A 72,089-nucleotide genomic window follows, 5' to 3' on the forward strand; every position below is an offset into this window, starting at 1 on the left:
GAGGAATATCACCTTCATCAAATCTATAGAGAGAGTTTACCTCTACCACCTGTGTCGGGTTATCAAGATCATGTATTTCTTCAATAGGCGGTAAATTCTTAATATCTTCGGCTTTAATACCCTTTTTCTTTCATAGATTCCTTTGCCTCTTGCATATCTTCAGGACTGAGAAATAGACTTCCTCTTTTCTTCGGAGTTGGCTTAGGAGTTGGCTCAGGAAGTGTCCAATCATTATCATTTCTCAATATATTATTCAGTAGTAATTCAGCTTGCTCAACAGTTCGTTCCCTGAAAACACAACCAGCACAACTATCTAGGTGGTCCCTGGAAGCATCGGTTAGTCCATTATAAAAGATATCAAGCATTTCATTTTTCTTGAGAGGATGATCAGGCAAAAGCATTAAGTAATTGGAGAAGCCTCCCCCAAGCTTGTGGGAGACTCTCTTCTTCAATTTGCACAAAGTTAAATATTTCCTTCAAAGCAGCTTGTTTCTTATGAACAGGGAAATATTTTTCAGAGAAGTAGTAGGGACTACGCACACAACCAGGAGCAAGAGAATTAAACCATAACTTAGCATCACCCTTTAACGAGAAAGGAAACAACTTAAGAATATAGTAATAGCGAATTTTTTCCTCGAGCAAATAGGATGGCTATATCATTCAATTTAGTAAGATGTGCCACAACACTTTCAGATTCATAACCATGGAAAGGATCAGATTCAACCAAAGTAATTAACTGAAGATCAACAGAGAATTCATAATCCTTATTAGTAACAAAGATAGGTGAAGTAACAAACTTAGGATCATATTGCATTCTAGCATTCAAAGACTTTTCTTTCCACTTGCATAATAATTTCTTAAGATCATCTCTATCCTTGCAAGCAAGAAATTCCCTAGCTACCTCTCCATCCATAACATAACCCTCAGGCATAACAGGAAGTTCATATCTAGGAGAGCTAGTCTTATCAGGTGTCTCAAAGTTTTCAGTTTCAATAATTTCATCAGTTTCACAAATATCATCATCTTCAGCATAATCAATAGTTCTAACTCTAGCAAGATGTTCATCATGTAATTCACCCAGTCGCACAGTTTTATCAAGCAAAGTAGTAGCATCATAAGCATCATTCATAGCAGAAGTAGCATCATCAATAACATGCGACATATCAGAATCAATAGCATGTGTAGGTGTCGCAAGCTTACTCAAACCGAAGGTGAATCAAGTGTAGAGCTAGATGGCAGTTCCTTACCTCCCCTCATAGTAGAGGAAAAAATCTTGGTTCTAGCATCTTTCAAATTCCTCATAGTGATCAACAGATATAAATCCCAAGTGACTCAGAGAATAGAGCTATGCTCCCTGGCAATGGCGCCAGAAAAAGGTCTTGATAACCCACAAGTATAGGGGATCGCAATAGTTTTCGAGGGTAGAGTATTCAACCCAAATTTATTGATTCGACACAAGGGGAGCCAAAGAATATTCTCAAGTGTTAGCAGCTGAGTTGTCAATTCAACCACACCTGAAAGACTTATTATCTGTAGCAAAATATTTAGTAGCAAAGTAGTATGGAAGTAACGGTAACGGTGGCAAAAGTAACAATAGCAGTCTTGTAGCAATTGTAATAGTGGCAACAACAAAGTAACGTAGCAAAGATCAATAGGTGAAAAGCTCATAGGCAATGGATCAATGATGGATAATTATGTCGGATGGCATTCATCATGCAACAGTTATAACCTAGGGTGACACAGATATAGCTCCAATTCGTCAATATGATGTAGGCATGTATTCCGAATATATTCATACGTGCTTATGGAAAAGAACTTGCATGACATCTTTTGTCCTACCCTCCCGTGGCAGCGGGGTCCTAATGGAAACTAAGGGATATTAAGGCCTCCTTTTAATAGAGAACCGGACCAAAGCATTAGCACTTAGTGAATACATGAACTCCTCAAACTACGGTAGTCACCGGAAAGAATCTCAATTATTGTCACCTTGGGGTATGCGGATCATAACTCGTAATAGGTGTCCATAACTTGCAAGATAGGATCAAGAACAAAAATATATTCATGAAAACATAATAGGTTCAGATCTGAAATCATGGCACTCGGGCCCTAGTGACAAGCATTAAGCATAACAAAGTCATAGCAATTAATCTCAGAACATAGTGGATACTAAGAATCAAATCCTAACAAAACTAACTCGATTACATGATAAGTCTCATCCAACCCATCACCGTCCAGCAAGGTACGATGGAATTACTCATGCACGGCGGTGAGCATCATGAAATTGGTGATGGAGGATGGTTGATGATGACGATGGCGATGATTTCCCCTCTCCGGAGCCCCGAACGGACTCCAAATCTGACCTCCCGATGAAGAACAGGAGGTGGCGGCGGCTCCGTATTGTAAAACACGATGAATCCTTCTCTCTGATTTTTTCTCCCCGAACGTGAATATATGGAGTTGGAGTTGAGGTCAGTGGAGGTCCAGGGGACCCACAAGGCAGGGGGCGCGCCCTCCACCCTTGTGGACAGTAGGTGGGTCCCCCTCTGTTGATTCTTTCGCCAATATTTTTATTTATTCCAAAAATATCCTCCATGAATTTTCAGGTCATTCCGAGAACTTTTATTTCTGCACAAAAATAACACCATGGCAATTCTGCTGAAAACAGCATCAGTCCGGGTTAGTTCCATTCAAATCATGCAAATTGGAGTCCAAAACAAGGGCAAAAGAGTTTGGAAAAGTAGATACGATGGAGACGTATCAGACACCTAACCAATCTAGGAGACACCACTCTCCAAAAGGTAATAGATGGCGTGTTGATGATGAACTCCTTGCTCTTGTGCTTCAAATGATAGTCTCCCCAACACTCAACTCTCTCTCACAGATTTGGCTATGGTGGAAAGATGATTTGAGTGGAAAGCAACTTGGGGAAGGGTAGAGATCAAGATTCTTGTGGTTGGATTGGAATGTCTTGGTCTCAACACATGAGTAGGTGGTTCTCTCTCAGAAAATGATTAGTGGAAGTGTAGGTACGTTCTGATGGCTCTCTCACAAATGGAGAAGGGGGTGGAGGGGTATATATAGCCTCCACACAACATCCAACCGTTACACACATTTGACCCAACTCGGTCAAACCGAATAGAAGAACTCGGTGAGACCGATTCAGTTCAAAATGTGAACGTTAGGAATCTCAGTGGGACCGACTGGAACAACTCGGTGGGGCCGATGTGCTAGGGCTAGGGCAAAACCTCATCTTGGTGAAACCGATTGCTTGAACTCGGTGAGACCGATTTCAGCAAAGAGCAAATAGAGAGTTGGTCAAGCAAACTCGGTGGGACCGATTGCACATTTCGGTGAGACCGAAATAATTACAATAGGCAACAGAGAATTTACAGGGACATCTCGGTGAGACCGAGATCCATATCAGTGTGACCGAATTGTCTAGGGTTTCTGGCAGTGGCTATGTCAACTGAACTCGATGGCACCGGACAGTTCTTTTTGATGGGGCCGAGTTTGGCTTTGAGTTTTGGACAAATGTGGAAATGAGAAAGTGGCTGAGGGTTTTGGTGCAATATCACTAAGCACTTTGAGCAAGTAGACCATTAAGCAACACCTCATCCCCTTTTAATAGTATTGGCTTTCCTATGGACTCAATGTGATCTTGGATCACTAAAATAGAAATGAAGAGTCTTGAGCTTTTGCCAATCTTTGTCCTTAGCATTTTGAGGGGTCCACATCTCTAGTCCATGCCATGCCAATCATTGAACTTTCTAAAATATTTAACTTGAATGGATATTAGTTCAATGAGCTATATGTTGTTATGAATTACCAAAACCACCCGGGGATTAGTTGCACTTTTAGCCACCACCGTCGTAGCTAAATCCAGCAAATCCCTTGGTAGGGTATCCTAGCTAGGCGACTTAGCATGGTGGTAACAGGAGGCAATGTTTACCCAACTTGAGGTTCTCCGAAGGAGATAATACTCTACATCTTGCTTGTGTTTATTGCGTTGGAGTGTGTTGTCGCGCGTGTGCACAACACAGTGAGACACCAAGGACTGAAAACGTCCCTTGCTGATTCATAGACGGGGCGTAGGTGAGGATCTATCCCAACAAGAAATGTACAATGAGACATAGTGATTTACCCAGGTTCGGGCCGCATGGTCGCGTAATACCCTACTCCTACTTTGTGTGGTTTATTTGGTGGACAGAGAGCTACATATCCTTTTCCGGGAATGAAGAGAGTAGTATGGCTCCTATCGATGTTCTACCAAGTGTCCAACCATGTTCTCAGTAGCCAGGTCCTCCTTTTATAGCTCAAGGGGTACCACAATGGCTTCGTTGCTAGGGAAACTGCTTTGTCCTGACAAGGTGGGTATGCGCAATAAATGCTTGATGAAGTGTCATTGTCTTCTGGCTCTCGGGAATGAACAACTGTCTTTTCACTGCCGCTCAAGGTGGCATTGGTCTTGCTATGCTATTCGTTGGTGCAGGTGTCATCCTCGTGGTAGGTAAGCAGATGACTCGACCCTGGCACCGCTGTAACTCTGCCGCCGAGGCTGCCTGCTCGCAACGTGTCACAAAAGGCCTGCGTAGGCAGAACCCACATGCCACGTGTGGAGAGCCGCAGTCTGAGCTCTCTAGGAGTCAGCTGGAATAGTCGTTGTCGGATGGCTTCGTTCCCGGATACGCTCGTAACCTCAGGTTGTCACTTGAGGATTTTGGAGCTAACCTTGTATGTCCGGGATCTTTGTCAAAGATCTGCATGCCACCACGAGACTTTATGTTGGAACTCCTCCTTAGGCATTTTCCCCCTGACTAGGGAGGGCGTTATTTGTGGCCCATCCTCAGTTGATTCCATGAACAAACTATTCACGGTACCGACAGAGTGTGTACAAAGTATATGTAAGAATATGATCTACAACGAGTGATGGTGTTCTGGACTAGGGGGTACTCACCATGTCGTCTCCCGGCTAGGAGGGTCGGGCCGAGGACCCCCGTGGAGTTTCACTAATGGACCACTTTGGGCAGCCCATGGCGCATACAAGGAAGATTCCACAAGACTTGGTACACAAGACGAGGACTCCTCTCCACCAATGTAGCTGATTAGGACTCTTCTAAATCCTAGGCCTCTGGTACGTTATATAAACCGAGGCTAGACTAGTCAATAGATGATCTCATATTCGATAGATTCATACACATACAATCTTGAGGTAGATCATCATGTACATTGTATCCCATCACAATCAATACACTAGAAGCAGGACATAGGGTTTTACCTCTTCAAGAGGGCCTGAACCTGGGTAAAACACTATGTCCCTCTTTGTCATGTTATCATCGTACCAGGATCACCAGCTCGGGACCCCCTACTCGCCGGATTTAGCTCTGTCAACGAGCCCCACCCCAGCTTATATAACATACTGGAGGTCCTAGGATTACATAACTAGGCCGGCTACATTGGAGACAAAATCCTTCATGGCTCTGCTATCTTCAAAGTGTACTACAAGTCTTCTGGAATCTTCATGCAATTCGCTACGAGCTGCCCAAACTGGCCCAGGGCAGAACCGATATAGGCGGTCATATGGCGAGGACCCCCTCGGTCGGGACACAGATGATGCCTTTTTTAGTGCCTGATGTTTGCCCAACATAAAACAAAGGGGAATTGGTATCACCCAAGTCATAATGTATACGCTCTTGACCTTCATTTGTCAAGCTCATCTTGTATGTGTCCTAAAATATGCATCACAATGAAACAACCATTCCAAAATTAATCCGATTAATGTGTATGGGACAAACAAAGCAAGCAATCCACTGGTGTATGCAAGAAACAAAACAAGCAAAACCTACCTTTGTGTGCCTAGGTCGGCCATTTCATGGAACAGTATGCGGGCATGCCCAGCGTCGACGTTTCTCGGCATTGTCTGGGACCGTCAGAGTTGCGGTGAGTTGTATGCCATGGCCTCGGTGGTGTCCTCTTCCTCCTACATCCAGACATCCGGATGCCCAACCATTGCAAGTTTGGAACATCGTTGGGCGCGATCAAGGGCGGGCACCTTCTCGTGGGCTAGCGGACGGAGCAAACACGATCAAGTCCATGTCGTGGCCTCCTTCCTCGCAGCTCGCGGACACGCTATAGGGTGTGTCGCTCCCTCCGGGAGATTTCTCCGGGTTGCTCGCGACTACTAGGACCCCCATGGACTCTGCAGAGCCATCGACCATGGACGACGGACGAGGGTGGCGGCACAGACGCAGGTATGAGGAGGCGACGACTCAAAGCCGGGAAAGGGGGGGCAACCGTGGGAGCAGGGGTGCGATATGGTGGCCTTGATTAAATTAGAGGGATTTGGAGTCGAACCGGCATGTCAGATTCGACGTGGCGTACGCGTCCAGGCATCCTATGTCCGCCTCGCATAGGGGCTGAATATGAAGGGCGTCGGACATCCCAAACGTTTGACTTGATTTTGAGGGTCTAGCTGGGTGACTTTTTTTTGTCTGGCAATGTTAAATCTATCCGTCCGGTTTAGGGGGTAAGTGGACGGTCAGGTTGTAGATGCTCTTACTTCCGAGCACATGTTAAAACCAACTTGTTTTTTAATGAAAAACTTCTAATAAGATATTTTTGTTTGGATAATTGCATAGGGTTTCCCTGAAATGTTTATTCGTGAAACTGTCTTGGAAAAACGGAGGTAAAAGAAGTGTCGGGTCCATACGCCAGAACAAGCAGAAAGATTATCAGGCCGGGTCAGACCCAGAACGCCGTGAGCCACCTCCCACGAATCCAGAACGCTGAACGCTGAACCTGACAGCGTGTTTGGTTCGGTGGAGTTGGAGAGAGGGAATGGGAGTTTGAGGCTTAGAGAGTTTTATTCCTTTGTTTGTTTAGGTGCAATGGGAATTCGACAGGGAAGTGAAAGGGGAATTCACGTGTAAAAGTCCCACTTATTTATTACCTGGGGGAGGGCTGATAATTGAGATGGGGAAAGGGAATTAGAGTTAAACTCCTATTCCCCTTTCCTTCGTTTGCCAAACAGGCCGTGAGGGTTGGACGGGAGCTAGGGTTTTAGCCGCCGGCCATGGCCCTCTCCTCGTCTTCCTCCACCCTGCTCCGCCGCCTCCTCGGCTCCACCCCCCTTTCATCCTCCCGCTCCTCTGTACTTCGCGCCGCCTTCTGCTCCTCCTCCTCCGCGGCCCCCTCCCCCACCTTGCCTCCTCCTTCGACCATCTTCGGCGACGACACCGAGGTCGCCAACGTGCCGCCGCTCACCACCCCCAAGCTCTTCGTCAGCGGTAACGATTTTCCTCCCCTCCCCTCCCCTCCCAACCCACATAGAAGCTTTTTCTCTACCACATCGCTACAAGTTAGTCTCTGGGAGAGGGCCAGCCCATTTTTTGGGGATGAATTGGGGATAGCTTTAGGTGTTTGCCATGTGTTCTAATCCTGCCCTGGCAAATTAGAGCAATCAATGTAGATGCTCTCCGTGCAAATGAATCTAACTGTGCAACTTCTGGTCAAATGATATCTATGTGCATATCAGACGTGTCTTAGCAAGAACAACTGATATGCTGAATCGGAGTAAACCATTGCGTATCAATTAGATTGGTTTCTGAATTGTTTCATTGGTATGGGCTTCTGCATCGCCGAATCATACTACGCAAAGCTCCTATGTCGCATTTGTGTTATAGACTTTAATTACTGGTCTCAGTAATTACATGTTGCAAAACTGAAACTTTGCGAGTGTACGGTGGTAAATAGTAAGCCCTGCTTTGCGCTGTTTTTCTTTTCACATGCGCATGGCCATACATTTTATATGCGATGCAATTGCAGGGCTTTCAAGGCTAACGACGGATGAGAAGCTCAAGAGCGCGTTTGCTCCCTTCGGACAGCTTCTTGAAGGTACAAGGCTTGCTTTGGTAGTAACGTTTCAGTCAATGTTCATTTTCATTGCTCATTGTGTCTTGCTTGTCGCCTTGTGCAGCGAAAGTCATAACAGATAGAGTTTCTGGGAGATCAAAGGGCTTTGGTTTTGTAAGGTACGCGAGTTTAGAAGAAGCTGAGACCGCGCGGCAGGAGATGAATGCCAAGTTTCTGGATGGATGGGTCATTTTTGTCGACCCTGCAAAACAAAGGGAGCAGAAGCCTGCTCCTCAGCCGGATACTGCTTCCTCGCACGCTGGCTTCACGATCAATAAAACTGTAGGATGGTGTGGTTAGTTGCTTAGGCTCTCGAGTCCTATAGATCACATAGCAATGGCATGGATGATGTTCTAGCCACAGAAAGTTATGGCATTACTGCCTGTATTAATACATAAAACGATAACGCTGTTCCTCTTTTGAGATAATAATGTTGCTCTTTGTGGCTTCACACTATTATCTTTGAAAATCTTTGCGTTGCTTAGATCTGTAGAAATTAGCGCACTTCCATGTGGTTAACATTTCGCCAATTTTAGCTCAGAAACGCATCACGGCTCAAGATGCTGTCCGGCCTTTTGATTATTGTTAAGAGACTCAAAGAGCTCAAAATTTTCCACCAAAAACGACCTGCTGACACAACACACTACTGCTACGGATTAACCTCTAAGATATACCAAACTGACTTCACAGGCTTGACATGAGGCACCTAAAGCACTCGGACACGAGAGCATATGCCGTTACATATACGCTACAAAGCCCTATATACAAAGGTCGAGCTTCTAATCATTCATTAGAGAGCATAAGCTACAAAGACTGCACTCGGTTCTCCCATTGTAACTTGGTTACTCAAAACATTGAGATCAGGTGCACTCCGTTCTCGCATTGTAACTTGGTTACTCGAAATCTTGAGATCAGGTGCACTCGGTTCTCCCATTGTAACTTGGTTACTCAAAACCTCGAGATCAGGCTTGATAGCTAATGATTTCTGCATCAATGTTAGGCCCTCGAACATCACCAAGGGGTGTGCCTCTAGCAGTGACGACTTCTGGCAACAGGACAGCAATAGAAGTGCAATTAAGTTAGCTCTACTGGAGTGATATCGATGATGTTAGATCAAGCTGAGCAGGGAAGCCCGGAAACAAAAAAGTATAGTACGTCATTACCTCTTGATCTGATAAAATGGTGAAGCCAAGTTTCTTGGACCAGATTGGTACCATTTCAGGATCAACGTGCGCCGTAAGAAGCTGAACATTCAGGGCTGTCAGATGTGATTCGATTTGTCTCAAGAGAAGTCTGAAGTAGCCCTGCACAGAGACAGACCAAAACCTAAGGATATTAGTTGCTACACAGATGCGCTAAATTCATTGCGTTGGTTACATGAAGTATCAAACCAGTACAGTAAAAGCCTTCATTATTTGCTGGTCAGTGGAAGAAAAAAAGAAGCAAATCTAAGGGCCTAAGTTATAACAACCCGCAGGTCCACTTCTAACAGTATATGCTCTAGAATCCGTACAATTAGTTCTTGCTAATACCAATCTTGATCTTTTGTCTAAACCATATTCCAAGTTATTATACTAATAGAATATTTTTACTCTCCTCTAGTGTTTAAGAACCTCATCATATACAGATGTACACTCTCCAGTTATAGTCCCAGCATCATTCTTAGCATACAGACATGAAAAGAAAAGGAATTACGTCTGATAACTGATAGAGTTCACTATTGTGGACTAGACAATGTAAGTTCATTCCCACCTTTTTTCTGCACTCATTATGTGTAGCGACAAGGACAAGTTCTGCAACTTCTTCCGTGCGCACTTTCAGAATTGCAGCTGACACAACAAGTTTACTGCAATACGACCATACAGAGAAAAAAGGTATGATTAACCAAAATAGTGTAAATAGAAAATACAAGCACTTGATTGCTTGTTCCTCTCCCGATTTCAAGTTCCAGAAACCAAACCATTAGCAGTTTATATTAGTTACACAAACGTAAAGACTTAAAAATAGTAGTGTCATTGCTTTGCACAGACCAATTGAGCAAAAACTGCTAAAATAATATACATGACTTGACCAGAAAAGGTACCTGCTTGTGGTTAGTACTGCACAATACATTCCTCTAAAATCATTTTTTCCTCCTACATCCGTGCTGCAAAAAATGCGGTTTAGTGTAATTACTTGAGTTTACTAGACTAGATGGACAGAAAAAATGCAGGCCAGATGCACATTGATGTAACTATTTGTACACCATTCAAGAGTTGCAAATTTAGTCAAGAACTTACGCAATAACCATATCTCGTATGATATCACTTTCCGGGTCAGCTGTTTCCGGGAATGCAACCTATAAAAACAGAGATTAACGTGAGACTTTTGCAGCCTACAAGCAATATGACAGCCATGGTTGGGAAGTTTATCATTGGCGAAACAAGGTTTTAAGAAATAAAGCCATAAATCCCTCACAGAAAGAACTTACTTTGAAGATTCCAATAACCTGATCTATGAACTGCTGCACATCACGCCTCGGATTCATTCCACTTAAAAGGTGCCAACAAACATTGGATCTTTTATGTCTGATCTTTTCCCGCTTATTTAGTTCTTGGTGCAAAGAAGCACGAAGTAACTGACATTTTTTACAGCAGAAGAAGTGACACTGCATATATTCTCTCAAAACATTCAGAGGTTCCTGAAATAGTCAATACAACGAGTCAGCAATGTCTTTCGCCATGATAAGCTCTTCTCCACCACATATGAAAGGAAAGGTTAGTCACATACGTTGTTTTCTTGGAATCCACTATTGTAGCATTTCACATGGCATGGCCTCTCACACTGTAGATATGATTATGGCATAAATTTCAAGACAAGGTTCCAACAATCAAAGGCAACGCTAACGAGAAAAGAACTTAGCAGAACTAACCTGGTTACAGAAGATAATCATGTCTTCACCGATTACCCCAATAGTCGTACAGGCATTGCTGTCAAAATAAAGATGCAGAGTTTCATATGAAGGATAATCATGCGAATTCAACAGTGTGCATAATCTAATTCTTACCCACATAAATGGCAGCTCTCAGTATCAACAACTCTTCCTTGTAATGTCCGTTTCAATGGAACAATGAGAGGTGTACTGGTGGTAGAAGGTTCTTTCCTACAACCTGTAATAACGCAAATGATTGTCACAAAGATTGAGGACCATAAATTGTTTACCCATATTACTCAAACATGGAGTCCATATGATCATTGCTTCCCAGTCTGAAGGTAAATCATTCAATATTGGTACCACAATCATCCAATTTAATTTACCTCCAGTGGGTTCTATTACCATGTGTACCCCCCCCCCCCCCCCCCCTCCCCGAACTACCAGTTAATCATAGATTCATCTTAAGGGCACAATGTACATTAGAAACACAGATTGTGTGAATCTCAAAGTACAAGGAAAACAAGTCATGGAGTCTAGTGCATGAAGGAAATGTTCAGCTACTCATTTTGCTGTCACGTCCTACAGTTTTCCTTGAAAAAAATTAGCTGCTCATTTATAACAAAATTCTGAAATCGGTTCTATCCTTGCAACAAAATATCGTAATACTCTCTAAAAGTTCAAGTACAATGTGCAATGCACATAAAATGGAGTGCACAGAAGTGATGCATGCAGGGGGGTGGGGAGGACAATTCCACATTCAGCTAGTAAAAGCCTACACGGTTGAAGATAAAACTGCAGTAGAACGAAAGCCAAAGAAGAATTAGAGTAGAAATGATAGAAAAACTGGATGGCAGGAAAAGTACGCTTGGATGAATAGAATCGCAAATCAACAGAAAACCCAACTGCCTTTCCAAGACAGAAAACCTAACTCCGCAAGCTCTTGCACAGTAAGAACAAAGCCTTAGAAGGCAAAAGGGTGAAGGATGAGAGGGGTGAACCGTACATGTACATGAGACCTGGCCTGAAGGCCACACTGCCTTTCCAAAAGTTGCAATATTCCACTAGCCTACTGTTCTACTCCCTCCGTCCCAAAATTCTTGTCTTAGATTTGTCTAGATACGGATGTATCAAGTCACATTTTAGTATTAGATACATCCGTATCTAGACAAATCTAAGACAAGAAATTTGGGACAGAGGGAGTACAATGCCGCGTCCAGATAACATGAGAGAAGTGCATCGGCTTGCCTAGTCACTACCCAAGTTGCCTAGAGTTAATTTTCGACAGAAGAGGTCCTAGAGGTATGAATTAGTGCCAGCTTTGCACTCCACAGTACTGACTCCAATGAAACATTATTTTCCTCATAAAACACGATGGCTGTTTACCGTACCTTGATCTCTGTAGATATTTGGATGACAGATCACAAGTCACAACAGTCCTGCCTTGGAAAATCTACACGAGGCAATAACCTAACATGCATTTAGTAGAAGCTTTATAGCCTGGTTTACTTTTGACTTTTTAGCATATACTAGCACACTGCCCGTGCGTTGCTACAAAACCGTAAAAGAAGAGGAAATACCACTGGCTTAGGAGGTCATCAAAAGATGACGGTGTCTTGCAGCTGTTGCATGGTTCACGATTAAAAAGAGAGCGCAGCTATAATAAAAGATCATGTTGCAGTCGCTAAAGAGTCTTGAGCGACCTTAGTAGGCCCTTTGCAAGATTTACAGTGAGATACCATTTTGAATTTGGAACATAGGAAAATGGCGTGAGTAAGTTGAATGCACAAGATCATGGATTAGGTAGGAGGACAACATCTCTCGCCGCGTTGAAATGCAATTGTGCCATCTTTTTGCTATGACATGGAACTGAAAGAATTGATTGGGCGGAGCAACTAAAATCAAGACCATGATTTTGTATTGGAGTGGCATACTTGCATTTATAATTTGGGTGTTTACAAGAGTGTTATTCTCACATTAGGGTAGCAGTGTATTTGTTTATTTGGGAAAGGTCTCACACCTAGTAAAAGTAACATTTGTTGATTTATAGTCTCACATGTGGGTAGTGCATTTGTTTATTTGTGCGGTCCCACATGTGAACTCACCACCAACTCTAACCTTTATAAGTAGGAAAGATATGTTTAAGCAAAGGACGAGTTATTCCATTTGGGTACTAATTTATGTATATATGTCCAACTTTAGTTTTATTTATGCTCAATGAAAAGCATGGGCCGTGTTCTAGTTTGCATTACACCTCCACGAGATGGTGACTGTTGGTCCTCAAGCAAACTCTTAGAGCATCTCCAGCCCCCAGGAGGCTATTTTCGCCGTGGGGGCGGTCAGGTTCCCAACCGCCGCCCCAAGTTGGCCCCATACGCCGTTTTTTGAAATCAAAACTCGGCTAAATTTTGTACAAAATGACACAAATTTGGACAAAATTCGGGCGGTTTTCATTGATATCTGTACAAACTTAAAGGCATAATTTAAAAACTTAGAAAAACTAAAACTACGCCGCCGCCCCGAGCCTACTACATGCCGAGGAGCTTGTAGAAGGCGGTGTAGTCGCCGCCGTCATCGTCATCGTCGTCGCCGTCGTCCTGCAAGCCGCCGCCGTCCTTGCTGCAACCCTGTCCTGGGTCGTCGTGGCGGACGGGGTTGGTCGGCGCCGGCGCCTCGTCGCTGTCGTCGAGGACGATGACGCCGCCCTCGTCGCGGCCGCGGCGCCGCGTGGCGATCTCCTCTAGAGCACGGCGCTGGCACTCCATCTCCCGCACGTAGCCGTCCCGCGCCCATTTCAGGCCGGTTTCGAGGTCGGCGGCCATGTCGACGTTGCTCCTGCTTGACGACGATGGGCGGCATCACCGGCTCCGTCTTCGGCCTGACCAGACGGGGATGGCCGCGGGGAGGGGAAGGTTGGCGGCGACCCTCGTTTACGACGAGGCTGCCAAGCGGCTGCGCCGGCGCTCCGGCGTCTCCTGGGGCTCGGCCTTGACGGCGGCGAGCAGCGTCGTTGTGCCGGAGGAGTAGGAGCCGGAGGAAGAGGAGGACGCCCTGGCCATGCGCCTCGGCAGCCACGAGTTGCCGCTCCTGCGCGAGAAAGAGGGCGCCGGGTATTCTAACACCGACGCGTTACCGCCCTCGATGTGCTCGAGAACGGCATGGAGCGTGCGCCCGGGGACGCCCCACCATTGACGGCGGCCGTCGGAGTTGTGGCGCCCCCTTGGCGCCGGCGCGCCGTTCGTGCACGCGAGCTGGTCGGCGTGGCGGCGCTGGAAGTACGCCGTCCACAGAGCGTGGCTGTCGGGGGCGTACCTCGACTGCTGCCGCACTTCCTCCGACGGCGCCGCCCGGATCCGCATGATCTCGGCACGGCGTTCAACGTCGAAGGACGGCGGGGGAACGGGGACGCCGCCGGCACTGAGCCTCCACCAGCCCGACACGCGCATGTCGGGCGGCGTCGGGTAGTTCGCCTCGTAGAGGAGGCACGCCTCCCACTCTTGCAGATGGCGGCGGCCGAAGCCGTTGGCCGCCGCTCCGTCGCCGGGGAGTCTCTCCGCCATCTGGCCAGGATTGAAACGGGGAAAGGGGAGAGGGTGCTCGGCGGCGAAGGAGAGAGGGGCGGCTTTTATAGCGGCGAAGGGGCGGCACGTGGGCGGCAACAGTGTGGACGCGTGGTGGGAAGGGGCGGGACGCGCGGCGGCTCGCCTTCATTGCGCCGCCCATGATCAATGGAAGGCTGACCGGCGGCAGCCTTGCCATTGATTCGCGCGGGAGCCGAGGCGATGGGATGAGGACGACGATGCAGTCGCTGACTCGGCGGGTCCACGCGGTGGGAATCTGGCGTGGGGAGTTTTGGCGTGTTTTTCCTTTCCCCCGGCGCCCCTGGTCGGCCCCCAGCGCGCTGGGTTCGGCCTGGGTCCGCCGGCGCCAATTTCGGCCCTAACCGGCGAAATTTGGGCTCCTGGGGCCGCGACTGGGCCTTTTTTTGGAGCCGGCGATAAAAAAGCAGCCTGGGGTGGCCTAGTGGGGGGGGGGGGGCAAGTGGAGATGCTCTTAGCTCTCAGCTCCTATAAGTCTAAAGCTAACTTAAAAAGGACACTACGCTACCAAATAGGTCAAACTGTGGGGAGTAGGCTAACCTCATTTGAACAGGGCAGCAAGGTAACATTGATTAATATGTGTAACATTCACAAAGGTCACATTCTAACATTTAGAGAAATAATGACGATAGCCCCTCAAAATACACCATATAAACAGAAGAAAAGCTTAACAGCACATTGCCACGGTTTTATTCGGTGAAAATAAACAGCATCTTACCTGAAGTAGCAATGTTATGAGGGTCATCAATGTCAGAGAAATCAATGCTGCTGACTCCATTTGAATTTAAACTGTCTTGCAGTTTTAGTGCCAGCTCATGAAGTGTCAATCCTTCTGAGGTATAAATGTTACGATACCTGAAACAAAAATATAGGTTCCATGTAAATGAATTAAAGATCCGAGATATAATTTTGAGATGGAACTTTTACAAACACTTTCATGAATGACACTTCAAGAACTTTTAACTCTTGCGAGTCAATAAATTTAAGTTAGACCCAGTTTCCATGTAAAATTGTGGTACTTACGGTTGTCGTCTTTTCCCCATTCCAGCATGGTCTTCAAACTGTGAAGGAGTAAGCTGAAGTCGAAAGAGAACAACACAACCATCCATTGGTTATTGGTTATTGAACATAATAATAAATGCATCCTAAAAACAACTTTATTGATTGCCAAGTTTAAGATAGTTACCTCTTCATTGCAGCAATCACAGACTATACCTGCTCCCCGTTTATAGCCTTGCTTTAGAACCTAAAATCAGAAGTGTGAGTGGTCTTAAGAATCCTTAAAAATTCTGCAAGTGTGGAAAAGGGCTAATATAGCCCATGCAACTATCTAAAAGACCTCTCCGTGCTTCAACTTGTAAGTCAACAAAGTAAGGTCTGGAAGGCCGCCTTCCTTGAAAACCAGCGGGTGCAAGGAGTTATCCCTGAGGCAAAAATAAGACACATGTCGATGATTATGCATCATTTCCATCTCATGGCATGTGAATACACAGCAAGATCCCCTAAATGTGACATGTCAAGAAAATGCTGCAGCTTGACCTTTTACCTCACTTTTGTTCGCCGCGGTTCTTTCGTCTTTGAGTCCATGTGGTGACTCAGGGGTGGCTCTTGAACAATTGAAATTGGGCTTGATAAAGAAAATGCTAGATCTATAGGATCGCACTCCGATGAGGTTGATATTACTGCAGCATCTGCTGCAAAATTAGGCTTTATATCCTCAGGACTAAGAGGATCTGTAATGTTCTCACTAGGAATTTCTACAGTGACACTTTTCATTGAAGTGCATGTAGATAGACCCGAAGTTCCTTTCTCAGGGCTTTTACTCAAGGTTGGAGCTGAAGTTTGAGTACTTCCTCGCTTATATTGCCACCGTGGCCTCCTGAATGCACTCCAGCTCAGGTTTGAGATGTGATTGCTAGTAGATTTTTTCAAGGAATTTGCCGAAGTAGTGGCTAAAGTTCTATGGCTTGTCACTCCTGCAGCCGACTCCTGCAAACTGGCAGTGGAGTTTGAATGAAAGCTGAAGTCAATCTGGTATTCTGATGGTTTATGACACTCAAAATGCATGTACTTACAAAAGCTTATATTAGAAAGTACACATTATAAAAATGGTAAAGTACACATTAATAAAATTAGTAAGATTCTGCTCGGAATTTAGAGTAGCTTATAAATTATAAAGGTAGCATAAATTTAGTCCCATCTGTACTGACAAATATATAGCATCGAGTTATATTTCCTTGGTTTAAATTAAGGGCTTATTCAGAGGTTCAAGCCCCCATCACCCCCACCCCCAACCCCACCCCAATGTGTAAATATCAGATAATGTAACAGAGCTCTTGAAAATATTAAGGAAAACTAATGGGTTTTTATGCTGAATACAGGCCAATGAATTTTGCGCGCACAGTAACTTACCGTTGAGTTGAACAATGATGTGAAGGCGCGTCAACAAAACCATTATTTTCCACTTGAAAAGAAGCTGAAATCGTCACAATACAGAGAAAAGGTAGACCAACATAAAGATTATCAGATCCTGAAATACAACCAAAAGTAAGAAAGCTTTGGGTCCTCAATGAAAATACCTTTCCACTTTCCATATTCAATCAGATTTGGAGCGAGACCAGTCTGTTCTTCAATCAGGTCCCCAAGCAAGTCAAGTCTTTTATATTTAAGTACTTGTATCAACTTATACAGCGAAATTCCACTGTCCAAAAATATATGATCATTTTGGTTGTTTGTTAACTGGCCAGCATGTTGCTCAAACTCACATGCATTCATTATCTACAATTGATCAAGCATCACAAGGTCAGGTTTGATTTTTCGGAGAATTCACAGGTACAGATATACAAGAATAGCAATGGTGCAGTGCTGCAGTCAAGATAACAGAATGCTCACATTACTGTAATCACATTGCATACAACCACAGGAATATCTCTGTCCGTCTATACGCCCAGTCATCTCCACCTAAGGACCGTCAAATGAAATTTATATGAATTAAATTATATAGGTTTTCAATCACCATTCCATGCTGAATCTACAACTACACTGCCTGAAGAAATAGCACTCACCCCATTCTTCTTGTAGGTCACCCTGAAACCTTCAAGAAGCCCAGTGGACAGCAATCCTCTGACATCCTTAAGTAAACTCTCTGGCTTGTACTTGGTTTCTGATGTTCGCACTGACTGATACTTCGTTTCCATCACTTTCACTTTCACATGGGTGGCTGTCGACAAGCCAATATCCCTAGGTCGATCACCAGTTGTGATCCTTACCTCAACCACATCAGGCATCTCATGGTCACCACGGGCTGCATTCTCGATCTGTTCTACTGCGTCTATCAAACTCAAGCTGTGTTCCGTAGAAGGCCATTCAATGCCATCCATAGGTTCCGCTTCGGAGGCTGGATTATTTCCCCTGATAAAAAGGAAGCATTATGACTGAACAATCCTGCAATGAGTCCCGAACTTCTAGTTTTACCACTCCAAACATCATAATCCCTCAATCTGGGCACTATTCTACAATTCTATCAGACTGCTATCGATTTGATGCAAGGGAAAAGACCTATTGTACCTTTGCTATGAAATGACACGAGTAGACAGAGTTCCAAACACAAGTCAGTCAGCGGAATTGCTAACCTCAAGTCAAGAAGAGACAAGCCGGCATTCGCCTCTTCGCTCGTAATATCGAAGTTGAAAGCCTGCTGCGCCGGCGCAGCCCAAGCAGGCTGCTCCGCCATCACGTCGCTAGCCTGAAGCAATTCCGGCTCCCTGCTCGCCGGCTGACCCTGCGCAAGGGGCGGACAGGTGGCGGCGGCGGCGGGCACCGTCATTGGCACTCCGGCGGCCTCACGGAAAGCCGCTGGGAATCTCTCGGCGGGCACCTCCCTGAGCGTGTGGAAGAGGTCGTAGAGCGAGGTGCCGTTGGGGAGGAAGATGTGGCCGTTCTGGTTCTTCGATTTCGCCCCCGCGTGCTTCTCGAACTCCACCGCCGACAAGGCCTGCGCGCGCAAACGAAACGAACCCCTCAATTTTCGCCCAAATCGGGCGGATCCTCCTCTCGAGACGGGCGCGGGTCGCGCGGCACTTACCTTGCCGCCGCGGCGATAGCCGCAGGACGAGTCGCAGGCGCAGGCGTAGCCGCGTTCGGCGACGAATCCCTCCAGAGAAGCCTGCGCGCGGCGAGTTTTTTCAGTGAGAATCCACGGGGAGGGGACGGAGCTGCGGAAGCGAGACGGGGGCGGGGGCGACGGCGAGCGCGCTCGAGTCGCGGGGTGTCGAGGAGAGAGAGAAGGGGGGCTTGGGCGTGGGTTGGACTGGCGAGGGACTACTCACGTTGTGCTTGGCGAAGCGGTACGTGACGGGGACGCCGAGCAGGAACGGCAGGAGGTCCGCGACGCCGTTAATTCTAACGGCTGCGCCGACTGCGTTTGCGCCGCCGCGCTGCTCCGGCTGCATCTCGGCGGCCTTGGCCTCTGCTGCGTCGTCGCGTGGGCGGTGCTGGTATAGGCTGTGCGCTACTTTCTCGGCGTCGTTACTCTCGCCGGCTGAGATTTCATCGACTGAATCGTTTGTTTCATACGATCTCTGATTCGACTGTGCTTCAAGCAGACTCTCTTGTGCGGATTACAGAGGAAGAGCCTGACACCAACCTTGAAGAGTCCACGGCACGAAGAAGATCACACCGGGTCGATTATATGTAGACATCCACCCGAATCGACGTCTTTGTTGCGGAAGCATCACCGGCCCAACGGAGACACATCCAACTCCCCTGCTTTGACAGGGAGAAAGGCAAACATGTCCACCCGATCTCGTCGCTAGATCTACATCGCCAAATCCAACTCATTGTTTTGCTGAGATTTCATCGGCTGAATCGTTTATTTCATACAATCTCTGATTCGATTGTGCTTCAAGCAGACTCTCTCGTGCGGATTACAGAAGAAGAGCCTCACATCATAAAGAAAAACAATGAGTCATCGAGTTATTTTTGCTTCGTCTCAACTTTTTTTATGCGAACGAAACTGTGATTGTGATTGGATGGTTAGGATAACATTGATATCCTAACCCATCAGTGTTAAGTCTTAAGTGTTTATATCGGAAAAGGCTTTCGCCTTGCTTTTTATATATAATAAAGCAATGATCGACATACAAGAAGCACACCACCTGACGCCCCGCACAAACCCAAGGCAGATACAAGGGAGCTGACGAACATCAATGCTGCTCCAAACAACGCAAAGCAAAAAACAAGTAGGCACAAGAGCATAGCTAAGGATCTAAAAAGCTCTTCACGTCACCGCGAGGAGATGACGCCGCAACTCGACGAACCAGGGACTCCAACACGGTGCTTCCAAGAAAGAAACGACGCCAAAGAGCCGCCACCGCCCGATCCAGGGAATCAAGGTTTTCACCGGAGTAGCATGAAGAATGCAGGGCCACCACGATGGAGCCTTCAAGAAGGGAGCGACACATGGACGCCGCTGACATCAGTCTGGCCCAAGCCAGACGAGGTTTTCACACCCGGCCACCACCCTCCGCCTCTGCCCGGGGTACGACCCTACATGAGAACGTCAGCCACACCACCACCGAGAACGTCGAAGGCCTACCCCCATGCCGCCCACGCGGCCATGATAGCAAGCCCATCAGCGCCCGAGCCACTAGCTCCGACCACGAGCCCGCAACTTCCGCCACCAAGGCCGCCGCCCTGCATCTAGACACTCTAGAGACCATCAAAGGCACGAGCTTTGAGCCGACCAACAGAACCCTAGCCATCAGAACCGCCGGTGACCGACTTGCCCCAAACAACGGTTAGCGACAAGGAGGCACTAGGCTGGGAAAAGGGGAGGGCAAACGGAGCTTGTCCAGGCTAGCGCACCCCTGCGTAGGTGACAGGTAGTATATCTACCCGTCCCTCCAGCAGCCTCCCCTACGTCACCCCTGAAACCCTATCACGGCCTCCGGCCAGAACCACGTGAGGAGGAGGCAGCCACCCGTCCGTCGGCGAGGGCAGCCAGATCGACCGCACCCTACCGCCAAAGAAGGCTTCCAGAGGAGCTCAACCACCACCACACCAGCTGCGTCTCCACGCCCTGGTCAGGTCCAGCCGGTGCCCAGCCACCCCACCTGACGGTGACCTGGACTAGGGGGTCCTAGCCTCGCTGGACTAATACATGGGTTGGACTGCCCATCAAGGAGGAGAGACTTCGGAGGCCTTCAATCTACCTCAGCTGAAGACTTGGTGCATACCTCAAGTATATCTGTAGATTCAGCATGTAATCCCTAGATGGCAACTGACCATGCGCAACCCTAGATACCTCTGGTGCCTATATAAACCAAAGGGCTTAGTCCATAGAGGATCATTCATACATTCATCATCGTCATACCCCTAGGGTTTAGACCACAGCTGACGATCTCGAGGTAGATCAGTTCTGTACTTTGATACTCTCATAATATAAGCAAGAGCATGACATAGGGTTTCACCTCCTTGGAGAGGGCCCGAACCTGGGTAAACGCAGTGTGTCCTCTATCTCTTGTTACTCATCGATTCGATCTAACAGCTCGGGCCCCCTACCCGAGGTCTGTCGGTTTTGACACCGACATTTGTGCTTTCATTGAGAGCTAGTTGTTTGGTCACCAAGGGTCGATGCTCGTCTACAGATCGATAGCATTATTGGCTGTGGTGGCATCTTTGTCCCCGGCCAACTTTTCGCCTTCGGCGGCATTTCACTGCATGCTGATCCGACCGACCATCTAGGCCGGGTCGAGAGCTTTGCTCCAAAAGTCATCACATTTGGAAGCCTAGGGTATACAGCAGACGCCCGAGGTGACTTAGTCCTTCCAGGAGGGACCCGGATCAGTTTGAAGACCCCTCAGACGCCGTGGCCCCGGAGTTGTCTTTCGACTGGGTCCTCGGATCCACCCCCTCCCTAGAGCCGACCCCGGAGGTAGACCGGTGATCGTCGCATCTAGCTTAAACGCTGGGTCCTCAGGCGCAGGCTTCGAGCCAAGCTCGTCTTTGGACACGGCAACAACGATTGTGTCATCAAACAACTGATGAAGTTGTTTCTCCCGCCTGCCAGGAAGCAGCCCGAACAAGCAAGAGGACGGAGGTATGTCGAGTAGCCCAGACAAACTATTCCAGATCAGCCCGGCTTACAGCCAAGTCCTGGACATCGATGAGCTCTCGCAAATAAACGAGGTGTTGGATCGAATCCAAAACCTGGCGATCTCACCCGCCGTTTACGATCAGATCGGATGTAGAGCCGACGATCGGGATTTTTTTATCCCACCCACCACCCACCTAGTCGCCACGTTCGAGGACTTAACCAACGCGCTTGATTATGGATCCGACGAAGCCACTGACATGGATGGAGATGTCTATGGAGATTCCAAAGCAAATCCATCTGCGGCCGCACCCCATACAAGGAATTGGGTCGCAATGTCTACATACGACATATACATGGTCGACACTCCCAAGGATTACTCCAAGGAGAAACCCAAAGAAAACCCTAAACGTCGCCGCCCGAAAAGGTGATCCAAGGGTTACAACGAAAACAAAAGGTGATCCAAGGGTTGTAATGTAAGAAACATCTTCCAAAGAAAATAGTCCCGCTATCGGTTCCTTTCTTTGGGTTATCATGCTTATCATGATCATGAAACCTCACCTCCGATCAATGTGGGAGGAAAATATTGAGGATTTAGTTCGGGGAAAGTTCCCGAACTCTATGGTATTAATGAACCAAAATTTTCACTTCCGTCGTTGCCGACCAATGTGATCCTTTAAGATTGCTAGCTTTCGGCTTCACCCAGTCTGAGGTACTTACGCGGATGACCCGGTAGTAACAATCGCAGAGGTGCTCCCTTTACCACCTAGCCGAACAATCGGGGACGTAGGGGTAAGCACAGGAGCCAGGCAACCCAGCTTGGCCAAAATCTTAAGTCAAATTGATGCATATTTGTGGATTTATAACGATGATTGCGGAAGGAGGCCCTCGTATATTAAATACAAACGCCGATGATATGTTTATTTTGACTCCGTTGCGACTGTTTATCATTTGAAAGTGGCCCATCGTCGGCTTCCACCCCCTTGTAGATGCTACACAGGGTGTTTTCGCAATAACAAAACAACCCTTAGCCGACGTCTCGGGGCCCGAAGGCGGTTGTGTCAGGGGAAACAAGGCAATCAGATATGCGGGCTTTATAACTTTCACTTAGTTATAGGAGCTTAAAACCGGGAGGCTAGTTACTAGCCCCGGTTAGTGTTCGGCGACAGTCGAGGTCATGCCGTAAACACTTCGTCCAATGTTATGAATGGCTCATCATTTAACACGGGGTGACCTCCATCGATCTTATAGTTTAACACAACCATCGGATCACTGACCAGTTTACGCTTATTGTGACAGTCAGTTTTTGCCTTTCTCCACTGAGGCACTTAACCAGTTGAACCGGAAGCACAATCGCAATGGTTCTCCCTTTACCTTTAGCCGAACAATCGGAAACGCAAGGGTAAGCACAGGAGCCGGGCAACCCAACTATTGACCGAAGACACAATTCGAAACTGATGCATATAAAGCAATACCCGAGAATGTTTTGCCGAATCTCTAAAGGTGTCCGGCGTTGCACTGCGAGACTTATACTAGAAACACACAAATAGTTTAAAAGTGCCATAGGCTTAAAAACCAAAAGACTTATGCGGCAACTCCACGTCCGAACTAAATCAAGTCAATCCAAAAATTGGTCTAAAAATGTGTTTTTGTCGTCTTTAACATGACACATCCGATCTCAAGACTGCAAGTGGGTCAAGATCGGACCCAGGCTATCCGGCTATTGACCACACACTCGAGTCGAGGAAGGAGTGATAGAAAAAGACTTTGCAACGAACAAGAAAAGACACACATATTATAAAATGGCTCATGTAAATTTAAGAGCCCCCAGCTAACATGGGGAAAGGGAGTTTCTTTTAACGAACAACTCACATGAGCACGGTCGAACCGAACACAAATTAAAAATTAAAAACTTTGGGCATGAAAGCGACTTAGCTGGTTAATGTGCTCGGCATCGACGACGCGGTCCGAGTTTACGGCGGGACGAGGTCCCAGCCCCTAAGCCGGTCCCGAGATGGAGGAGCGAAGAGCTCGGCATTCTGAAGTGGTGACATAACATGGCCAATGTGGCGAGGTGGAACCCCCAGTCGTCCGAGGCGACGGAGCAGGCCGGCAGTATCACACCAAAGTTCCCAGCGTGGGTTAATGAAGTGATGACGAAGCCCCCGGTCCAGCCGAGGTGATGTGGTACGTTAGTACGCCGAGGTGACAGCGCCGCCCAACCCGGATAATTTACCTGTGCATAGAAAATAGTGCAAGAAGGAGATAATAGTAATAATAATAAATTAAAAAATGTATCATAATAAATAATTTATGCAAAGTGAATAATTAAAGGAATATGGCCCGTGCGCCGAACACCCAACGAGGTAGAACCCTCTCGATGATGCCGAAGTCCCCGAGGCAACCGAACATGTCGGTATAGCAATTCGACCAACAAGGTGATCATGCGAGCCAATTTATGCTGATTGGGACGACGACGTCAGCTTGCCGAAGTGACCGCGCGACGCAGTCGAAGTCGATTACCTACACACATAAAATAGTGCGGTCCAAAAAATGATAATATAAATATATATAAAATCCTTGCATAATTTCTTTACGCAAAAATAATTTATTTAAAGAGATGTGGCCTGGCGCCGAAGCCAATGTTGATGCAGGGCGTCGGCGTGATGCAGTGAAGGCGTGACAAAGCCTGAATTTGCAGGGCGATCCGGGCTCTAGATGCGGCGTTCGCCGAACTGCGGACGGGAAACTGACCGAACCATCGCGCAACCATCATTTGATAGACCTGTGTACAGATGATGGAACAAACCTGAGTAATAATTCCTCGGGAACAATAAACCCAAACAAGAAAAAATTAATAGGATTAATAGCACCTGGTTTATTTATTGTAGCAATCCGAAGGAAAGTGGCTCCCAAAATTGGGACTCGATCCGCACACCCATTGCCCGATGGGCGATGAAGCGACGGCATGGCGATGCTGGCAAAGGTTGGCTCGCCGAGGCAAAGCCCCTGGTCCAGCTAACATGATGAAGCTGGTCGGCTGGTGATGCCGAAGTCTCCGGAGTAGGTTGATGAAGAGATGGCGAAGCCCCCGGTCCAGATGAGGTGACGGAGCAGGTTGGTAAGGAGACGTTGCAGCTACCATGTCAGCCGAGGTGTTGAAGCAGTTCGGCATGATGGACATCGGCTTGAAGAAGCAACAGTGCGGCCATGCTGACGCAGGTAATAACTTGTGACACGGACAATGCCGGTTTGATGAAGTGACCATGCGGTGATGCCGGTGTGCCCGCTCCGTGTAATCTGCGGAGCGGCGATGTTGGTGATGATTTATCCTTGGCGATTCCGAACTCTTGTTTGGTTCGCCGAGATGGGGATCCGAAGAAGTTGAGCTCGGCTCAACAAAGCGACGAAGTGTCTAGCGCAGGTCGGCAGCCGTGGAGCAATATTGCCGGACTGGTTTGACACCAGCGTGATGGTGAAGATTACCTCAGAGGAGGCTTAAAATTTTATGGGCACGCGTTTAAAAACAAAGCACAAGACCCTAGAAAAAAATTCCTTCAAAGAGGTTGTCCAATATCCCGTTCATGAAGAAACATGAACTCGGGCCGGATTCGTATTCGCGTAGAAAACAGATCTGAAAATTGGTCCACTCATCGGAAGGTTCCCGGAGTTTGAACCGTCGGATCGAGCTGAAATTTGGAGGGGTGGTAGATATGGGAATTCCGCAGCAGATGAACAGTCGGATCTTCCAAAGGACCTCCGAGCCGGGCTTTGGAAACCACGCCCTAAACTCGTCCGGATTCCCGTCCAGATTTGACAGGGCTCCGGTATATCGTAGATTGCCGGAGATTCCTCCACCGGAACTCGACGAAATTTTGCATTGTTGTTGTAGACTTAATTCCGCACAATTCCACCAAAGGAATCGTCAAAGCGATGCTCAAGGAGGTGGTGGTAGCGGATACAAGTTTGCTGTCCAAAAAAACAGCACGGTCACACGGGGGCAATGTTAACATTGAGCCCCCGGGCTCCATGGATGATTCCTCCATGATCTTGAGAGAGATCAGAGTTGATGTTGATGAAGGTCATTGTCTGAACATGATGATCCGACGTGGAGTGCTGTCCTCGGTCAAGCCAAGGTGATTAGTCGAGCCGGTGACGAAGATGCTGACGTTGCAGTTAATCTGCAGACGAGCCATTGATCCTTTGCCGATCACACAGCGGAACTCTCAATGAAAGCACCATTGTCGGTGTCAAAACCGGCAGATCTTGGGTAGGGGGTCCCAAGCTGTGTGTCATGGATCGATAGGCAACAGGAGACAAGGGACACGATGTTTACCCAGGTTCGGGCCCTCTCTATCGAGGTAATACCCTACTTCCTGCTTGATTGATCTTGATGAATATAGGGTTACAAGAGTTGATCTACCTCGAGATCATATGTTGTTCTAAGACCTAAGGGTATGATGAGTAATGTCATAATGATCTAGCGACTAGCCTGGCCTCAGCTTATATAATGTACTAGAGGCCTAGGATAACAAGAGTCCTAGTCGAATATGCCGGTGGATAGGAGTCCTTATCTTGATCACCAAGTCTTGTGGAATCTTCCTCGTGTATACATCGGCTGTCCGAACTGGCCCATGAGTAAATGGCCATGGGGGTCCTCGGCCCAATCCAATTGATCGGGAGAAGACGTGGTGAGTACCCCCTAGTCCAGGACACCGTCAACGGCCAGCACCTCGGGCACCGCCGATAACAGCGTTGCCCCCGACGCCATCGAGAACCTGGGCGAGGACGTTCAAGCCTCACCCGTCCAACATAACGGGACCGCTGGAACGCCCGTGGAGGAAAACCTCGGGGATATGTGCACCTTTGATGATAGGTCGGACAAGGATTACCTCCTGATACATCTCCAACGTATCTATAATTTATGAAGTATTCATGCTGTTATATTATCATTCTTGGATGTTTTACAATCATTTTATAGCAACTTTATATCATTTTTTGGGACTAACCTATTGACATAGTGCCCAGTGTCAGTTGATGTTTTTTGCTTGTTTTTTACATTGCAGAAAATCAATATCAATCGGAGTCCAAATGCAGCGAAACTTTTTGAAGATTTTTATGGACCAGAACACCCAGGATGGGCCAGAGAAGTACCAGAGGGGTGCCCCGAGGGGGGCACAACCCACTTGGGCGCGCCTGGGGGCCCAGGCACGCCTTGGTGGGTTGTGCCCACCTCGGTGGCCTCCCACACCCCCTCTTTGCCCTATAAATTGTCAGATATTCCAAAAACCCTCGGGATAACCCTAGATCAGAAGTTCCGCCACCACAAGCCTCTGTAGCCATGAAAAACCAATCTAGACCATGTTCCGGTACTCCGCCGGAGGGGGAGATCATCACCGGTGGCCATCTTCATCATCCCGGCGACCACCATGATGAGGAGGGAGTAGTCCACCCTCGGGGCTGAGGGTTTGTACCAGTAGCTATGTGTTTATTCTCTCTCTCTCTCTCTCTCTCTCTCTCTCTCTCTCTCGTGTTCTTGAGATGTCACGATCTTGATGTATCGCGGGCTTTGTTAATATAGTCGGATCATATGGTGTTTTCCCCTCTCTATCTTTGTTGTGATGAATTGAGTTTTCCCTTTGAGATTTCGTTTTATCGGATTGAATACTTTTATGGATTTGAGAGCACTTGATGTATGTCTTGCATATGAATACCCGTGGTGACAATGGGGTATTATATTGATTCACTTGAGATATGTTTTGGCACTCAACTCGCGGATTCCCAAGGTGACATTGGGGTAATCTATGCATAGGGGTTGATGCACGTTTTCGTCTTTTGTTTTCTGCGGTAGAAATCGTGGGGCACTCTTTGAGGTTCTTTGTGTTGGATTGAGTATTATGAATCTGAATTTGCTTTGGTGTAATTTTAGTACGAACTCTTGATAGATCGATCGGAAATAATAACTTGAGTTCTTTTAGTATGAACTCTTGATAGATCGATCGGAAAGAATAACTTGGTGTTATTTTAGTACGAACTCTTGGATAGATCGATCGGAAAGAATAGCTACAAAGAATGTCTTCTTTATGTTCTCCGCTAGATAGGAACTTTGGAGTGATTCTTATCGCACTTTGAGGGATGGTTATATGATCCAATTAGAGTAGCATTGTTGAGAGATTGCACCAGCGAAAAGTACGGACCCTAGGCCGCATTTTCAAGCATTGCAATACCGTTTGTGCTCACTTTTTTTACTTGCTACCTTGCTGATTGTTATTGTTCATATTACAAAAAATCAATATTTACTATCATTACTACACTTATATCACCATCTCTTCGCCGAACTAGTGCGCCTATACAAATTACCATTGTATTTGGTGTGTTGGGGACACAACAGACTTTTTATTATTTGGTTGCAGGGTTGTTTGAGAGAGACCATGTTCATCCTACGCCTCCCACGGATTGATAAACCTTAGGTCATCCACTTGAGGGAAAATTGCTACTGTCCTACAAAACTCTATGCTTGGAGGCCCAACACAAGTCTACAAGAACAAGTTGTGTAGTAGACATCAAGCTCTTTTCTGGCGCCGTTGCCGGGGAGGTGAGTGCTTGAAGGTATATCTTTAGATCTTGCAATTGAATCTTTTAGTTTCTTGTTTTATCAGTAGTTTGGTTTATAAAAGAAAACTGCAAAAAAATGGAATTAAGGTTGCATCATATTATTCATCTTTATAATGTATTTCATGAAAATGATGGAAAGGAAAATTGTGCTCAATTGATAGAAGAAGAATTCAATAGAATGTTTGGTATAAATAATGAGCATGAATGCAATGTTGTTAGTATGAATTCTTTGAATATCCATGATGCTAATGATATGCAAAGCCATAAGCTTGGGGATGATATGTTTGATGAAGATGATATTTTTAGTCCCTCAAGATTTGATGTGCAAATTTGTTATAATGATTGCGTGCCTCCTATTTATGATTATTATAATGATGAAAGTGGATTTGGAGAGGTCATGGCTTTATTTAGTGATGAATCCCCCATCTTGGATGAGGCTTCAATTGACTATGATAACAAAGTCGCTATCTATGATGATTATGGTGATGACATGTATGCTATAAAGAATAATGATAACCATGAAACTTGTCATAATGATTTTAATTTTAACTCTTATGATAGTTATTTTGTTGACTTTGCTCCCACTACTATTCATGAGAATAAATTTGCTTATGTGGAGAGTAATAAAAAATTTATGCATGTGGATCATGAAAAAGAATGCTTTATGTGAAAGTTATATTGTTGAATTCATTCATGATGCTACTAAAAATTATTATGAGGGAGGAACTTATGCTTGTATGAATTGCAATAATATCAAGTTTCCTCTCTATGTGTTGAAAATCTTGAAGTTATGTTTGTTTTGCCTTCCTCTGGTAGTTGATTCTTGCTCTCATGAACTGTTTGATCACAAAATCCCTATGCATAGGAAGTGGGTTAGACTTAAATGTGCTATTCATATGCTTCATGATGCTCTTGTTACGTTTCAATTCTTATCTTTTATGCGAGCATCATTGAACTCATCATGCCTAGCTAAAAGGCATTAAAGAAAAGCGCTTGTTGGGAGACAACCCAACATTTACCCCTATTGTTTTTGTGTGTTCACATGATTAAGCTACTGTATTAATAATTTTTATTGCTTTTGTTTTAATAAAGTGCCAAGTAAAGCCTTTGGGATAGTGTGGATGATAGTTGACTTGATTCTGTCCAAAAACAGAACCTTTTGCGCTCAGTCCAGGAATTTTGAAAATTGACTGGAACGTGATTTTGATCTGAATTTTTTATAGGTGATAGATATACAAATTCCCTATGTTTCCTAATTTTCCAGAATTTTTGGAGTAGCAGAAGTATGGTTGGAGTACATATTACTATAGACTGTTCTGTTTTTGACAGATTCTGTTTTCAATGCGTAGTTTGCTTGTTTTCTAGTTTCTATGGCTTATATTGGTCAATATAAATTGTGGAAGTGATATTCTACAGTAGGCATTGTGTGAGAACAATTATGAATCTTGTCTTTGACAGTACCAAAGTGAATGGTTTGCTCTTTATCATACTAACCTATCTCATGAAGTTCCGTTAAGTTTTGTGTGATTGAAGTTTTCAAGTTTTGGGTGAGACATCGGTATGAGGAGAATAAGTAGTGACAAGACCCTAAGCTTGGGGATGCCCAAGGCACCCCAAGTTAATATCCAAGGAAGGTCCAAGCAACTAAGCTTGGGGATGCCTCGGAAGGCATCCCCTCTTTCGTCTCCAACATTACCGGTAACCTCACTTGGAGCTATATTTTCATTCGTCACATGATATGTGTTTTGCTGGAGCGTCATTTTATTTTGCTAGTATTTTCTTGCTGTTATTTAGAATAATGTTTTGTATCTTTTATTTCAATAAAAGTGGCAAGGATAGCCTATACCATGCTTATTTTGCGAGTATATGAGTTGCTGTTTCAAAACAGAAAGTTTGTCGCTGTTGCAAAAATTCCCAAGAAAAGTCAGAATGTGATAAAATGTTGAAACTTTTTGAAAAATAAGCTCTGATAAATTTTCTACAGTGTGTAAAATTTTCAGAATTTTTTGAGTTGAATAAGTATTGATGTTCTTGTATTCTTTACAGATTGTACTGTTTTGACAGATTACTGTTATGTTTGCATTGTTTGCATATGTTTGCGTGTTTAATGATTCTATTTGAGGATAGGAGTATTAAATATGCAGAGGCATTTCGTATGCAATGTTGAATAATAATTTTAGTGATTTGCTACAGTAGAGAATGATAAGGTTATTGCATTCATTTATACTAACTTATCTCATGAGTTCTTGTTGAGTTTTGTGTGGATGAAGTTTTTAAGATTTAGGGAAACCGTAATATGAAAGGAATTAAGGAGACACAAAATCTCAAGCTTGGGGATGCCAAAAGCATCCCAAGGTAATATTTCAAGAAGTCTCAAGCATCTAAGCTTGGGGATGCCCCGGTAGGCATCCCACCTTTCTTCATCAACAATTATCGGTTAGCCTCGGTTGAGCCTAAGTTTTTGCTTCTTCACATGATGTGTGCTATTCTTAGAATGCCATTTTTTTGTTTTTTTGCTATTTTAATAAAATACTTAGATATGAAAGTTTTTAAATAAGAAAGAGTCCTCACATAGCTACCTATTTAGTTAACTACTCGCTTGATCTTCATTTATATCTTTTTGGAGTAGTTTGTCATTTACTCTTGTGCTTCACTTATATCCTATGAGTAAATTGTTGAATGAATTCAATATCATGAAGTTGAAATTATATGTTCATAGCATGCCTAGTAGTAGCTTCACATTGGGTTTAGAAAGTGAAATCTTTTGAAGCTTGACAATCACAATATTGGTCATACAAGCAATTCATAAATGATTAATATAAGGAAGAGAACTTTCACATGCAAATACATTATCTTGGACATCTTCTATGATTGTGAATACCCATTAATTATTTTCAAACTTGAGCAAATTAGTTGAAGTTGGACAAGGAAGACAACGTAATGAGTTACGTTTGGGTATATTTGCATAGAAGTTATATTGTTATGGATCCTCCAACATGTGGTGTTTGCCTAGGATCTTTTGCTAGCCAAAAATTCGTACTAAGTAGAGATACTACTTGTGCATCCAAAAAAACCTTAAACCAGTTTCTTGCCATGAGTGTCCACCATACCTACCTATGGATTGAATAAGATCCTTCAAGTAAGTTGTCATCAGTGCATAAAGCAATAAAAATTGCTCCTAAATATGTTTGATCTTTTATTGTAAGGGAAAATTGAGCGTTGTACGAACTTGTGATGGCAAAGTAATAAAAGCGACGGACTGCATAATAAAGGTTGCTATCATAAGGGGTAATATAACGTGGCGTTCCTTTGCATTAAGAGCTTGGGCATCCAAATAAAAAGTGCATGGCAACCTTTGCTTCCCTCTGCGAAGGGCCTATATCTTTTACTTTTCAATATTTACTTTTATGCAAAGAGTCAATAGTATACATTTGAGGAAATATGCCTTAGAGGCAATAATAAAGTTATTATATATTTCCTTATATCATGATAAATGTTTATTATTCATGCTAGAATTGTATTAACCGGAAACATAATACTTGTGTGAATACTTAGACAAACAGAGTGTCACTAGTATGCCTCTACTTGACTAGCTCGTTGATCAAAGATGGTTATGTTTCCTAGCCATAGACATGGGTTGTCATTTGATTAACGGGATCACATCATTAGGAGAATGATGTGATTGACTTGACCCATTCCGTTAGCTTAGCACTCGATCGTTTAGTATGTTGCTATTGCTTTCTTCATGACTTATACATGTTCCTATGACTATGAGATTATGCAACTCCCGTTTACCGGAGGAACACTTTATGTGCTACCAAACGTCACAACGTAACTGGGTGATTATAAAGGTGCTCTACAGGTGTCTCCGAAGGTACTTGTTGGGTTGGCGTATTTCGAGATTAGGATTTGTCACTCCGGTTGTCGGAGAGGTATCTCTGGGCCCACTCGGTAATGCACATCACTTAAGCCTTGCAAGCATTGCAACTAATGAGTTAGTTGCGGGATGATGCATTATGGAACGAGTAAACAGACTTGCCGGTAACGAGATTGAACTAGGTATTGAGATACCGACGATCGAATCTCGGGCAAGTAACATACCGATGACAAAGGGAACAACGTATGTTGTTATGCGGTCTGACCGATAAAGATCTTTGTAGAATATGTGGGAACCAATATGAGCATCCAGGTTCCGCTATTGGTTATTGACCAGAGACGTGTCTCGGTCATGTCTACATAGTTCTCGAACCCGTAGGGTCCGCACGCTTAAAGTTTCGATGATAGTTATATTATGAGTTTATGAGTTTTGATGTACCGAAGGTTGTTCGGAGTCCCGGATGTGATCACGGACATGACAAGGAGTCTCGAAATGGTCGAGACATGAAGATTGATATATTGGAAGCCTATATTTGGATATCGGAAGTGTTCCTGGTGAAATCGGGATTTTACCGGAGTACCGAGGGGTTACCGGAACCCCCCGGGGGCTTAATGGGCCATAGTGGGCCTTAGTGGAGAAGAGGAGAGGCGGCTAGGGCAGGGCCGCGCGCCCCTCCCCCTCTAGTCCGAATAGGACAAGGAGAGGGGGGCGGTGCCCCCCCTTTCCTTCCTCTCTCCCTCCTCTTTCCCCCTTCTCCTAATCCAACAAGGAAGGGAGGGAGTCCTACTCCCGGTGGAGTAGGAATCCTCCTGGCGCGCCTCCTCCTGGCCGGCCGCACCTCCCCCCATGCTCCTTTATATACGGGGCAGGGGGCACCCTAGAGAGACAGCAATTGATTTGATCTTTTAGCCGTGTGCGGTGCCCCCTCCACCATAGTCCACCTTGATAATACTGTAGCGGTGCTTAGGCGAAGCCCTGCGTCGTAGAACATCATCATCGTCACCACGCCGTCGTGCTGACGAAACTCTCCCTCAACACTCGTCTGGATCGGAGTTCGAGGGACGTCATCGGGCTGAACGTGTGCTCAACTCGGAGGTGTCGTGCGTTCGGTACTTGATCGGTCGGATCATGAAGACGTACGACTACATCAACCGCGTTGTGCTAACGCTTCCGCTTTCGGTCTACGAGGGTACGCGGACAACACTCTCCCCTCTCGTTGCTATGCATCACCATGATCTTGCGTGTGCGTAGGAATTTTTTTGAAATTACTACGTTACCCAACAACATTCTCATTTCAACCTCAACTATTCTGTAGTTGGCATGCATCATGTGGTGGGGAAAGATCTAGGCACATATGACCAGTCAAATATACTTGATCATGATTTATTATTGTTGACAATTATCTTTATGATAAATAAGTTGGGAGGCGAAATATTAAGCCCCTATCTTTCTCTGTGTTCGATGGATGCCATTTGTTCTGAGAATATGCTTTGAGTAGTAGCAATCATGGAAGACTATATGATGATTGAGTATGTGGAGCTCTTACTTAGACTTTGTTGAATAAGTTGAATTGCAATTGCTTGGTGACTGAGAACATAGGTTGTTGAGTTTCAAGATAATTCATTGTTTGAACCTTAACATGTGAATTGGTTGCTACTTTAACATGAGAAGTTTTATAAGAAAGATTTGCTATTATGATGCTAGGAAAAGTGATTGAAATTGTCACTGATCGAACTTGTGCACTTTGCTGGCATTCACACTTCATAAAATATTTCTTTTATCATTTACCTACTCGAGGACGAGTACGAATTAAGCTTGGGGATGCTGATACGTCTCCAACGTATCTATAATTTACGAAGTATTCATGTTGTTATATTATCATTCTTGGATGTTTTACAATCATTTTATGGCAACTTTATATCATTTTTTGGGACTAACCTATTTACATAGTGCCCAGTGCCAGTTGCTGTTTTTTGCTTGTTTTTTACATCGCAGAAAATCAATACCAAACGGAGTCCAAACGCAGCGAAACTTTTTGGATATTTTTTATAGACTAGAACACCCAGGATGGGCCAGAGAAGTACCAGAGGGGTGCCCCTAGGGGGCACAATCCACCTGGGTGCGCCTGGGGCCCAGGCGCACCCTGGTGGGTTGTGCCCACCTCGGTGGCCTCCTGCACCCCCTCTTCGCCATATAAATTGTCAAATATTCCAAAAACCCTCGGGATAACCCTAGATCAGAAGTTCCGCCGCCATAAGCCTCTGTAGCCACGAAAAACCAATCTAGACCCCGTTCGGGCACTCCTCCGGAGGGGGAGATCATCACCGGTGGCCATCTTCATCATCCCGGCGGCCACCATGATGAGGAGGGAGTAGTCCACCCTCGGGGCTGAGGGTTTGTACCAGTAGCTATGTGTTTAATCTCTCACACTCTCATGTTATTGAGATGTCACGATCTTGATGTATCGCGGGCTTTGTTAATATAGTCGGATCATATGGTGTTTTCCCCTCTCTATCTTGTTGTGATGAATTGAGTTTTCCATTTGAGATTCATTTTATCAGATTGAATACTTGTATGGATTTGAGAGCACTTGATGTATGTCTTGCATATGAATACCCGTGGTGACAATTTAGAGACATTACAACCAAGCACTCTTCCAGCCCTCGAAGGCCATCAGCGTTTTTGGACGTCGGATCTATGGTCATATCAGTTTTTGGCCGTTGGATTAACCTCTGAGCGCCACAGTTTACGCGAATGGGAATGGGCCGCCGCTCCTGTAACAAAATTGGTGTTATCTGGTTAACTGGGCCAACCTCGGCCTTTTAGGGAAGGCAAAACAAGCGACGCTGCACAGATTCCTCCTCTTGCGAGTCGCTACCTCTCCGGCGGCGTCTACCCAAGGTCCGGTCGCCGCCGCGTTGATATCCCCATACCCGGGGTGTCACGATGTCTCCCTTCCGTCAGCTTTCTCTTGATCTGGCACCTTGTACCAGGCAAGCCCTACCCACCTGAGATTGTCCTTCGCCTCATTTGCTTCCCATCCTTGATGGTCTGTCAGCCCTTGCTACCTCTTGAGCATGCGTTGGTTTTCCCTTGAAGAGGAAAGGGTGATGCAGCAAAGTAGCCTAAGTATTTCCCTCAGTTTTTGAGAACCAAGGTATCAATCCAGTAGGAGACTACACACAAATCGCTAAGTACCTGCACAAACAATCAAGAACCTTGCAACCAACGCGATAAAGGGGTTGTCAATCCCTTCACGGCCACTTGCAAAAGTGAGATCTGATAAAACATAATAAGATAAATATTTTTGGTATTTTTGTTGTATAGATTGAAAAGTAAAGATTGCAAAATAAATAGTAAACTAGAATTATAGATCGGAAACTTATATGATGTAAAGTACACCCGGGGCCATAGGTTTCACTAGTGGCTTCTCTCAAGATAGCATATATTACGGTGGGTGAACAAATTACTGCCGAGCAATTGAAAGAAAAGCGCATAGTTATGAGAATATCTAGGCAAGATCATGAACATAGGCATCACGTCCGTGTCAAGTAGACCGAAATGATTCTGCATCTACTACTATTACTCCACACACCGACCGCTATCCAGCATGCATCTAGAGTATTAAGTTCATAAGAACAGAGTAACGCATTAGGCAAGATGACATGATGTAGAGGGATAAACTCAAGCAATATGATATAAATGTTGGAAATATGCCCTAGAGGCAATAATAAATTGGTTATTATTATATTTCCTTGTTCATGATAATAGTTTATTATCCATGCTAGAATTGTATTGATAGGAAACTCAGATACATGTGTGGATACATAGACAACACCATGTCCCTAGTAAGCCTCTAGTTGACTAGCTCGTTGATCAATAGATGGTTATGGTTTCCTGACCATGGACATTGGATGTCGTTGATAACGGGATCACATCATTAGGAGAATGATGTGATGGACAAGACCCAATCCTAAGCATAGCATAAAAGATCGTGTAGTTCGTTTGCTAGAGCTTTTCCAATGTCAAGTATCATTTCCTTAGACCATGAGATCGTGCAACTCCCGGATACCGTAGGAGTGCTTTGGGTGTACCAAACGTCACAACGTAACTGGGTGACTATAAAGGTGCATTACGGGTATCTCCGAAAGTGTCTGTTGGGTTGGCACGGATCGAGACTGGGATTTGTCACTCCGTATGACGGAGAGGTATCTCTGGGCCCACTCGATAATGCATCATCATAATGAGCTCAATGTGACTAAGGAGTTAGCCACGGGATCATGCATTATGGTACGAGTAAAGTGACTTGCCGGTAACGAGATTGAACAAGGTATTGGGATACCGACGATCGAATCTCGGGCAAGTAACGTACCGATTGACAAAGGGAATTGTATACGGGATTGATTGAATCCTCGACATCGTGGTTCATCCGATGGGATCATCGTGGAACATGTGGGAGCCAACATGGGTATCCAGATCCCGCTGTTGGTTATTGACCGGAGAGGTGTCTCGGTCATGTCTGCATGTCTCCCGAACCCGTAGGGTCTACACACTTAAGGTTCGGTGACGCTAGGGTTGTAGAGATATTAGTATGCGGAAACCCGAAAGTTGTTCGGAGTCCCGGATGAGATCCCGGACGTCACGAGGAGTTCTGGAATGGTCCGGAGGTGAAGAATTATATATAGGAAGTCAAGTTTTGGCCACCGGGAAAGTTTCGGGGGTCACCGGTATTGTACCGGGACCACCGGAAGGGTCCCGGGGGTCCACCGGGTGGGGCCACCTATCCCGGAGGGCCCCATGGGCTGAATAGGGAGGGAAACCAGCCCCTAGTGGGCTGGGGTGCCCCCCATGGGCCTCCCCCTGCGCCTAGGGTTGGAAACCCTAGGGGTGGGGGGCGCCGCACCTGACTTGGGGGGCAAGTTTCCCCCCTGGCCGTCGCCCCCCCTTGTAGATGGGATCCAGGGCTGGCGCCCCCCCCCTTGGGGGCCTATATATAGTGGGGGGGGGGGAGGGCAGCAGTATGACAACCCCTGGCGCCTCCCTCTCTCCCCTGCAACACCTCTCCCTCTCGCAGAAGCTTGGCGAAGCCCTGCCGAGACCCCGCTACTTCCACCACCACGCCGTCGTGCTGCTGGATCTCCATCAACCTCTCCTTCCCCCTTGCTGGATCAAGAAGGAGGAGACGTCGCTGCTCCGTACGTGTGTTGAACGCGGAGGTGCCGTCCGTTCGGCACTCGGTCATCGGTGATTTGGATCACGGCGAGTACGACTCCATCAACCCCGTTCATTGGAACGCTTCCGCTCGCGATCTACAAGGGTATGTAGATGCACTCCTTTCCCCTCGTTGCTAGTATACTCCATAGATGGATCTTGGTGATGCGTAGAAAAATTTTAAATTCTGCTACGATCCCCAACAGTGGCATCATGAGCCAGGCCTATGCGTAGTTACTATGCACGAGTAGAACACAAAGCAGTTGTGGGCGTAGATGTTGCCAATTCTTCTTGCCGCTACTGGTCTTATCTTGTTTCGGCGGTATTGTGGGATGAAGCGGCCCGGACCGACCTTACACGTACTCTTACGTGAGACAGGTTCCACCGACTGACATGCACTAGTTGCATAAGGTGGCTAGCGGGTGTCTGTCTCTCCCACTTTAGTCGGAACGGATTCGATGAAAAGGGTCATTATGAAGGGTAAATAGAAATTGGCATATCACGTTGTGGTTTTACGTAGGTAAGAAACGTTCTTGCTAAAAACCTATACAAGTCACGTAAAAAAAAACTTGCAACAACAATTAGAGGACGTCTAACTTGTTTTTGCAGCATGTGCCTTGTGATGTGATATGGCCAAAAAGGATGTGATGAATGATATATGTGATGTATGAGATTGATCATGTTCTTGTAATAGGAATCACGACTTGCATGTCGATGAGCATGACAACCGGCAGGAGCCATAGGAGTTGTCTTAATTTATTGTATGACCTGCGTGTCAATGAAAACGCCATGTAATTACTTTACTTTATTGCTAACCGTTAGCCATAGTAGTAGAAGTAATAGTTGGCGAGACAACTTCATGAAGACACAATGATGGAGACCATGATGATGGAGATCATGGTGTCATGCCGGTGACGAAGGTGATCATGTCGCGCCTCAAAGATGGAGATCAAAGGCGCAAGATGATATTGGCCATATCACGTGACTTTATGATTTGCATGTGATGTTTATCATGTTTACATCTTATTTGCTTAGAACGACGGTAGCATAAATAAGATGATCCCTCACTAAAATTTCAAGAGACGTGTTCCCCCTAACTGTGCACCGTTGCGAAGGTTCGTTGTTTCGAAGCACCACGTGATGATCGGGTGTGATAGATTCTAATGTTCGAATACAACGGGTGTTGACGAGCCTAGCATGTACAGACATGGCCTTGGAACACATGCGAAACACTTAGGTTGACTTGACGAGCCTAGCATGTACAGACATGGCCTCGGAACACAAGAGATCGAAAGGTCGAACATGAGTCGTATAGTAGATACGATCAACATGGAGATGTTCACCGATGATGACTAGTCCGTCTCACGTGATGATCGGACACGGCCTAGTTTGACTCGGATCATGTATCACTTAGATGACTAGAGGGATGTCTATCTGAGTGGGAGTTCATTAATCAGATGAACTTAATTATCATGAACATAGTCAGAAGGTCTTTGCAAATTATGTCATAGCTTGCGCTTTAGTTCTACTGGTTAAGATATGTTCCTAGAGAAAATTTAGTTGAAAGTTGGTAGTAGCAATTATGCGGACTGGGTCCGTAAACTGAGGATTGTCCTCATTGCTGCACAGAAGGCTTATGTCCTTAATGCACCGCTCGGTGTGCTGAACCTCAGCGTCGTCTGTAGATGTTGCGAAACATCTAACATACACGTTTTGATGACTACGTGATTGTTCAGTGCATAATGCTAACGGTTTAGAATTGTGGCACCAAAGACGGTTTTTGAAACGTCGCAGAACATATGAGATATTCCGAAGACTGAAATTGGGATTTCGGACTAGTGCCCACGTCAAGAGGTATGAGACCTCTGACAAGTTTCTTAAACCTGCAAACTGAGGGAGAAAAGCTCAATCGTTGAGCATGTGCTCAGATTGTCTGAGTACCACAATCGCTTGAATCGAGTGGGAGTTAATCTTCCAGATGAGATAGTGATGGTTCTCCATAGTCACTGCCACCAAGCTATTAGAGCTTCGTGATGAACTATAACATATCAGGGATAGATATGATGATCCTTGAGCAACTCGCGATGTTTGACACCGCGAAAGTAGAAATCAAGAAGGAGCATCAATTGTTGATGGTTAGTAAAACCACTAGTTTCTAGAAGGGCAAGGGCAAGAAGGGATACTTCATGAAACAGCAAATCATTTGCTGCTCCAGCGAAGAATCCCAAAGTTAAACCCAAACCCGAGACTAAGTGCTCTTGTAATGAGGGGAACGGTCACTAAAGCAGAACTACCCTAGATACTTGGTAGATGAGAAGGCAGGCAAGGTCGACAGAAGTATATTGGATATACATTAAATGAATGTGTACTTTACTAGTACTCCTAGCAGTACCAGGGTATTGGATACCGGTTCGGTTGCTAAGTGTTAGTAACTCTAAATAAATGCCGCAGAATAAACGGAGACTAGCTAAAGGTGAGATGACGATATGTGTTGGAAGTGTTTCCAAGGTTGATGTGATCAAGCATCGCATGCTCCCTCTACCATCGAGATTTGGTGTTTGCGTTGAGCATGATTGGATTATGTTATCGCAATACGGTTATTCATTTAAGGAGAATAATGGTTACTCTGTTTATTTGAATAATACCTTCAATGGTCTTGCACCTAAAATGAATCTCGATCGTAGTGATACACATGTTCGTGCCAAAAGATATAAAACAGTAATGATAGTTCCACATACTTGTGGCACTGCCATTTGAGTCATATTGGTATAGAACGCATGAAGAAGCTCCATGTAGATGGATATTTGGACTCACTCGTTTTTGAAAAGATTGAGACATGCGAACCATGTCTATTGGTATATATGCATGAAGAAACTCCATGCAAATGGATCGTTTGTACTCACTTGATTTTGAATCACTTGAGACATGCAAATCATACCACATGGGCAAGATGACTGAAAGGCCTCGTTTTCAGTAAGATGGAACAAGAGAGCAACTTATTGGAAGTAATACATTTTGATGTATGCAGTCCAATGAGTGCTGAGGCATGCAGTGGATATCGTTATGTTCTTACTTCACAGATGATTTGAGTAGATGCTGAGAATATTTACTTGATGAAACACAAGTCTGAATTATTGAAAGGTTCAAGTAATTTCAGAGTGAAGTTGAAGATCGTCGTGACAAGAGGATAAAATGTCTATGATATGATCATAGAGATATCTGAGTTACGAGTTTGGCACACAATTAAGACATTGTGGAAAGTGTTTCACAATTAATTCCGCCTGGAACACCAGAGTGTGATGGTGTGTCCGAACATTATAACTGCACCCTATTGGATATGGTGCATACCATGATGTCTCTTATCAAATTACAACTATCGTTTATGGGTTAGGCATTAGAGATAACCGCATTCACTTTAAAAGGGGCACCACGCAATTCCGTTGAGACGACACCGTTTAGAGAAACCTAAGTTGTCGTTTCTTAAAAGATTGGGGCTGCGATGCTTATGTGAAAGAGTTTCAAGCTGATAAGCTCGAACCCAAAGCGGATAAATGCATCTTCATAGAAAACCCAAAACAGTTGGGTATACCTCCTATTTCAGATCTGGAAGCAAAAGTAATTGCTTCTAGAAACAAGTCCTTTCTCGAGGAAAAGTTTCTCTCGAAAGAATTGAGTGGGAGGATGGTGGAGACTTGATAAGGTTATTGAACCGTCACTTCAACTAGTGTGTAGCAGGGCACGGGAAGTTGTTCCTGTGGTACCTACACAAATTGAAGTGGAAGCTTATGATAGTGATCATGAAACTTCGGATCAAGTCACTACCAAACCTCGTAGGTCGACAAGGATATGTACTACCCCTGAGTGGTACGGTAATCCTGTCTTAGATATCATGTTGTTAGACAACAATGAACCTACGAGCTATGGAGAAGCGATGGTGTGCCCATATTCCGACAAATGGTTAGAAACCATGAAATCCGAGATAGAATCCATGTATCAGAACAAAGCATGGACTTTGGTGAACTTGCCCGATGATCGGCAAGCCATTGAGATAAATGGATCTTTAAGAAGAAGACGGACATGGACGGTAATGTTACCGTGTATGAAGCTCGACTTGTGGCAAAGAGTATTTTCACAAGTTCAAGGAGTTGACTACGATGAGATTCTCTCATCCGTAGCGATGCTTAAGTCCATCGGAATCATGTTAGCATTAGCTGCATTTATGAAATCTGGCAGATGGATGTCAAAACAAGTTTCCTTACCAGTTTTCGTAAGGAAAGGTTGTATGTGATACAATCAGAAAGGTTTTGTCCATCCTAAGGATGCTAAAAGGTATGCTAGCTCCAGCGATCCTTCCATGGATTAGAGCAAGCATCTTGGAGTCAGAATATACACTTTGATGGAGTGATCAAAGTTTTTGGGTTTATACAAAGTTTGTTAGAAACTTGTATTTACAATAAAGTGAGTGGGAGCGCTACAACATTTCTGATAAGTATATGTGAATGACATATTGTTGATCCGAAATGATGTAAAATTTCTGGAAAGCATAAAGGGTTGTTTGAAAGGAGTTTTTCAAAGGAAGACCTGGATAAAGCTGCTTACATATTGGGCATCAAGATCTATAGAGATAGATCAAGACGCCTGATGATACTTTCAAAGAACGCACACCTTGACATGATTTTGAAAGAGTTCAAAATAGATCAGCAAAGAAGGAGTTCTTGGCTGGGTTACAAGGTGTGAGTATTGAGTAAGACTCAAGACCTAACCACAGCAGAAGAGAGAGAAAGGACGAAGGTCGTCCCCTATGCTTTAGACATAGGCTCTACAGTATGCTATGCTGTGTACCGCACATGAAGTGTGCCTTGCCATGAGTTGGTCAAGGGGAACAATGGTAATCCGGGAATGGATCACATGACAGCGGTCGAACTTATCCTTAGTATCTAGCGGACTAAGGAATTTTCTCGATTATGGAGGTGAAAAGGAGTTCGTCGTAAAGGGTTACGTCGATGCGAACTTTGACACTAATCCGGATGACTCTGAGTAGTAAACCGGATTCGTATAGTAGAGCAGTTATTTGAAATGGCTCCAAGTAGCGCGTGGTAGCATCCACAAGATGACATAGATATTCGTAAAGCGCACACGGATCTGAAAGGTTCAGACCCGTCGACTAATAACCTCTCTCACAAGCATAACATGATCAAACCATAACTCATTGAGTGTTAATCAGATAGTGATGTGAACTAGATTGTTGACTCTAGTAAACTCTTTGGATGTTGGTCACATGGTGATGTGACCTGTGAGTGTTAATCACATGGTGATGTGAACTAGATTATTGACTCTAGTGCAAGTGGGAGACTGTTGGAAATATGCCCTAGAGGCAATAATAAATTGGTTATTATTATATTTCCTTGTTCATGATAATCGTTTATTATCCATGCTAGAATTGTATTGATAGGAAACTCAGATACATGTGTGGATACATAGACAACACCATGTCCCTAGTAAGCCTCTAGTTGACTAGCTCGTTGATCAATAGATGGTTACGGTTTCCTGACCATGGACATTGGATGTCGTTGATAACGGGATCACATCATTAGGAGAATGATGTGATGGACAAGACCCAATCCTAAGCATAGCATAAAAGATCGTGTAGTTCGTTTGCTAGAGCTTTTCCAATGTCAAGTATCATTTCCTTAGACCATGAGATCGTGCAACTCCCGGATACCGTAGGAGTGCTTTGGGTGTACCAAACGTCACAACGTAACTGGGTGACTATAAAGGTGCATTACGGGTATCTCCGAAAGTGTCTGTTGGGTTGGCACGGATCGAGACTGGGATTTGTCACTCCGTATGACGGAGAGGTATCTCTGGGCCCACTCGGTAATGCATCATCATAATGAGCTCAATGTGACTAAGGAGTTAGCCACGGGATCATGCATTACGGTACGAGTAAAGTGACTTGCCGGTAAAGAGATTGAACAAGGTATTGGGATACCGACAATCGAATCTCGGGCAAGTAACGTACCGATTGACAAAGGGAATTGTATACGGGATTGATTGAATCCTCGACATCGTGGTTCATCCGATGAGATCATCGTGGAACATGTGGGAGCCAACATGGGTATCCAGATCCCGCTGTTGGTTATTGACCGGAGAGGTGTCTCGGTCATGTCTGCATGTCTCCCGAACCCGTAGGGTCTACACACTTAAGGTTCGGTGACGCTAGGGTTGTAGAGATATTAGTATGCGGAAACCCGAAAGTTGTTCGGAGTCCCGGATGAGATCCTGGACGTCACGAGGAGTTCCGGAATGGTCCGGAGGTGAAGAATTATATACAGGAAGTCAAGTTTCAGCCACCGGGAAAGTTTCGGGGGTCACCGGTATTGTACCGGGACCACCAGAAGGGTCCCGGGGGTCCACCGGGTGGGGCCACCTATCCCGGAGGGACCCATGGGCTGAAGTGGGAGGGAAACCAGCCCCTAGTGGGCTGGGGCGCCCCCCATGGGCCTCCCCCTGCGCCTAGGGTTGGAAACCCTAGGGGTGGGGGGCGCCCCACCTGACTTGGGGGGCAAGTTTCCCCCCTGGCCGCCCCCCTTGTAGATGGGATCCAGGGCTGGCGCCCCCCCTTGGGGGCCTATATATAGTGGGGGGAGGGAGGGCAGCAGTATGACAGCCCCTGGCGCCTCCCTCTCTCCCCTGCAACACCTCTCCCTCTCGCAGAAGCTTGGCGAAGCCCTGCCGAGACCCCACCACGCCGTCGTGCTGCTGGATCTCCATCAACCTCTCCTTCCCCCTTGCTGGATCAAGAAGGAGGAGACGTCGCTGCTCCGTACATGTGTTGAATGCGGAGGTGCCGTCCGTTCGGCACTCGGTCATCGGTGATTTGGATCACGACGAGTACGACTCCATCAACCCCGTTCATTGGAACGCTTCCGCTCGCGATCTACAAGGGTATGTAGGTGCACTCCTTTCCCCTCGTTGCTAGTATACTCCATAGATGGATCTTGGTGATGCGTAGAAATTTTTTAAATTCTGCTACGATCCCCAACAATAAACCCCATCTTTTTATCCTCGATGGCAACAATACAATACGTGTCGGTTCCCTTTCTGTCACTGGGATCGAGCACCGCAAGATTGAACCCAAAGCTAAGCACTTCTCCCATCGCAAGAAAGATCAATCTAGTAGGCCAAACTAAACCGATAATTCGAAGAGACTTGCAAAGATATCAAATCATGCATATAAGAATTCAGAGAAGAATCAAATATTGTTCATAGATAATCTTGATCATAAACCCACAATTCATCGGATCTCGGCAAACACACCGCAAAAAGAATTACATCGAATAGATCTCCAAGAACATCAAGGAGAACTTTGTATTGAGAACCAAAGAGAGAGAAGAAGCCATCTAGCTAATAACTATGGACCCGAAGGTCTGTGGTAAACTACTCACACATCATCGGAGAGGCTATGGTGTTGATGTAGAAGCCCTCCGTGATGGAATCCCCCTCCGACGGAGCACCGAAAAAGGCCCCAAGATGGGATCTCATGGGTACAGAAGGTTGCGGCGGTGGAAAAGTGGTTTCGTGGCTCTCCTGGATGTTTTCAGGGTATAAGAGTATATATAGGCGGAAGAAGTAGGTCGGTGGAGCTACGAGGGGCCCACGAGGGTGGGGGGCGCTCCTACCCCCTGGGCGCGCCCTCCTGCCTCGTGGCCACCCTGTTGCTTCCTTGACTTCCATCCAAGTCTCCTGGATTGCGTTTGTCCCAAGAAAGATCCTCGCGAAGGTTTCGTTTTGTTTGGATTCCGTTTGATATTCCTTTTCTGCGAAACACTGAAATAGGCAAAAAAACAACAACTTGCACTGGGCCTTCGGTTAATAGGTTAGTCCCAAAAATAATATAAAATAGCACATTAAAGCCCATTAAACATCCAAAATAGATAATATAATAGCATGGAACAATAACAAATTATAGATACGTTGGAGACGTATCAAGCATCTCCAAGCTTAATTCCTGCTTGTCCTAACATAAAAACAGAATTTTTGATGTGGAATGCTACCTAACATAATTTTCAATGTAATTCTCTTTATTGTGGCATGAATGTTCAGATCCGAAAGATTCAAGACAAAAGTTTAATATTGACATAAAAATAATAATACTTCAAGCATACTAACTAAGCAATTATGTCTTCTCAAAATGACATGGCCAAAGAAAGCTCATCCCTACAAAATCATATAGTTTGGCTATGCTTCATTTTCATCACACAAAATGCTCTCATCATGCACAACCCCGATGAGAAGCCAAGCAATTTTTTCATACTTTAGTATTCTCAAACTTTTCCAACTTTCACGCAATACATGAGCGTGAGCCATGCACATAGCACTATGGGTGGAATAGAATATGATGATGGAGGTTTTGTGGAGGAGACAAAAAAGGAGAAGGTCTCACATCGACGCGGCTAGTCAACGGGCTATGGAGATGCCCATCAATTGATGTCAATACGAGGAGTAGGGATTGCCATGCAACGGATGCACTAGAGCTACAAATGTATGAAATCTCAACAAAAGAAACTAAGTGGGTGTGCATCCAACTTGCTTGCTCACGAAGACCTAGGGCATTTGAGGAAGCCCATCGTTGGAATATACAAGCCAAGTTCTATAATGAAAAATTCCCACTAGTATATGAAAGTGACAATATAAGAACTCTCTATCATGAAGATCATGGTGCTACTTTGAAGCACAAGTGTGGAAAAAAGGATAGTAGCATTGTCCCTTCTCTCTTTTTCTCTCATTTTTTGGGCCATCTCTTTTTTTGGCCTTTCTCCTTTTTTTTATTTGGCCTTTCTCTTTTTTTATTTGGCCTTCCGTTTTTTTCCTCACACGGGACAATGCTCTAATAATGATGATCATCACACTTCTATTTATTTACAACTCAAGGATTACAACTCGACACTAGAACAAAATATGACTCTATATGAGTGCCTCCGGCGGTGTACCGGGATAGGCAATGAATCAAGAGTGACATGTATGAAAAATTATGCATGGTGGCCTTGCCACAAATACGATGTCAACTACATGATCATGCAAGGCAATATGACAATGATGAAGCGTGTCATAATAAACGGAACGGTGGAAAGTTGCATGGCAATAGATCTCGGAATGGCTCTGGAAATGCCATAATAGGTAGGTATGGTGGCTGTTTTGAGGAAGATATAAGGAGGTTTATGTGTAATAGAGTGTATCATATCACGGGGTTTGGATGCACCGGCGAAGTTTGCACCAACTCTCAAGGTGAGAAAGGACAATGCACGGTACCGAAGAGGCTAGCAATGATGGAAGGGTGAGAGTGCGTATAATCCATGGACTCAACATTAGTCATAAAGAACTCATATACTTATTGCAAAAATCTACAAGTCATAAAAACCAAGCACTACACGCATTCTCCTAGGGGGATATATTGGCAGGAAAAGACCATCGCTCGTCCCCGACCGCCACTCATAAGGAGGACAATAAAAGAACACCTCATGCTTAAAATTTATCACACAACATTTACCATACGTGCATGCTACGGGACTTGCAAACTCCAGCACAAGTATTTCTCAAATTCACAATTACTCAACTAGCATGACTCTAATATTACCATCTTCATATCTCAAAACAATCATCAAGTATCAAACTTCTCATAGTATTCAATGCACTCTATATGGAAGTTTTTATTATACCCATCTTGGATGCCTATCATATTAGGACTAATTTTATAGCCAAAGCAAATTACCATGCTGTTCTAAAAGACTCTCAAAATAATATAAGTGAAGCATGAGAGATCAATAATTTCTATAAAATAAAACCACCACCGTGCTCTAAAAAGGTATAAGTGAAGCACTAGAGCAAAAATTATCTAGCTCAAAAGATATAAGTGAAGCACATATAGTATTCTAATAAATTCCGATCCATGTGTGTCTATACAAAAGGTGTGTACAGCAAGGATTATTGTGGTAAACTAAAAAGCAAAGACTTAAATCATACAAGACGCTCCAAGCAAAACACATATCATGTGGTGAATAAAAATATAGCCTCAAGTAAAGTTACCGATAGACGAAGACGAAAGAGGGGATGCCTTCCGGGGCATCCCCAAGCTTAGGCTTTTGGTTGTCCTTGAATTTTACCTTGGGGTGCCTTGGGCATCCCCAAGCTTAGGCTCTTGCCACTCCTTATTCCGAAATCCATCAAATCTTTACCCAAAAACTTGAAAACTTCACAGCACAAAACTTAAACAGAAAATCTCATGAGCTTCGTTAGTGTAAGAAAACAAACCACCACTTTAAGGTACTGTAATGAACTCATTATTTATTTATATTGGTGTTAAACCTACTTTATTCCAACTTCTCTATGGTTCATACTCCCCGATACTAGCCATAGATTCATCAAAATAAGCAAACAACACACGAAAAACAGAATCTGTCAAAAACAGAACAGTCTGTAGTAATCTGTATCAAACGTATACTTCTGGAAGTCCAAAATTCTGAAATAAATTGGTGGACGTGAGGAATTTATCTATTGATCATCTGCAAAAAGAATCAACCTAAAATCACTCTCCAGTAAAAAATGGCAGCTAATCTCGTGAGCGCTACTTTTACAGCAAGATCACAAAGACTTCACCCAAGTCTTCCCAAAGGCTCTACTTGGCACAAACACTAATTAAAACATCAAACCACATCTAAACAGAGGCTAGATGAATTATTTATTACTAAACAGGAAAAAAAGCAAGGAACAAAAATAAAATTGGGTTGCCTACCAACAAGCGCTATCGTTTAACGCCCCTAGCTAGGCATAAAAACAAGAATAGATCTAGGTATTATCATCCTTGGCATGCAATTATTCAATTGAAAACTTATAACCCTTAGGGGTTTCTTTCTTTTTATTGATGATCAAACTCCTAGGAAATAAATCAAGAAATTCATTTGTAGCAAAAGGTTCCTTAATGATCGCGAAAAAGTTGGGGTGAACACTTATTGATTTGAGATCTTCATTCTTCTTACTAGAAGATTCACCCTTATTTTTAGGAACATACATAAACTTGGCAACTTTGGTAGGAGGAGGGTTTGAAGTGTTTCTCACGGCAGAAAAGGCAGACCCTAAGTTGGTAATAATATCCTCAAGTTTATCAATTCTAGTAGAATCTTGATCTATCTTTTCATGAACTATGGGTTCTTTTTCTCTAAAAAAATTCAGAGTAACTCCTACCTTAGATCCATATTGGGTGATTTGGTTGTGGATCTTTTTATCCAAATTCTCGATCAACTCTATAGTGGCAACATTATTTTCAATAATTTCAAGCCTTTGCATCACATGTTCCAAAGTTAAAATAGTTCCATTAACCAAAAGAGGTGGTGGCCCAAACGAATCTATCATAGCATTATAAGAATCAAAAGTATGGCTACCCAAGAAATTCCCTCCGGTAACGGTATCAAGAATATATCTGTTCCAAGGAGTGATGCCTACATAAAAATTGCGAAGAAGAACGGAAGTAGATTGCTTCTTAGTGGATCTATTCTAAGCATTGCAAATTCTATACCAAGCATCTTTTAGATTTTCTCCCTCCCTTTGTTTAAAATTAAGAACTTCATTATCGGGAGTACTAACAATGATAGAAGGACTGGCCATGACGGTGAAACAAATGATCTAACACACGGACATACAAGAAGCAAGCAAAAAGAGACGAATGGAAAAGGGCGAATAAAACGGCAAGGGTGAAGTGGGGGAGAGGAAAACGAGAGGCAAATGGCAAATAATGTAATGCGAGGGAGAAGAGTTTGTGATGGGTACTTGGTATGTCTTGACTTGAGCGTAGATCTCCCCGGCAACGGCGCCAGAAATCCTTCTTGCTACCTCTTGAGCATGCATTGGTTTTCCCTTGAAGAGGAAAGGGTGATGCAGCAAAGTAGCGTAAGTATTTCCCTCAGCTTTTGAGAACCAAGGTATCAATCCAGTAGGAGACTACATGCAAATCGCCTAGTACCTGCACAAACAATCAAGAACCTTGCAACCAACGCGATAAAGGGGTTTTCAATCCCTTCACGGCCACTTGCAAAAGTGAGATCTGATAAAACATAATAAGATAAATATTTTTGGTATTTTTGTTGTATAGATTGAAAAGTAAAGATTGCAAAATAAATAGTAAACTAGAATTATAGATCGGAAACTTATACGATGTAAAGTAGACTCGGGGGCCATAGGTTTCACTAGTGGCTTCTCTCAAGATAGCATATATTATGGTGGGTGAACAAATTACTGCCGAGCAATTGATAGAACAACGCATAGTTATGAGAATATCTAGGCATGATCATGAACATAGGCATCACGTCCGTGTCAAGTAGACCGAAACGATTCTGCATCTACTACTATTACTCCACACATCGACCGCTATCCAGCATGCATCTAGAATATTAAATTCATAAGAACAGAGTAACGCATTAGGCAAGATGACATGATGTAGAGGGATAAACTCAAGCAATATGATATAAACCCCATCTTTTTATCCTCGATGGCAACAATACAATACGTGTCGGTTCCCTTTCTATCACTGGGATCGAGCACCGCAAGATTGAACCCAAAGCTAAGCACTTCTCCCATTGCAAGAAAGATCAATCTAGTAGGCCAAACTAAATGGATAATTCGAAGAGACTTGCAAAGATATCAAATCATGCATATAAGAATTCAGAGAAGAATCAAATATTGTTCATAGATAATCTTGATCATAAACCCAAAATTCATCGGATCTCGGCAAACACACCGCAAAAAGTATTACATCAAATAGATCTCCAAGTCAAGGAGAACTTTGTATTGAGAACCAAAGAGAGAGAAGAAGCCATCTAGCTAATAAGTATGGACCCGAAGGTCTGTGGTAAACTACTCACACATCATCGGAGAGGCTATGATGTTGATGTAGAAGCCCTCCATGATCGAATCCCCCTCCGGCGGAGCGCCGAAAAAGGCCCCAAGATGGGATCTCACGGGTACAGAAGGTTGCGGCGCTGGAAAAGTGGTTTCGTGGCTCTCCTGGATGTTTTCAGGGTATAAGAGTATATATAGGCGAAAGAAGTACGTCCTTGGAGCTACGAGGGGCCCATGAGGGTGGGGGGCACGCTTACCCCCCTGGGCGCGCCCTCCTGCCTCGTGGCCACCTTGTTGCTTCCTTGACTTCCACTCAAAGTCTCCTGGTTGTGTTTGTTCCAAGAAAGATCCTCGCAAAGGTTTCGTTCCGTTTGGATTCCGTTTGATATTCCCTTTCTGCGGAACACTGAAATAGGCAAAAAACAGAGATTTGCACTGGGCCTTCGGTTAATAGGTTAGTCCCAAAAATAATATAAAAGAGCATCTTAAAGCCCATTAAACATCCAAAATAGATAATATAATAGCATGGAACAATCAAAAATTATAGATACATTGGAGACGTATCAGCCCTCCCAAACCTGTCGCTATTGGCGGCTACATACCTGGGGCTCTGCCACAACATCAGAGGTGATGGCAACATCGACAACAACGGAGGAATCTGGCACCACGCCCTCCTCATCTATCAGACCGGCGTTCCTCCTTCGCAGTGACTGGTCCCTAGGAAGCAGCGACGTAGTGCGACACGTGTGCCGCCTGCACCTTCACCTTGGCCAGATTCGGCACCGTACCCTGTCTGTCTTGGTTTTGTCATGGCAGATGTCCTAGAGAAAGGACTTAGTCGTGGAGCCATCGCTACGGGTTAACTTAAAGGGGTTAAAGCGGACAAGGGACACAAGAGAGTTTTATACTAGTTCGGCCCCTTACGATGAAGGTAAAAGCCTACGTCTAGTTGTGATGGAATTGCTGGGGTTTCGATGACCAGGGAGCGAATACGCTTTTGCCTGAGTCTCGAGTCGTTGTCTGTTGTCCTTGAACCGCCGCCGGGTCGTCCCCTTATATACATGGGTTGACGCCCGTCGGTTTACAGAATCTCGAGGCCGGCTCATAATCGTGTCCGGCTCGGTCTCTGCTACTTCTATCTTACAACACAAGTTTACATATCAATGCCGGTTTATGTCTACAGGCCTTAAACCGGCTTTGGGCCCTGGGCCTCCATAAAGCATCACCGTCTGTCTTCATGGACTTCAGATACAGATGAACTACTTATGGGGTTAACCCGGCCTCTCCTGGCCGGTTTACGCCCAGTGGTAATATCCCCAACATTAGGCCCCAGATTGATTTGAACTGGTTCACGTCAATCCTCAATGCTTAAGAAATTTTCTTCTTCAACATCTTCACATGATCTTGTAAACCGCCGTGACATCATCTTCTAGGATCATGGTAAACCGCCGTGACATCACCTGTTATTTAAAACTGTGTATAATCCACCTTCATTAACGAGCCTCCGACAATCGAGGCAAGAGAGCTGTCACATATCCCATTTTTTGGGCTCCTCGATTCTCGCACCTGCCACTTATCCATTTAGCTTATAAATAAGGCCGAGGAGTTCTTTTCACTTTTCCCCCCTCGTGCCTCTTCGCATTGTCTTCTTCCTCGCGCCGACCAACCCTTCGAGCTCCACCGCCGCCGTCGGTCTTCGCATCTGCCTCAACAACGGCCGCTGCATCAGCCTGATCGCACCAGAGAAACGCGGCGATCCTCCGCTGCTTCCTCATCACCAGTAAGTTCCTCTTCTCCTCACTCTAGATCCGCCATTAGGGTTGAGTGTTCATCAGAGTTCTTCGAAGTTCTTGGAGCTGTTCTTCCCTGTTCCTCTTTAGTAACACCAATGGCTAGTTAGATCTGATATTTTCCAGTGCCCTTGTAGTTTAAACTCCCTTTTCCTCGTTAGGGCATCTGCTTTGTATAAAACTTATCTGAACTTTGCTGAACTGTTCGAACACTTGAAATTAGGTCAGAACATATTTTGATTTTCCAACGCACAGCATATATGAAATTACTATGCCAAGCTGTGAAACTTGTTTTTCTTTCACTTATGCCTCTTAGATCTGTATCTTCAATACCATATTAGGCGGTTTAACTTCACAGAAAAAATGATGACCCGGTAGATACCATTAGTCCCCTGTTGAACCGCCAATGCATTACACTGTTTCCATTGTCAGATTCCGGTTTACGAATAACCAAATCCGGTTTATCAATATGCTTGTATCCTTATACCGCTGTATACACTACTAGGAAAAGGGCTATAGATGGAATGGCCACTAATGGCGCACCAGACATGTGGTGCGCCACTACTATATAGAAGTGGCGCACCATGGGATGGTGCGCCATTAGTAACAAATTTTTTTCCAAACATACTAATGGCGCACCAGCCTCATAGTGCGCCACTACTATATTTTTTATTTTTTTGCAAAACTACTAATGGCGCACCAGGGAACAGTGCACCATTACTAGTTTAATCTAGTAATGGCGCACTGTTCCCTGGTGCGCCATTAGTGTTTTTTTTGTAAAACTACTAATGGCGCACCACCAGCAGGGGCGCCATTAGTAACCAGGGTTACTAATGGCGCATTTGTTGGTGGTGCGCCATTAGTAACCTGGGACGAGCTAGATATTTTGGACAGCCACACTACCCACTCACTTTCGCCACTTCATTCTCTCCACCTCCTCCTCCAAGCTTGTCTCGGCTGCCTCCTCCTCCTCACCTCATTTGCCTCATAAATTCATCCAAATTAAGTGGTTAAATTACCTTTTTTTGATAGGTAAGTAAGGGGGAAGCTATCTTTATGTTGTTCTCCCTCCAACAACGTGCACATGCACTTTTTATGGCCTAGCTAGACCTATGTATGTTTGTGGTGTTGCATATGTTTGTGGTGTTGGATATATGTTTGTGTTTGCAGGTACCGGTATTTGAAATGCGATAGTTGCCAATATTTTGCCGGAATGTTGATTCATTTCCGTTTCGGCGAGAATTTTTGCACTATGCATTCTTTTTGGTCCTATTTTTAGGGAAAGTCATGCCAAATTTTTTCTTGGTTCTAAAATATCGTTTTGCTCTACCCCGCAGGCGACCATGGTCCGCATGATGACCGAAGGCATCGTGAATAGGTTTTTGAGCTCCGCGAAGGCCAAGATGCTTGAAAAGAACAAGACAGAGATAAGATGTCCGTGTCGAAGATGCAAGCTGAAGAGCCTTATTGCGGACCCGGATTCCGGGCAAGTGCGGGACCACCTGCTCTTGCATGGTTTCATGGATGGTTATCGGTGGCAAGGTGATGAAGATGACTATGAAGTCGTCCATGGGGGCCGGGCAAGAAATGAGGAAGGGCAGCAAGACAACCACCGCGGCTTGGGCGGGCGAGAAGACGAAGAATCTCCAGGACATGATCACGACGGTGATGCTGTACACAGTCATCATGTAGAAGATGCCGGACATGATGATGAGGAAGATGCGGGAGCAGACGAAGGGCATGATCATGAAGATGAAGATGCCGGCGGAGCAGACGACGATGGACCATCGATGGGCTGGGTGCAGGACCCTCATATTCAAGAGTTGCTTCTCAAGCAGACAGATAACGCAAGAGCTACCGCCCGAGAGAAAGCCAAGCTGGATCAACTGGAGATAAACGCGGTTACTCCATTGTATGAAGGATGTAGGCCCGAGGATACCAGGCTGAAAGTAATGCTCGTGGCTCTGGAGATGAAGGTAAAACACAAAATGACCGACGCATGCTTCGAGAGAACATGTCATTCTGGCACGAACGTCTTCCCAAGGGGAACAAGTGCCCGACCAGTTTCGAGGAGGCGAAGAAAATCGTGTGTCCTCTGGATTTACCGCACGTGAAATACCATGTGTGCATGAACAATTGCATCATTTATCGGGACGAGCACGCGGAGTCTACCATATGTCCGGTGTGCGGCGTCACTCGATACAAGAAGAGGAAGAAAGCTCCTCGAAAAGTGGTGTGGTACTTTCCGATCACTCCTCTTCTGCAGCGGTATTTCGCGGACCCTAAGGTAGCAAAGCTCCTGCATTGGCACGCGGATAGGGAGGAGAAGAAGCGAGAAGATGACGGAAATGATCCGGAGTAAATAAAAAAGACAAGATGCTGAGTCACCCTAAGGATGGGAGCCAGTGGCAAGCGTTGAACTTCGAACACCGAGAATTTGGGAAGGATCCAAGGAACATCGTGCTGGGCGCGAGCACCGATGGAGTCAATCCGTTTGGCAGCCAGAGAAGCACACATAGCACCTGGCCTGTGTTTGTGTGGATGTACAACCTTCCCCCTGGTTGTGCATGAAGAGGAAGTACATTCACATGAGTATGCTAATTGAAGGGCCGAAACAACCAGGGAACGGCATCAATCTGTATCTAGGGCTGCTGAAAGAGGAGCTAGACACGCTGTGGAAAACGCCAGCCAATACGTGGGACGCCGCAGAGAAAGAATATTTCCCTATGAGAGCCGCACTGCTCACAACGGTGCACGACTATCTCGGTTACGGATATCTCGCGGGGCAGGTGGTCCACGGATTTTCTGGATGCGTCAGGTGCATGGATGACACAACATATCGCCAGCTAGATAGAGATCCCGGGTCTTCGAAAACCGTATTCATGGGACATCGAAGGTGGCTTCGCGACGATGACCCGTGGAGGAAACGCAAGGATCTGTTCGATGGTGAAACCGAACCCGGAAGACGCCCGCGTACGAGGAGCGGCGAGGAAATAGACGAGCTGTTGAAAAATTGGAAAGATTGCCCACTGCCGGGAAAGAAGCAAAAGGCGCCAGAGCCGGGAAAGAAGCGAAAGGCGCTAGAGCCACTGCTGAAGGTATGGAAAACGAGGTCTGTTTTCTGGGACTTGCCGTACTGGAAGATCCACCGTGTGCCTCACAGCCTTGATGTCATGCATATCACGAAGAACGTGTGCGAGAGTCTGCTTGGTACCCTGCTCAACATGCCAAAGAGGACCAAAGATGGGCCGAAAGCAAGGGCAGACTTGAAATCAATGGGCATCAGGGAGGAGCTTCACGCTAATGATGACGATGATGAGGCGAAGCAGGACACGGAAAGTCATCGCAAAGGCAAAAAGGCCAAGAAGACCGGAAATGACTTCCCTCCCGCGTGCTTCACTCTAAGTCAGGAGGAGATCGATCAGTTTTTCACCTGCCTCGTAGTAGTAAAACTTCCTTACGGTTACGCGGGGAAGATAAGCAGATACCTAGACTCAGCGAAGCAGAAGTTCACCGGGATGAAGTCTCACGACTGTCACGTGCTGATGACGCAGATACTTCCAGTTGCAATCCGTGGGATCATGGACGCGCACGTCCGTGAAACGCTATTTGGCCTATGCAACTTTTTCGACGTCATCTCTCGGAAGTCGGTTGGCGTGAGGCAACTCAGAAGGCTACAGGAAGAGATCGTGGTGATACTATGCAAGCTTGAGATGTACTTCCCGCCCGCATTCTTCGACGTTATGGTGCATCTGCTGGTCCATATCGTGGAGGATATCATCCAACTCGGGCTGATGTTCCTGGACAGCATGATGCCGTTCAAAAGGATGAATGGTGTCATCAAAGGATACGTTCGCAACATGTCACGTCCAGAGGGAAGCATAGCCAGGGGCTTTCTGACCGAAGAGTGCATCTCCTACTGCACGAATTATCTAGGCATCGAGAACCCCGTTGGTCTGCCCGTCAACAGGCACCTCGGCAGGCTCGCTGGATGGGGTCACCGTGAGGGTCGCCGCAAAATGCATGTCGACTTCGATGGTCGACTCGCCGACTTTGAAAGAGCAAACCTAGTCGCGCTACAACACATAGACGTGGTCGATCCTTGGGTGGTAGAGCACAAAACCTTTATTGAGAAGACGTACAATGACCGAGGCCAACAGAGGACGGACGGAGATATAATCAAAGAGCACAACTCATGTTTCACACGTTGGTTCAAGCAGAAGCTTCTGTCGTACCCTTTACATGAGGATTCTTCCGTGGAAGAACAACTCATATTCGCCTTGTCACAGGGCACCGAGCACAACCTGATGACGTATGAAGCGTACGATATCAACGGCTACACATTCTACACCGAGGACAAGGACATGAAGAGCGATGGTTATCAGAACTCCGGGGTAACGATGGAATCCTACACCGGTAACGACAAGGACAGATACTACGGAAGGATCGAGGAGATCTGGGAGCTGAGCTACGCTGGAGAGAAGGTCCCGATGTTCCGTGTCAGATGGGCCAAGAGCGTCATAAAAGAAGACCGGTATTTCACCACCATGGTTATACCCGAAGCCAAATCCAAGACCGCAGGCGCGAACGTCACCGCGAAAAATGAGCCATGGGTACTGGCTTCCCAAGTGGACCAATGCTTCTTCATTACCGACCCGTCAAAGCCCACTCGTGTTGTCGTGAGGAGAGGCAAAAGGAAGATCATCGGAATGGATGGAGTCGCCAATGAGCAAGACTTCGACAAGTACGGCGACCCGAAGATGGAACATGACGACGACGATGAAGTATCAGCATACACCACAAGAAGAAGCAGGACCACCCTACCTAAAGGACGTCGTTCAAGAGAAGAACTCCATTTACGAAAAATAAGGGCAAGAAGATTGTGAACAGATAGCTAGCTAAGATCGATTGTATTTAAATTGTAGCCTTCATTTCTCGATTGTATTTCATGGGCACTTTTTGAACTCATGAATATTTTTAAATTTCATGGACACTCGATCTCGACCCCCCTCCATCTCGATCGCTATCCCACCTCGCCAGATACGGTCCCCCTCGCCGCCGAGCACCCCCCGCACCCTCTACCCCGCTCCACCGGCCGCCGCCGCCGACCCCCCGCACCCTCCCCCGCTCCACCGCCGCCGCTGACCCACCGCATCCTCCCCTGCTCCACCGCCGCCGAAGACCCACCGCACCCTCCCCGGCCCGCTCCACCGCCGCCGACGACCCCCCGCACCCTCACCCGCACCCTCCCCGGCCCGCTCCACCGTCACAAATGAATGCAACTAAAATTGCAAAAAAAAACAAATTTGATTATATTTTCAAATAACAAATTTGATGATTTTTTCAAATAATAAATTTGATGATATTTTTTCATATTCATAAATATTTTCAAATAACAAATTTGATGATATTTTTTAAAAAATTATTACTGTTTTTATAAAAAATATTACTGTTTCATATTCATATTCATTTTCTAAAAAATTATTAGATGCAACAAAAAATAATAATAAAAATATTACTAATGGCGCACCTCTGGCTGGTGCGCCATTGCTATATAAAAAAAGTTTACTAATGGCGCACCGATCGTGGGTGCGCCATTGTTATATAAAAAAAGTTTCTAATGGCGCACCACTCCGGGGTGCGCCATTAGTAAGTTTCCCCCTATAGCTAATTCCTCCCTCTCCCTCGCCAGTTCCCCTTCGTCCCTCTCCCTCGCGCCAGTTCCTCTCCGTCCGCTCCCAATCCGCGCCCCCGCCGCCTCCCTATCCCCATCCTCCCCTTCCTCCCCTCCGACCCCACCCCACTCTCGCCGGAGCAGCACCGCAGGGCCGACACCAACCTCGCCCTTGCCCGCGCGCGCCGCAACCTCCGCCTCGCTGAGTCCGGAGCTGCTCGTGGAGGAGACGTGGCTGGAGGCGCTCTCCGGGGAGCTGCTCAAGCCCTACGCACGCGACCTCTGCCGCTTCATCGCCCTCGAGCGCCTGCACGCCAAGGTGCCCGTCTACCCGCCGCCCCACCTCATCTACCCAAGGTGCCTTCCCCTGTTCCCCCTAATTTTTTTCTTTCACTTGTTCTACTTGCTTATGGGATGAACTGCTCGGAGTAGCCTGTTTTCTGTTGTATGTAACACCGTTGGTAAGTATAAGGGCGCAAATTAACTGTTAACCCAGCTGCTTAACTGTGAAGTGATGGTGCAAATTAACTGTTAAGTAATGGGATTAACTGCTGGGAGTACTATCTGAAGTTGTGAACCTAGCTACTAAGTATTGGTGCAAATTAACTGTTAACTTGAAGAAACAGAGCTTCTCTTGGTACTATTGGCTGTTAAGATGGCTGAAGTATTGGCTGAAGAAATGAACCTAGCTAGGAGTACAACATCCAGATGCTAGCATTGAGGTTTTGCTTACAGAAAATCTATATTCTCCCAAAACGAATTAATAAAGAAGAGCATATTCCAGTTTATTCATGGATTAAAAACATATGGTGGAATCTCTGTCATGAGATAGCCTGGGTGTACTAAACATAAAAGTAACCGATAAGCTTCTATAGGGAATGCGAAATACTCATGGAACAGGAAAACAGAGCACAACTTTGCAGAAATATGATACATGTTTCCTTACCTGTAGGAAAAATACAACATACTGTTTTATTACATGCAGGCCATAGCAGCATGAAAAAACAAAATAAGGAGCCATGTTAGATGGTCTGTGCAAGCGGATACATGAATGGCAGTTAACATTACACCGTCACTGCTATATAGGGCTGAATCTATCTTATTGTCAGTTATCCAGGGCTAGCCACTGCTATACAGTACTACTCCAACGTACTGTCAATTAACACTCTATACACTGCCAACTGTATTTAGTTAACATTACACTGCCACTGCTATTCAGCACAAATGTTTGATCATCTCACTCTACTTACTGTCAATTGACACTATATAACTGTCAGCTCCATTCACTAGCAGCAGCCAGCACTTCTGAATCTAATCTTTCTTGGGCAAGCTCGGCTACTTGTTGTTAGTCATTCACTAAAAGATCCTCAACAGACTGCATGCATCTAGTATTAAATTTCTTGGACGGATCATCTCTTTTAGCAAAGGACTGTAATAATTAACTAACTGAAAATTTGACATTCTGGACTATGCTTGGCTCTGGTTTTGTGAAATCTCATCTCTTTTCTACTGCCATGACTAGTCATGAATTTTATTTTACTTTCCCCACTTTATAACATTCAGAAATTGTTTACTAGCTCAAGCTTCTCCTTTGCACTTTATCACTTCAATCTGCTGCTACCTCAAGCTTCTTGTTTACACTTGTGCCAAGTAACATTTTTTCCTTGTATAATTATATGGTGGTTGACTGAGCTGCTACTTTTTCCTTGTAGAAGATCGCAGGTCGAGTGGGAGGGATCCAGTTGCGACGATACCGAATCACCAGCAAGGCAGCTGCCTAGAATAATAGGTTGACTCACCTATATATACTACTATCTTGCATCTCTCTCTTGTTTCTTCTTCTACTACAATACAAAGAGTCATTTCAGTTACTTGTCTTAGTGTGTGGTGTGGCTGTTTATTGTTCAACACCAGCAGCTAGCTCTATTTAGGTCCAGTAGAAACAACATGGCTCTCCAATTTTTAAGTAATCTTGCATATGTTGGAAACTACATATATGGTCTCCGGTTTTCTTACCTCTGCTCTGAAACACCAACGCATCAACAAAAGAAGATGGTATTTTTGTTACGCTTTCAGTTCATGTCAGCAGGGAGATATAATGTTTTAAAATCTTTCTGGTTATAGTGGAGTTAGGTTTTTTGAATATGAGCAGCAGTGACTTGGATATACCTTATGGAGTTGTAACAGTTCCTCTTGGTGCTTAGGTGCACTCATGTACCTGACTTATGTGGCTAGCTATTGCACTTTACCCAGTTACTCTGCTTGTGTCTGTGTCCTCATATAAGTATCCCATGCAGTTGTAACACCTAGTACATAACTATGGATTCTATGAACGATTTGTCAAACCATGATTTTTCTTTGATACCTGGAGTCTTGTCTCTGCATTTTCTTTGTGTAACTTGGTTTTAAAATGTGATTTGGTCTTTTGTGGCACTTGGATATACCATATGAAAGTAGAGGCACATTGTGGTGCTAGTTTGCTGGGTTTTGTCTCCGACTATTGTGTCGTGATGATTTTGCAGGTACCCCGAGAGGCCCTTGAGTTTGCCGGAATGTCGATTAACTTCCGTTCCGGCAAATTCGGGTACTCCATATGTCCTATTTTCAGCAAAGGTCATGCTGAAATTTTCCGTGAATTTTAGCATGACTTTGCTAAAAAAAGGACATATGGGGTACTTGCGACTAATGCATGGGCCGGGGTATCTTAGTACTTAATTAAGTAGGATCAACTGCCCCTTTATTCTTGCTGCATTAAACCATAGGTAGCAATAGAGCCAAGTGATTAGGCCCAACTTAGAGTCGACAAACCCTAAATGATAAAACCTTGGCTTTTAGGGTGCCTCGGTGTCGATGAGAACCTAAATGATGTACGCTTAGGCTTTTAGGGTGCCTCGGCGTCGACAAACCCTAAATGATAAAAGCTTAGCTTTTAGGATGCCTCGGTGTCGACAAACCCTAAATGATGAGACCATGATCTTGTTCCTTGACAATAACCAACTTTTTGACCAAACTTTTTTCCTATTTAGAGCGAAACATGGCCCACAACGATGAGGCCGGCGGTTCGGGCGGCAAGCAATTCTGGGAGCTGTCCCAGGAGCTGGAGGAAGAACCTCACCGCTATCAGGACGATGCAGCGGAAGACACCGATCCTGACTACACAACCCCTAGTGGGGTCGGGGATGACACCACTGATGGTGCCGCCGAGGATGCCACCACTGATGATGGCGGCGCACACATAGATGGCAGCCAACCGAAGAGGCAACGGAAGGACCGGCGCCAGAGCGTGATCGACACCGTCAAGGAGGAATTTACTGAAGTGAACTCCGACGGGCATCCAACGGCGCCCAAACAAGTAGTCAAGGGGTACTCGGTTCAGCTCGGGTGCATTCTCCGGAGCACCGTCTCGATCAACACCGAGAACCTAAGGCATAAGGACCGAGGGAATTTGCGCAGCCTCCTCTTCACGAAGCTGCACGAACGATACAAGTTCCCCGCTGAGTTTGCAAACACACGCCTCTCAGGGAATAAAGTGAACAGTGCCGCCCTCACGAGGATGAGCACGTCCCTGTCTACATGGAGAAGCACAGTGAAGGCAATGATTGAAAAAGGTGATAGTTATGAGAAGATCAAGGCGAAATATCCTTTGATGAGCGAAGATGACTACAAGGAGTTCAAGATCAAGTGCGAGAGCAGCGCGACCTCTGAATCAAGTCAGTGGGGGAAAGAAATGCGACAGTTGAACTTAGGGGTCCACCAACTCGGTCCCGGCGGTTACAGAGTGGCGGAGCCTATATGGGACAAGGAGGACGTGGAGCGTGCCGAGCAAGGCTTACCGCCCTGCTTCGAGAAATTCCGTGACAAGCAGACCAGGAACTTTGTCAGGGCCCGGTACAAGGAGGACCCGGTAACAAAGGAGCTTACCACGGATCCGAAGACCAGGGCGCTTGAGCTTGTTCTGGTAAGGAATACACCCCCGCGTAATTAGCTCCATATGGTTGCATTCTAATTAATGAAGCCAAATTTCTAAATGGTTCACATTCCTTTCGCAGGAGGCTGAAAGTAGTAGCGCGGGGTCGTCTCAGAGCTCCCCTTTTGACACCCCTTTAAATAGGGCGTTGAATGTAATGAAAAACAAGGATAAGCTCAGTAAGCCATCGTGAGCTGGTCGTGTGGCCGGCAAAGGCTTGTCCACAAAATGGTCGTCATACTATACCGTTGGTGGGCGAAAGGAGAAAAAGACCAGCTCGGAAAGCCAGTCGCGCGAGGTTCAAGAACTCAAGGCACAAGTGGCGCGGATTCCGGAGATTGTCCAAGAGCAAGTGCAACAACAACTGGGAACGACGCTCACCGCCATTGTCCCTACCTTGATTCAGGGGCTGACGACATGGATTGCGGGCGGCCAACAGGGGCGTCCCCCGGTTCCCAGCTTCACGGCCAGCAACTCGCACAATGCGCAGGCGGCGCCACTGATGTTTCCGGCGGAGGCGGTATTCGTGTCTCCGGCGCCGGCACGGGCATTGAAGCTTAATGCACCCAGGTGTACGCTGGCCGGCGCCTCGCCAGCAAGCGGCCCCTCCGTCAGTTGCACGCCCGCCGTTGGCGGTGCCTCGACATTAGCCGAGCTCGACGGCATCACGGTAACTAAGCCTCTCAGCCGATGACTTCATCTCCTTGCCTTTGACTGGGCATCCCTGACGGCCCTACATGTTTTCGCAGGGCGCCGCAGATGTTCCTTGCACTCTCCTGCACTTCGTGGGCGGCGAGTTGGTCGATGTCGCCAAGGGCAGAATTGTTCAACCGGGCAACCGCGTGTTCCACGGTAATCCGATGCCACCCACCTTGTATAGGGTTGAACTGGTTCGGGTGCTGCCAGGCTGCGACGAGTTGTTACCTCCGATTCGACCCGCTGGGGCCGACGAAGATGATGTGATGACCCTCAGTGTTGGGGATCGTAGCAGAAATTTAAAATTTTCTACGCATCACCAAGATCAATCTATGGAGTCATCTAGCAACGAGAGAGATGAGTGCATCTACATACCCTTGTAGATCGCGAGCGGAAGCGTTCAAGAGAACGGGGTTGATGGAGTCGTACTCGTCGTGATCCAAATCACCGATGATCCTAGCGCCGAACGGACGGCACCTCCGCGTTCAACACACGTACGGTTGGGAGAAACGTCTCCTCCTTCTTGATCCAGCAAGGGGGAAGGAGAGGTTGATGGAGATCCAGCAGCACGACGGCGTGGTGGTGGAAGCAGCGGGGATCTCGGCAGGGCTTCGCCAAGCTCAGCGAGAGGAAGAGGTGTTACGGTGGGAGAGGGAGGGGCCAGGGGCTTAGGTGCGCAGCCCTCCCTCCCCCCTTTATATAGGGGCCCTGGGGGGGCGCCGGCCCCTGGAGATCCCATCTCAAGGGGGGGGGGGGGGGCGGCCAAGGGGGGGGACTTGCCCCCCAAGTCAGGTGGGGCGCCCCCACCCCTAGGGTTTCCAACCCTAGGCGCAGGGGGAGGCCCATGGGGGGGCGCACCAGCCCACTAGGGGCTGGTTCCCTTCCCACTTCAGCCCATGGGGCCCTCCGGGATAGGTGGCCCCACCCGATGGACCCCCGGGACCCTTCCGGTGGTCCCGGTACAATACCGGTGACCCCGAAACTTTCCCGGTGGCCGAAACTGGACTTCCTATATACAAATCTTCACCTCCGGACCATTCCGGAACTCCTCGTGATGTCCGGGATCTCATCCGGGACTCCGAACAACTTTCGGGTTACCACATACTAATATCTCTACAACCCTAGCGTTACCGAACCTTAAGTGTGTAGACCCTACGGGTTCGGGAGACACGCATACATGACCGAGACGACTCTCCGGTCAATAACCAACAGCGGGATCTGGATACCCATGTTGGCTCCCACATGCTCCTCGATGATCTCATCGGATGAACCACGATGTCGAGGATTCAAGTAATCCCGTATACAATTCCCTTTGTCAATCGGTACGTTACTAGCCCGAGATTCGATCGTCGGTATCCCAATACCTCGTTCAATCTCGTTACCGGCAAGTCACTTTACTCGTTCCGTAATGCATGATCCCGTGACTAACTACTTAGTCACATTGAGCTCATTATGATGATGCAATACCGAGTGGGCCCAGAGATACCTCTCCGTCATACGGAGTGACAAATCCCAGTCTCGATCCGAGCCAACCCAACAGACACTTTCGGAGATACCTGTAGTGCACCTTTATAGCCACCCAGTTACGTTGTGACGTTTGGTACACCCAAAGCATTCCTACGGTATCCGGGAGTTGCACGATCTCATGGTCTAAGGAAACGATACTTGACATTAGAAAAACTTCAGCAAACGAACTACACGATCTAATGCTATGCTTAGGATTGGGTCTTGTCCATCACATCATTCTCCTAATGATGTGATCCCGTTATCAATGACATCCAATGTCCATGGTCAGGAAACCGTAACCATCTATTGATCAACGAGCTAGTCAACTAGAGGCTCACTAGGGACATGTTATGGTCTATGTGTTCACACATGTATTATGATTTCCGGATAACACAATTATAGCATGAACAATAGACAATTATCATGAACAAGGAAATATAATAATAACCATTTTATTATTGCCTCTAGGGCATATTTCCAACAGTCTCCCACTTGCACTAGAGTCAATAATCTAGTTACATTGTGATGAATCGTACACCCATAGAGTTCTGGTGTTGATCATGTTTTGCCCGTGGAAGAGGTTTAGTCAACGGATCTGCGACATTCAAATCCGTATGTACTTTACAAATATCTATGTCTCCATTTTGAACATTTTCACGAATGGAGTTGAAGCGATGCTTGATGTGCCTGGTCTTCTTGTGAAACCTGGGCTCCTTGGCAAGGGCAATAGCTCCAGTGTTGTCACAGAAGAGAGTCATCGGCCCCGATGCATTGGGAATAACTCCTAGATTGGCAATGAACTCCTTCATCCAGATTGCTTCATGTGCTGCCTCCGAGGCTGCCATGTACTCCGCTTCACATGTAGATCCCGCCACGACGCTTTGCTTGCAACTGCACCAGCTGACTGCCCCACCATTCAAAATATACACGTATCCGGTTTGTGACTTAGAGTCATCCAGATCTGTGTCGAAGCTAGCATCGACGTAACCCTTTACGACGAGCTCTTCGTCACCTCCATAAACGAGAAACATATCCTTAGTCCTTTTCAGGTACTTCAGGATGTTCTTGACCGCTGTCCAGTGTTCCATGCCGGGATTACTTTGGTACCTTCCTACCAAACTCACGGCAAGGTTCACATCAGGTCTGGTACACAGCATGGCATACATAATAGACCCTATGGCCGAGGCATAGGGGACGACACTCATATTTTCTCTATCTTCTGCCGTGGTCGGGCATTGAGCCGTGCTCAATCTCACACCTTGCAATACAGGCAAGAACCCCTTCTTGGACTGATCCATATTGAACTTCTTCAATAGCTTGTCAAGGTATGTGCTTTGTGAAAGACCTATGAGGCATCTCGATCTATCTCTATAGATCTTGATGCCTAATATGTAAGCAGCTTTTCCAAGGTCCTTCATTGAAAAACACTTATTCAAGTAGGCCTTTATACTTTCCAAGAATTCTATATCATTTCCCATCAATAGTATGTCATCCACATATAATATGAGAAATCCTACAGAGCTCCCACTCACTTTCTTGTAAACACAGGCTTCTCCATAAGTCTGTGTAAACCCAAACGCTTTGATCATCTCATCAAAGCGAATGTTCCAACTCCGAGATGCCTGCACCAGCCCATAGATTGAGCGCTGGAGCTTGCATACTTTGTTAGCATTCTTAGGATCGACAAAACCTTCCGGCTGCATCATATACAATTCTTCCTTAAGAAAGCCGTTAAGGAATGCCGTTTTGACGTCCATTTGCCATATTTCATAATCGTAGAATGCGGCAATTGCTAACATGATTCGGACGGACTTTAGCTTCGCTACGGGTGAGAAGGTCTCATCGTAGTCAACTCCTTGAACTTGTTGATAACCCTTAGCGACAAGTCGAGCTTTATAGATGGTAACATTTCCATCCGCGTCCGTCTTCTTCTTAAAGATCCATTTATTTTCTATCGCTCGCCGATCATCGGGCAAGTCTGTCAAAGCCCACACTTTGTTTTCATACATGGATCCTATCTCGGATTGCATGGCTTCAAGCCATTTGTTGGAATCTGGACCCGCCATTGCTTCTTCATAGTTCGAAGGTTCACCGTTGTCCAACAACATGATTTCCAGGACAGGGTTGCCGTACCACTCTGGTGCGGAACGTGTCCTTGTGGACCTATGAAGTTCAGTGGTAACTTGATCATGATCGTCACCATTAACTTCCTCTCTAGTCGGTGTAGGCACCACAGAAACATTTCCTTGTGCTGCGCTACTTTCTGGTTCGAGAGGGGTCATCTCATCAAGTTCCACTTTCCTCCCACTTACTTCTTTCGAGAGAAACTCTTTCTCCAGAAAGGACCCGTTTTTGGCAACGAAGATCTTGCCTTCGGATTTGAGGTAGAAGGTATACCCAATGGTTTCCTTAGGGTATCCTATGAAGACGCATTTTTCCGACTTGGGTTCGAGCTTTTCAGGTTGAAGTTTCTTGACATAAGCATCGCATCCCCAAACTTTAAGAAATGACAGCTTAGGTTTCTTTCCAAACCATAATTCATACGATGTCGTCTCAACGGATTTCGACGGAGCCCTATTTAAAGTGAACGCGGCAGTCTCTAAAGCATAACCCCAGAATGATAGCGGTAGATCGGTAAGAGACATCATAGATCGCACCATATCCAATAGAGTGCGATTACGACGTTCGGGCACACCATTACGCTGAGGTGTTCCAGGCGGTGTGAGTTGTGAAACAATTCCACATTTCCTTAAGTGTGTGCCAAATTCGTGACTCAAATATTCCCCTCCACGATCTAATCGTAAGAACTTTATTTTCCTGTCACGTTGATTCTCAACCTCACTCTGAAATTCCTTGAACTTTTCAAAGGTCTCAGACTTGTGTTTCATTAAGTAGACATACCCATATCTACTCAAGTCATCAGTGAGGGTGAGAACATAACGATAGCCACCACGAGCCTCAACGCTCATTGGACCGCACACATTTAGTATGTATGATTTCCAATAAGTTGGTTGCTCGCTCCATTGTTCCGGAGAACGGAGTCTTGGTCATTTTGCCCATGAGGCATGGTTCGCACATGTCAAATGATTCATAATCAAGAGACTCCAAAAGTCCATCTGCACGGAGTTTCTTCATGCGTTTGACACCAATGTGACCAAGGCGGCAGTGCCACAAGTATGTGGGACTATCATTATCAACCTTACATTTCTTGGTATTCACACTATGAATATGTGTAACATCACGTTCGAGATTCATTAAGAATAAACCATTGACCAGCGGTGCATGACCATAAAACATATCTCTCATATAAATAGAACAACCATTATTCTTGGATTTAAATGAGTAACCATCTTGCATTAAACGAGATCCAGATACAATGTTCATGCTCAAAGCTGGCACTAAATAACAATTATTGAGGTTTAAAACTAATCCCATAGGTAAATGTAGAGGTAGCGTGCCGACGGCGATCACATCGACCTTGGAACCATTCCCAACGCGCATCGCCACCTCGTCCTTCGCCAGTCTCCACTTATTCCGCAGCTCCTGCTTTGAGTTACAAATATGAGCAACCGCACCGGTATCAAATACCCAGGAGCTACTACGAGCACTGGTTAGGTACACATCAATAACATGTATATCACATATACCTTTGGTATTGCCGGCCTTCTTATCCGCTAAGTATTTGGGGCAGTTCCGCTTCCAGTGACCGTTTCCCTTGCAATAAAAGCACTCAGTCTCAGGCTTAGGTCCATTCTTTGTCTTCTTCCCGGCAGCTTGCTTACCGGGCGCGGCAACTCCCTTGCCGTCTTTCTTGAAGTTCTTCTTACCCTTGCCTTTCTTGAACTTAGTGGTTTTATTCACCATCAACACTTGATGTTCCTTTTTGATCTCCACCTTCGCTGATTTCAGCATTGAATATACCTCAGGAATGGTCTTTTCCACCCCCTGCATATTGAAGTTCATCACAAAGCTCTTGTAGCTAGGTGGGTGCGACTGAAGGATTCTGTCAACGACCGCGTCATGTGGGAGATTAACTCCCAGCTGAGACAAGCGGTTGTGCAACCCAGACATTTTGAGTATGTGTTCGCTGACGGAACTATTCTCCTCCATCTTACAACTGTAGAACTTTTCGGAGACTTCATATCTCTCGACCCGGGCATGAGCTTGGAAAACCATTTTCTGCTCTTGGAACATCTCATATGCTCCGTGCTGCTCAAAACGCTTTTGGAGCCCCGGTTCTAAGCTGTAAGCATGCCGCACTGAACCAGGGAGTAATCATCACTACGCGACTGCCAGGCATTCAGAACGTCTTGAGTTGCTGGGAAAACAGGTGCATCACCTAGCGGTGCTTCAAGGACATATGCTTTCTTGGCAGCTATGAGGATAATCCTCAGGTTACGGACCCAGTCCGTGTAGTTGCTACCATCGTCTTTCAGCTTGGTTTTCTCTAGGAACGCGTTGAAGTTGAGGGCAACATTAGCGTGGGCCATTTGATCTACAAGACATATTGTAAAGATTTTTAGACTAAGTTCATGATAATAAAGTTCATCTAATCAAATTATTAACAAACTCCCACTCAGACAGACACCCCTCTAGTCATCTAAGTGTTACATGATCCGAGTCAACTAGGCCGTGTCCGATCATCATGTGAGACGGACTAGTCATCATCGATGAACATCTTCATGTTGATCGTATCTGCTATACGACTCATGTTCGACCTTTCGGTCTCTTGTGTTCCGAGGCCATGTCTGTACATGCTAGGCTCATCAAGTCAACCTAAGTGTATTGCGTGTGTAAATCTGGCTTACACCCGTTGTATGCGAACGTTAGAACCTATCACACCCGATCATCACGTGGTGCTTCGGAGCAACGAACCTTCGCAACGGTGCACAGTTAGGGGGAACACTTTCTTGAAATTTTAGCGAGGGATCATCTTATTTATGCTACCGTCGTTCTAAGCAAATAAGATGTAAAACATGATAAACATCACATGCAATCAAATAGTGACATGATATGGCCAATATCATTTTGCTCCTTTTGATCTCCATCTTCGGGGCGCCATGTTCATCATCGTCACCGGCATGACACCATGATCTCCATCATCATGATCTCCATCATCGTGTCTTCATGAAGTTGTCTCGCCAATTATTACTTCTACTACTATGGCTAACGGTTAGCAATAAAGTAAAGTAATTACATGACATTTCAGTTGACACGCAGGTCATAAATAAATTAAGACAACTCCTAGGCTCCTGCCGGTTGTCATACTCATCGACATGCAAGTCGTGATTCCTATTACAAGAACATGATCAATCTCATACATCACATATATCATTCATCACATCCTTCTGGCCATATCACATCACATGACACTTGCTGCAAAAACAAGTTAGACGTCCTCTAATTGTTGTTGCAAACTTTTACGTGGCTGCTATAGGTTTCTAGCAAGAACGATTCTTACCTACGCCAAACCCACAACGTGATATGCCAATTTCTATTTACCCTTCATAAGGACCCTTTTCATCGAATTCGATCTGACTAAAGTGGGAGAGACAGACACCTGCTAGCCACCTTATGCAACTAGTGCATGTCAGTCGGTGGAACCTGTCTCACGTAAGCGTACGTGTAAGGTCGGTCCGGGCCGCTTCATCCCACGATGCCGCCGAATCAAGATAAGACAAGTAACGGCAAGTAAATTGACAAAATCAACGCCCACAACAACTTGTGTTCTACTCGTGCATAGAAACTACGCATAGACCTAGCTCATGATGCCACTGTTGGGGATCGTAGCAGAAATTTAAAATTTTCTACGCATCACCAAGATCAATCTATGGAGTCATCTAGCAACGAGGGAGATGAGTGCATCTACATACCCTTGTAGATCGCGAGCGGAAGCGTTCAAGAGAACGGGGTTGATGGAGTCGTACTCGTCGTGATCCAAATCACCGATGATCCTAGCGCCGAACGGACGGCACCTCCGCGTTCAACACACGTACGGTTGGGAGAGACGTCTCCTCCTTCTTGATCCAGCAAGGGGGAAGGAGAGGTTGATGGAGATCCAGCAGCACGACGGCGTGGTGGTGGAAGCAGCGGGGATCTCGGCAGGGCTTCGCCAAGCTCAGCGAGAGGGAGAGGTGTTACGGGGGGAGAGGGAGGCGCCAGGGGCTTAGGTGCGCAGCCCTCCCTCCCCCTTTATATAGGGGCCCTGGGGGGCGCCGGCCCCTGGAGATCCCATCTCAAGGGGGGGGGCGGCCAAGGGGGGGACTTGCCCCCCAAGTCAGGTGGGGCGCCCCCACCCCCAGGGTTTCCAACCCTAGGCGCAGGGGGAGGCCCATGGGGGGGCGCACCAGCCCACCAGGGGTTGGTTCCCTTCCCACTTCAGCCCATGGGGCCCTCCGGGATAGGTGGCCCCACCCGGTCGACCCCCGGGACCCTTCCGGTGGTCCCGGTACAATACCGGTGACCCCGAAACTTTCTCGGTGGCCGAAACTGGACTTCCTATATACAAATCTTCACCTCCGGACCATTCCGGAACTCCTCGTGATGTCCGGGATCTCATCCGGGAGTCCGAACAACTTTCGGGTTACCGCATACTAATATCTCTACAACCCTAGCGTTACCGAACCTTAAGTGTGTAGACCCTACGGGTTCGGGAGACACGCAGACATGACCGAGATGACTCTCCGGTCAATAACCAACAGCGGGATCTGGATACCCATGTTGGCTCCCACATGCTCCTCGATGTTCTCATCAGATGAACCACGATGTCGAGGATTCAAGTAATCCCGTATACAATTCCCTTTGTCAATCGGTACGTTACTAGCCCGAGATTCGATCGTCGGTATCCCAATACCTCGTTCAATCTCGTTACCGGCAAGTCACTTTACTCGTTCTGTAATGCATGATCCCGTGACTAACTACTTAGTCACATTGAGCTCATTATGATGATGCAATACCGAGTGGGCCCAGAGATACCTCTCCGTCATACGGAGTGACAAATCCCAGTCTCGATCCGAGCCAACCCAACAGACACTTTCGGAGATACCTGTAGTGCACCTTTATAGCCACCCAGTTACGTTGTGACGTTTGGTACACCCAAAGCATTCCTACGATATCCGGGAGTTGCACGATCTCATGGTCTAAGGAAACGATACTTGACATTAGAAAAACTTCAGCAAACGAACTACACGATCTAGTGCTATGCTTAGGATTGGGTCTTGTCCATCACATCATTCTCCTAATGATGTGATCCCGTTATCAATGACATCCAATGTCCATGGTCAGGAAACCGTAACCATCTATTGATCAATGAGCTAGTCAACTAGAGGCTCACTAGGGACATGTTATGGTCTATGTGTTCACACATGTATTACGATTTCCGGATAACACAATTATAGCATGAACAATAGACAATTATCATGAACAAGGAATTATAATAATAACCATTTTATTATTGCCTCTAGGGCATATTTCCAACACCCAGCGCCTGCGTAAGCTGGCCCCTGCTTTGGCCGAAGAGCCTGACTCGTTTGGGGGCGGGGGACACCACCCCACAGACAAGACCGCCAGTCGTGCCAGCGCCAAGCCATGGCAAGAACGCCGCAACGCTACCGGACATGCCGGACATCCCTATGGCACAGGATCCGGACATGCATATGGCACAGGATCCGGACGACGACGACGACGACGGCGGTACATTTTCCAACGTCGATAAGTACTTTGCCGAACATGGGTATGGTGACGAGTTCTGCGGGCCTCGTTCTCAAGAACCCAACCCTGAAAAAGACGACCGCGATCTAGCTGGTACGGCGGAGAAACCCAATTGCAACAGGCGTCGTCTGGCGTTCAGTTCTCAGGAGACGCCTCCAGCTGCCGCCTTCACCGAGCCTCAGATAGCCGAGGTGCGAAATATTATCAGCCCCAACACGCTCAAGAAGGCGGTCTGTGAGCAGAACTCGATCCCATTACAGCAGATCAGGAAGAAGGGACGAAAACGAAAGACTAACAAGGGCGCCAGTGCGAACCAGCCGGCACTGAGTACGATCCGTGCTCAGGACGGGCCACCTTCACCTAAGGATATCTCGAGGAGGGTGCATGTGGCGGGTAGGGTGATGCTACCGACAAATATGCTCAATGCTGCAATCGGTGCTATGCGGAGTCTGCATGACAGTGTTCTTTCTTTGGAGAAGCGGCGTCTCAGAGAGAATGATGTGGCATACCCGGTTTTCGTGGCCAAGGTGCCAGAGGGCAAGGGCTTTGTGGATAGTGCCGTCGGGGGTACGATCGTCCTGCGGTTTGATGACATCTTTGCTATGCTTAACCTTCATCCGCTGCACTACACCTTCGTTCGG

General features: G+C 46.0%; 2 protein-coding genes across 2 annotated transcripts; one reads left to right on the forward strand and one right to left on the reverse strand.

Annotated features, from left to right (window-relative positions):
- Nucleotides 1-6,977: 6,977 nt before the first annotated feature.
- Nucleotides 6,978-8,364, forward strand: LOC109741870 (organelle RRM domain-containing protein 2, mitochondrial). Its single transcript, XM_020300953.4, has 3 exons — nt 6,978-7,283; nt 7,822-7,890; nt 7,973-8,364. Exons 1-3 carry the CDS (start codon nt 7,070-7,072, stop codon nt 8,206-8,208), a joined length of 519 nt encoding a protein of 172 aa, XP_020156542.1. The 5' UTR covers nt 6,978-7,069; the 3' UTR covers nt 8,209-8,364.
- A 74-nt stretch (nt 8,365-8,438) lies between these two features.
- Nucleotides 8,439-18,973, reverse strand: LOC109741871 (uncharacterized). The gene is made up of 21 exons (XM_020300955.4): nt 18,747-18,973; nt 18,503-18,583; nt 18,051-18,412; nt 17,484-17,829; nt 17,311-17,379; nt 16,998-17,196; nt 16,831-16,894; nt 15,965-16,414; nt 15,758-15,842; nt 15,605-15,664; nt 15,442-15,494; nt 15,137-15,273; nt 10,955-11,057; nt 10,820-10,877; nt 10,678-10,731; nt 10,379-10,588; nt 10,188-10,246; nt 9,992-10,054; nt 9,661-9,754; nt 9,072-9,212; nt 8,439-8,953 (listed from the first exon to the last, which is right to left on the reverse strand). The coding sequence occupies exons 1-21, from the start codon at nt 18,867-18,869 to the stop codon at nt 8,699-8,701; spliced, it is 3,066 nt and encodes a 1,021-aa protein (XP_020156544.1). The 5' UTR covers nt 18,870-18,973; the 3' UTR covers nt 8,439-8,698.
- Between the last annotated feature and the right edge of the window lie 53,116 nt (nt 18,974-72,089).

This window comes from Aegilops tauschii, chromosome 4 (genome assembly GCF_002575655.3).
Source record: "Aegilops tauschii subsp. strangulata cultivar AL8/78 chromosome 4, Aet v6.0, whole genome shotgun sequence".
Taxonomy (NCBI): domain Eukaryota; kingdom Viridiplantae; phylum Streptophyta; class Magnoliopsida; order Poales; family Poaceae; genus Aegilops; species Aegilops tauschii.

Bases quoted from the DNA above. Each gene is read 5' to 3' on its own strand.
- LOC109741870 (XM_020300953.4), top strand. From the start codon at position 7,070: ATGGCCCTCTCCTCGTCTTCCTCCACCCTGCTCCGCCGCCTCCTCGGC. The intron at 7,284-7,821 runs GTAACGATTTTC...ATGCAATTGCAG, and splicing joins CCCCAAGCTCTTCGTCAGCG to GGCTTTCAAGGCTAACGACG. The intron at 7,891-7,972 runs GTACAAGGCTTG...CGCCTTGTGCAG, and splicing joins CTTCGGACAGCTTCTTGAAG to CGAAAGTCATAACAGATAGA.
- LOC109741871 (XM_020300955.4), bottom strand. From the start codon at position 18,869: ATGCAGCCGGAGCAGCGCGGCGGCGCAAACGCAGTCGGCGCAGCCGTT. The intron at 18,584-18,746 runs GTGAGTAGTCCC...CGCCGCGCGCAG, and splicing joins ACCGCTTCGCCAAGCACAAC to GCTTCTCTGGAGGGATTCGT. The intron at 9,755-9,991 runs GTACCTTTTCTG...GTCGTATTGCAG, and splicing joins GCAGTACTAACCACAAGCAG to TAAACTTGTTGTGTCAGCTG.